The sequence below is a fragment of the Parasteatoda tepidariorum genome, chromosome 3, assembly GCF_043381705.1.
Source record: "Parasteatoda tepidariorum isolate YZ-2023 chromosome 3, CAS_Ptep_4.0, whole genome shotgun sequence".
NCBI classification, from domain to species: domain Eukaryota; kingdom Metazoa; phylum Arthropoda; class Arachnida; order Araneae; family Theridiidae; genus Parasteatoda; species Parasteatoda tepidariorum.
The window spans coordinates 83180331-83252419 of record NC_092206.1 but is presented as its reverse complement, the minus strand read 5'-3'; the positions used below and the strand labels follow the sequence as shown (position 1 = coordinate 83252419).

At 28.1% G+C, this 72089-nt stretch overlaps 1 protein-coding gene across 2 annotated transcripts; it reads right to left on the bottom strand.

Annotated features, from left to right (window-relative positions):
* Positions 1-29511: 29511 nt before the first annotated feature.
* LOC107449640 (protein SSUH2 homolog) lies at positions 29512-67974 on the bottom strand. Of its 2 annotated transcripts, none has more exons than XM_071178906.1 (13): positions 67835-67974; positions 55767-55975; positions 52255-52398; positions 49854-49940; positions 48283-48349; positions 45178-45307; positions 45042-45102; positions 42934-43121; positions 39029-39120; positions 37697-37789; positions 34982-35084; positions 34791-34895; positions 29512-31794 (listed from the first exon to the last, which is right to left on the bottom strand). In XM_071178906.1, the coding sequence occupies exons 2-13, from the start codon at positions 55972-55974 to the stop codon at positions 31654-31656; spliced, it is 1419 nt and encodes a 472-aa protein (XP_071035007.1). In that variant the 5' UTR covers position 55975; positions 67835-67974; the 3' UTR covers positions 29512-31653. The 2 variants fall into 2 exon arrangements, with proteins under 2 accessions (XP_071035007.1, XP_071035006.1); XM_071178905.1 differs by lacking the exon at positions 67835-67974 and adding an exon at positions 58958-59143.
* Positions 67975-72089: the final 4115 nt, after the last annotated feature.

Genomic DNA, 72089 nt, shown 5'->3' with positions numbered 1-72089 from the left:
CACCTTTTTCAGGAAACCATATTTTTCAACCCTGTCAAATCGTCTTTGAAACAGATTTCTATATTGTTTTTATAGGAATTTAGATCCGAGGTAGCGTAGAATAAATTCGAAAAATATGGTTTACGGAACTGGTATGTGGGAGTTGTTGTAAAGCTCTGTATTGATCGCTGTCACTCGTCCAAAATTTCATATTCTGTCATCTTTTCATATTATTTTACACACTATAAACTTCTAAAAATCTAAAAAGAAATTTTTCATTTTTTGGAAAAATTCTTTTATTAAGAAAACTTTCTTGGATATTAAATATTCTTGTGTCTGTAAATTTCTTGATTTTAAATTCATAATAATCACAAATTTATATTAATAATATACTTAATGCGAGCTCATATTTTCATTCATTGCTGACATTTAAAATATCTCGGAATATATTTTATTCTTAAGAATATATAAAGCGAGCTAATATGAAATTTAAAAATTCAGTTTTCGACAAGAAAATACAACTTCATAATAAATTGATAAAGAGTAAATTTATAGCAACTACATTACAATATTTAAAATTACACTTTACTCTTTTCAAATAGATTTTCCGCTTTAAACAAATGCATAACTTCAAATTTTAAGCAACAGTACTTTTATCTTGTTATCATAGTAAAATTATAAAAGATTTTCTGGGTTTAAATTTGCAATAATCATAATAGGTATTTCATAAAAGCTATAAAAAGTACAAAAATTATCTAAATTTCAACCGGAGCTTTTAGTGCGAGCTTCTTTCTTAAGAATTTCAAAAATAAGCCTCGTTTATGTTTAATTCCTCCTCTCTTTATCATTATCATACATCTGTACAAAAAGTTTACATTCAAAAGAGTTTTAAGTTTCAGAAATATAATTAATTAAAGACAGCATTTATGCACTCTTTAATATTTTTTTTTAAATTTGCTTCCGAATTTTCATTTTTTAAATAATTCGAAACGTTCTAAAATAAAAAGATGAATTAGAATTCCTAAAATTGCATATACCTCATAATATATCATAAAACAATGTAAACCTAGAAAGCTTTTTTCTCTTCCTTTTACTGATCAGAAAATTTAAATTAATATTTGCTTTTTTTATGATATTTCTTATGTTTATCGACCCATAAACCCACTTTCTCAAAATATGAGAATTTCAGATAAAATTCTATCTAGAAAACGTGTGTAGCACTGAAAAATACAGTAACTTGTATGCTGAGAAATTTTTGGTGACGTCAATGTGAAAATTAATTTTCTGAAGTCTCTTATGACGTCAATAGAATATTACCCCAGGGCATTTAGAAAGCGAAAGCCTCTCTCTTGTAAACGAAGCATGAATTTCATATTCATCACCGTTTATTTAGTATTTTTTTGAGTTTCCAGAAGATAGGATGGGTTCCCGTTTAACCTTATCAAACAGACTTTCTCCAGACGAGATATTACCTATTTCTAAAGACACACTGCCCTCGAAGCCCCATAAAATATATCGTTCTACTTTAAGATTACGCTTTCGTATGCCTGAAAAGTGCACTACCGCTACCATAAAACAATTTTCACACGCTTCTTCTATATAGGAATGCACATCTGTAAAGTTTATGACTACTTCGATTTTTCTCGCCTCTGAAATTTATTGGCGACTTTCCTTATAATAAAGTTCAACAAAAACAAATAGTAAACAATGAAAACCAAAGAAAAATCACGCTAATTACCATATAGCTTTAGTAAAACAAACCGTTTTATATAATTTACAAATAATTTATTGTGACAAAAACAGGTAAATGTCATAAGGACCTTCAATATAACTAAGCCTAAATATTAAATTTAATCATAACTTTTGATGTTAGATTCTTTTTTGGAAATTCAACGAGTCGGATAAGACCTTATCTGAAAAGTTAATTACCATAACTGCATACACGTTGTTGCTTTATATTTCATGATTTAATTTTTGGTAGTAATAATAGCAATAATAGTACTTCACTTACGTCACACCAGTGCTGCAAAATAAGCTATAGGCTATGGTTTGGGAAAAATCTCTGACGATCTGAATACATGAAAGTACCAATTTCGACCCCTCGTGATGGGAATAGCTCTGCCACTTTGATAGCCTGGCCACCTACAATCTTAAGTTGAGCACTTTACGGTAGATCAGGATTCCCGTTTCCGCTCACCCTCGATCTCTTCACAGACTGATCAAAGCAGTCACCCACACGCTCAATACCAGCAGCCAGTAATGCTTGACTTTAGTGATCTCTTGGGAACCACATCTTACGATCCTAAGATGGTCTTACGATCTTACGCCTTACGATCCATTAGAGAACTTGAATATTTGGAGCGTTACCATTAAATTTTGAGTCAATTTTGAACTCTAAATTTGGTAATGATGTTTTAAATTAGGATGTTACTTTAGGCTACATTATTTCAATATTTCAGTTAAATTTTTTTTTTAAAATTAAAGCGTGTGTTTTGTAGATTCGATTATAAATCTTAATTTTTTTTATTACCAATGGCTTGACAAACTCTTAACAAGAAGAATATGCAAATGAAATAGATCAGAGAAAAAAGTCAATGACTCATTATCAGATGCCTAGCACTCCAATATCTTTTCCCTTCGGAGTCTCCGTGTACAGCCGAACATCCCATCAAGTGCTTCCTATTCATTACTTCGAATTTCCAACAGAGTGGGCAATTCGAACTCGTAAAAATACCAATGCGGTGGAGATGGTGCGCAAGAGAATCTTTATTTATTATTTAGGACAATTTCATCATAAATTTAAACAAAAGTTCTTAACAAAATTATGTTTTCTTTCTTGTAAACATTGCAGAGCATAACTGGGGATTCAAGATTTACAATAATTGGTTAGTATCTAAAGTGAATTTCTATTATTTTATAAACGTTTTAATTTGCATACAACTATGACTAAAACTTTTTTTCTTCTTCCAGACGTTTGGAATAAGGTCTAACACAATATGATTGCTAAGCAAGTATTACAAATCCGTCTTTCAATTTACTTTTGATTTAATAAATTTTAGATTAATGGAATAAGTTTTTTCTAGACCACTAATCAAAAACAAGTTAGATAATTAGTCCCAATTTAAGAATAAATGTATTTTACAACCTTAAGCGATACTATAGAAAATCAAAATAAAGCTTCATTTAAAGGAGTTAAAAAATATTGCTTTGTAATACAAAGTAAAATTATAATTCATAAAAAGATTTGCTTAATTTACAAATACATTTCAAAATTTGTGGAAAAAAATTAAAATATGTTATATGAATAATTTAGATAAATTGTATATATTTTTAAAGGAATATCTTAATTTAAAACTACACTGATAATAACAGTCGGCCAATAAATGAAATATTTACAGTATATATGCCAAAATTGTTAGATAGTTTAATTGCACTATCTGGAATTTGTTAATAAATTTAAGAAAGTACAATTGTAAATCCAAACATTAATAAATCTTTCAGAGGTATCGTCAGCAGTTCGTGTCTTCATTTACAATTTAATCACAATTAGTGAAGTAAACGTAGTTTCCTACCTTTGCCACACAAATTTTATATTTCTTAATTTTCATCACATAATGAAAACAAGTATGAGAAAAAAAAGGCTGTCAACATCAACCATCTAATGGATGAAGAATACAATAAGAGAAATGCAGCATTAATGTCTCATGTGAGATAAGATGAATAAAGTTACAGTTAACTGATGTATTTTTCCTTTCAAAATACAAACAAAAATCTGTTCTGAAAAGTTTATAGTTAATGAACAGTAGACATTATAAAATCCATCACTTTTACTGACCATTAGCATGAAAGTAGAACATCAGATGAGTCAGAGTTCTTATCTTACTTATATAACTTTCCCAAGATTATCTGCATTAATTATTTAAGTATACTCCATCTACTGCATGCAAATGTGAACTCGTTTATAAAATCTTAATATCGTTTTCAAATAAGATGATTTATGATTTGTACGATTCGAAGAATTAAATCATATGCAGACAGGTGCAAAACCAGTTAAAGAGAATATTAATAATCAGCATTAATTAGAAATTTGATATCGCTTGTATATTAAGTCATTAATCAAAAAGAATATAGATTTTTAGAACTCTTGCATATAGGTCATAACCCTAGAAGTGTAAGGGAAGAAAACTGCACATTTTCATTCAGAAGATCCAAATAGTTTTCGGAAATAATTTCAAATATCATATAAGAAAAGATAAGATAAATTTTTTAAAAAAATCTCATGGATTTTCCTCGGGCAGAAAAAAAAATTCCTTTTCGATTGGAAATTTTTTATTTTATTTTAACCCTGAAACAGATGACAGCAAGGGAAAGATGTCGAAAAGGGAAAGGTCTGAGAGGCTCATGAACGTCGTCGGACAAGGTCGCGGTCTACAGGTCGTTCACCTACCTGCTAGACTTGATACACAGAACAAGAAAAAGAATTGAACCGACTTTTGTGACCAAACAAGGCTCCGCGATGTAGTTCTACCATTCAATTTATAATCAAAGTCAGTGATATAAAGAAGTGATTGATTCAAGAAAACATAAAAATGTTTACACTGTCTAACTTTAACCAGTAAGGGGTCAACTTCCCAATTCATTTGAAAATGTCTGAATCAGCATGAAACATAAGTCTGCATTCTCCTGTCTTGATTACTTCTATCAAATGTGATTTATTTATTTCATAACTAGCTGAATTTAAAGAAAAGAATAATAATCTTATGATTGCACATTTAATATGGACAGTTTATATAGTTTTGACAAAATTTTTGTTTTCTAAGTTTTGTGTAATAATTCACCCGTTCTATTTTCAGCTCAAATTTCCTGCACTTATTACTTTATATACTTCATATGTCTATTGCTTATTAGTCAATGTTCTAATATGAAACATTAGTTTAAAATGTAATTTAATGCATAAAAATTAATTTTGAACGACAACATTTTTCTGAACAAAACTAAATGTATTTTTCTTCTTTATTTTGTTATTATTATTATTATTATTGCTTTATTACTTTTTTATTATTATTATTTCATTTTTATTCAAAATTTCAAATTTGTAAATTTTTGAACTTATTTGTTACATACATTTGTTACATTTAATGAAAAGCTAATAAATATTTTTAAATTGGAAAATATCAAATCCTGCATGTGTCTATTAAATATTAAAATAAACAGTTCAATAGAGGATTTTAAGGAAAATATGAAGAATTTCATTTTTGGAACATTGACTTAACATATCAGAAAATATGAATATGAGAACATGTCAGATATTATTCTAACATTATAAAATGTATAGTGTAACATTAATTGAAATTGAAATATATTTTGATGCAGTGATACTAGCATCTGGACTTATAAACGGAATAATCTAGTGCGAAACTACGTTGGCATGCTAAGGATAAAAGAAATTAATCAATGAAAAGTTATGAGATTGTAGATTAGCTTTATTTATTAGGTTGTCAGTATATGGGCAAAAAACTTGACAAAATTAAGGTGCAAATGCCATTAAGATGTCCTTTGATAAGCTGAATTCAATGTGGAGATTATTCAGTGAAAGCTTTTTTTTCTTTTCATTTCAATATAGATAATTAAAATGAACCATATTAATATCTATAACCATATATAGATAACTATATTTTTCACAGTAGAAAAAAAAATTTCCCAAATGAATTGACTTTTTGAATTTCCAAGGTAATTGAACTGATTAAAAATGGACAAAACTACAAGAATATGGTAAAATTTACCATATTTCTGGCTCAATGGGAACACCAAAAAGCTCGACAATTTTTACCGAATCGTTTTGGAAATTATTCTTAAAATTAACAATAAAATTTGTTTTTTGTTTCTAACCTTTTATTTAAATTGTTTACCATGCAATACAGTAATCTTACCACAATGTTTTTGTCAGTGTGGTAATGGGTGATAACTGACAAACGTAATAGTACTTGTTAATTGCAAAAATAAATAATAATCTGTTTAATGTTGCTGAATTTTGAAATGACACGAAAAATATTTACAACTCACAAAAAAGCATCACAAAACATTTTTTCAATAGGGAAGTGAAATAAAAATTATTTTATTTGGTAAATTTTTGTAAAAGTTTAAAATAGGATAGAAATAAATAATTGTTCGAGCTACTCTTAAAACGTTCTTTTATTATGAATTAAAGAATCAAGTCTATTTTTTAAGTAATAGAACCTCCAGTAAAATGACATGGTTAAAATAACGGAACATAACTAAATATATTCCTCAAAATTTTTTAATTTTAATTTTCCACTTCCTAGCTCTAAAACAATATAATTATTAAAACGGAGTTAATAATAAATTTCGATCTTAGTTCACAAGAGATTAATGATTAGTAAACAACGTTTACCTGACAGTAAACAGTTAAGTTTAAGTCCACTCTTTAGAGCAGGGGTCCCCAACCTTTTTGTACCTAAGAGCAAGTACCAGAATATTGGTTGAATGGCGGGCACCATTTATTTTTTCAAGATAAATTTATAGTTAGTAGACATAGGTAATACGACGCACTACATAAGGGCCATTTAGGCCTCAGATGCCCAGTTCTACAACAACGATCGATGAACGACGCACTACATATAATGCACAAGAAACTTAACTTTAAAAATTAATTTAACATATGAATATAATTAGTATTAATATTCTTGTGCAAAATAAATGATTACTGAAAGGTTTCAAAACATACGAAATATAAAAATTATTTATAAAATATATAAAATAAAGTCAGTGTGATCTTTGGCATTGTATTTCACTGGCAAGCGCTTCATTATTTGGAGAAAATGATGAAATAAATGCTTTGTGCTTATATCTGGGGGATGGAGGTCGTTTTCCTGGCGATTTCTATTTTGAATGTGTTTATCACTAATATTGAAAAAGCAAAAAAAAATTTGCATAGCATTTTAGGGGAAAATGGAAAACTGAAATATTTTATCGTTGGGCACAGGCAGCGGGCACACCTAGACTGATCGACCCCGCGGGCATAGGGTTGGGGACCCCTGTTTTAGAGCATTCATTATTTAGAACAAATATCATTTATCATTTACCTTGATAATTTAAAAAATTTAAAAAAACGTAGTCATACATAAATGATTAGCTGTAATGGCTGCATTATTATTTTAAAGTTCAATTGATGCCTATAGCCAAGACTATTTTCTAGGTTTTTTTTTAATTTAATAAAATAAAGACTCTTAAAAAAGTGCATGAGAGCAGTTTTCCCTTCCAGAATAATACTTTTTTTTCATTTTCATAACTTTCAAGAAGCTTAGAATTAAAATTCAATCTAATTGCAGAACAATTATAATAACAGCATTTTAAAATTGAAATGTGTGAAATTTGTCAGAAAATCGAATCAAAAAATACAAATTACGTAATAAATATAAATTGCAAAATGAATACAAATCTCAATTGTACTTATTTCTGTTATTTATTGTACTGATTTCTTATTTGTAATTTATAATTTTTTTTTCTTTACCTAAATCCTTTATTTTTGTTGTTCATCAATTATGCTGCCATTTATTAATTATGTCCCATCAAATTAAAATAAATATTTATGAAAAAAAAACAGTTTCACACTAAACTGTGGAAAAATATCCTTGGAGAAAAACAGGACAAATGATGAAAGAATAAATTCCAATACTTCTTACAATCAATTCCAGTAAAAGTTGAATGTAGTACCTTTACACTAGTTCGACTTCTGATTTTGCCCTTGAGTTTCATGGGATTGAAGAAAAATTAAGGAAATGAATGTTTCATGCATATTTTCTCATTTTTAATGCCTTTATTGTTAAGTGAAATTTGAAAGTACTAATCCATAATATCTATACGTTTTTTAAGATTATCCACGGAACGATTTTTATCAACTTATTAAAAAATAACCAATTAAAAAGGTTTCAACTTTTGTTATGTGTAAAATCTATGTTTAGGAGTCAAGTTTGTTTAAGAGTCGGAGTTTGTGAAGACTTTTAACTCTAACGCAATAATATAGAAGGTTGTGAACTCTAATGGATAAAAATGATAAGACAGTTAAATAAAACTAAAAATTAAAATAAACTGAGCAAAATTAAGTATAACTAAGCAATGAAAAATGTATTTTTAAAAATATACAACTTCGTAAGACCGAATACCGAAAGGAATAAGAGAATACAAGACCGAAAGGAATACAAGACCGAAAGGAATAAGAGAATATATTCATAAATTTCAATAATTTAAAAATCATATCGTAAAAACAAGTCACAGATGTAGAAAAAATAATGTATTCCCCTTAAATTTCTTTAAATTTTCTGCTTTTGTTCAAATTTTCAAAATTAATTTCGCTACTCAAATCTGCACGGAGAAAAAATGTTTTTTGTAAAATTACCGTACTGTCTGTTAATAATATTTCTTGCAGAAAAAAAATAATTCTGGTTAATAAAACAAAAATATGCGTTAATTAATTTATTTGGTAAATTTTTCCTTTATATTATAATGGTTTATCGAAAATTCTGGTTTGCATTATTATAGATCTTATTACAACCCATTTTATATAAAATACAAAATTGTAAAATAAATATAACCGAATAAATGACTTATATGCCATGCTCTAAGGTATCATGATAAAATTAACAAATTTTATCTCATAATATAAAGCCGAATTGTATTGCTAATTTTAAAAATCATTACCAAACCGATTCGGTAAAAATTATCGAGTTTTTTGGTGTTCCCATAGAGCCTGAAATATGGTAAATTTTACCATATTCTGGTAGTTTTATCCTTTTTTTATCAGTGTATATCTAGAGATTATGTTATTATTATGTACTCACAAAAATGAAGATTTTATCGTTGTTTTAAAAGATTATCTCTTCCCTTACTTACTATATCAAGAATCACTAAATTGGTTATTGCAATTACCATTGCCATGCTAATCTATAAAAATATGATATTAAAATGTAAGCAATGAAACTCAGAAATCTTTAAATTTTAACTTGAACACCAAGTATACAAAAGTTTATTTTCTGAAACGTGATGTACTACAGCAACAGAAGTAGGCAATTTAATTTTCTAAAATATTGCTTCTCCTCTGGTAATTGCATCATCGATACTAATTTTGCTTAAGGCTAAGTTATAAAAGTTTAGACACATAAAAATGTACTATATTACGAGGAAAAACAAATGACGTAAAGCGCAACCTAGCAAACCCTACTAGTTTCAAAAATTCGGCTTGACGATGAAATGATCCTACCGACAAAATGACTAGTCAATGAAATGTCGCTGTCAACGAGACGACCTTTGTCGATGAAACGAGCCCGTTGACAAAATGGTCCTATCTACAAAATAACTTGTGATCGAAACAATCATGTCGACAAAATGACTTATCGAGGAAATGGTAATGTCGACACGAAACAACCCTGTCGACGAAATTGCCTGTGATTGAAATGGCCTGTCGACGAAATGACCTAGTCGATGAAATTATCTGCCAATGAAGTGGTGTCGATGAAACGGCCTGTCGATGAAGTAATTGCCGCCGAAATGGATGCGATCCCAAAACTACACACTCATCACAAGAAATGTTCTCAAAACAACTTCCATAGATTTGCAGCAATCGAAAGTAAAGTGTCACAATGAAGAATAAGAAGCAAAATATTACGTTTTATGACTTCAATGAAAACATTTTGTAATATGAAATAGAAACGAACAGAATAAGCTTTATGAAATCAAATTAATCGAAATGTCCCCATAGAAAGTTAAGTGATTGCTGAGTTCCTCAAAAACCAGTGGGGTTAAGTGTCAGTCACACTAGTTAGCTTCAAAACGCCTTGTCTAAAGCTGTGCAGGTATTGTCTTACACGAGCTGTTTAAAAGCAAGGCTATTCACCACATTGAGTACTCAGCAATTCAGACCCTCTAGACCTAACTGAAATTTTTTATTTCTTTTAAAGTCAACGACTGTGGTTGTCATTCAACTAGCAACAAAACTACAAAAACAGGCGCAGAAGATGAAACACGTTAATTTTGACTTAACAAAAAAGGTTACGATATGATGATTTGATCGATTAACCCTTTACATCTCGGGCGAAAAATATTGACTGCTATCCATATGAAATTAAAAACAGGTTATAAGTTAGCTCTGGGTCACTTGAAGGTCAATCATTAAAGAATTTTAACCCCTGGATTAATGGAATAGGTAAGCACTTGCTACTAATAAACGTTGAAATGAATGTATCATTTCAAATGAATAAAGATGAGACCAGTATAAAAATAAAGTAGCCTAAGGGGTCGAAGGCGCCCGGAATCTTTGGCGTCAAAAGAGAACCACAAAAATGTGGTACTTTCAACCTGTCTATGAATCTTGTCAACGAACCAGTTTTAAATGTCTTAACTTGATTTAACGTTTTTAAACTTTAAGTTATAATAATCAGTCATACATCCAGACTTTTTAATAATAGACACAAAAACATTAAAAGAAAACTTTTTTTAATTTACCTATTTTCATAATATAAATCCTGGGAAAAACGTATCAAAGTAATAACACAAAAAACATAAGAAAACAAACATGTTATACAAAGATTATAAGAATGTAAAAGTTAAAAACCAATGCATTATTGATATAGACCGTATAAAAGAAACCTAGATGCAGGTAACTTGTAATTATACGAACAATTCGTCACTGTTCGTAACAGTCTGGTTAGAAGACCAAATATAGATTGTGCAAAATAACTTTATTAAAAACAACTTATTTCCACAATATTCTGTTAGCACAAGATTTTAACTCAGTAATTTGCCTTTTGATATTTGAACTGTATTTTCGTCGGCCCTCCCTCATTTTCATAAATTTTGTGAGTTTCGTTAAATTTACAAACTAATTTTACTACATTATTATTGCTGACAATGTGGATGAGAAGTTTTGTCATTTAACAGGGTAAGAAAGCCCCTAAAGATAATTTCTTTCCGTTATAAGTCTGAATACAATTTTCCTAATTAAATCCAGACAGTATTGCATTAAAAATAATAACAAACGAGGCTTTTCAGCAATCATATAAATGAATGGAACAAAACATTAATTAACGTTTTCTTTAGTTCTGTCACCCTTTCCACATTATCGTATCATTTATTGTATAAGACGGAGAAAGGACCGTTTCCTTATTAAAAGAAAAAGATTGTGGAATTACATTAAATATAAATAAAAATAGAAAACTGTTTATTTTAAGAAGCGGTTTCCAAAAGAGAACCTTTATAAGATTAAAGGCTTTTTGAAAACGCAAATCATATCAAAATGTATATCTCACAATGGCTCAAAGCAATATAGAATATTTATTATTAAAAAAAATTGGCTTTGATGCTTTGCTAAAGATGAACTTCTTCGTATATATTAATTTTTGTTAAAGCAAGTAGAACACAAATTTGAAGATCTTTCTAAAAGTTTCGACTAATCAAAATAAAACTTTGAAAGCGAGCTGATTTGGTTATTATCGTCACATTACGACTAGGTGTACTACACTTTGGGACTCATAAGCAGATGATTGCCTGTTCTCCTCACCACCTTTCCCAACTGCCCAACTCTGAGTGAAAGTTTATCTGCTCTGAATCTCCCAACAAAATATGAGAGTGGTTTTCATGAAAAGATTTATAGAAGGGGAAAAGGATCAGAATCACAAGCTGTGTTTATTCCATAAGAAATCGAACTCCAGCCCAAAAAGACACTCACTTCTAAATAGTGGTGTACCCCATGAAAGATAATTATTTAGCATTATGCACCCAAAGTCGCATAGAAGTGTGTCGAGATAAAAGTTTAAGTCCCCTTTCAAAATCTATTCTATAATTACACCCAAGATTTTGTTACAAAAGTATGGTGAAAATTACCAGAATATGGTAAAATTTACCGTGTTTCCAATTCCATGGGAACACCAAAAAGCTCGGTAATTTTTACTGAAGACGTTTGGCATTGATTTAGGTAAAATCAACAATAAAATGTTATTTTATAATATGTGATAACATTTGGTAAATGAGGTAAAATTTGGTGATTTTATTGTGTTACCTTACAGCATGGCATAGAAATCGTTTATTCGTTGAGATTTACTTTTCAATTTCGTATTTTTTTTTCTTAATGTTTGGCAACCAGAAGTATAATTATGAAAAACAATTACCGCCAATCATATGAACAGAAAAATTACTAAATGAATGGTTTAAATACAATATGTATTGGTTTTATTAACCAAAAATATTGTTTATGTTACAGGAAATATCATTACTATACGCCTCCCAGAATAGAATTTTTTCTCCGTTATTTTACCATAATTTTTCTCTCCGTTTAGTATACATTCATACATTAACTAATAATATACAAGCATCCATTTTTCAGTTGTCGATTATTTAGTTTACTACGAACAGAGTGATGAAAGAAAGTAGAGCACGTTTTCATTTTATGGAAAGAGAATAGATAATATAATCAACGATAAATATCTTCAATATTAAATATTATAAGACTTTTGGTCAAAATTATTTTTCTAAACATATATTTTCATTTAAACAAAACAACTTCAAATCATTTTATTTTTTTTTTGGGTCCTCTTTTACGCTTGTTTTCCAAGGCTGCATTATTCTGAACGCCACTGTTACATAGAAGAACACGATGTATACTGAATTATTTTCTAAATTGTTTATAAAGCTTTAAAAAATGTTAAGTTATTAACTCCTTTATTAACTCATTCAAGCTATTACTGTCAATTTCGTATATATCTAGTTTGGATCATCTATTGTTCATCCTACTAGATGTTGTTGATGTTGCACATTTATAGTATTTAACGTCTAGTAATGAAGGCAACAAAAAAAATTTTAAAAACTTTAAATATTTTAAAGAATATTATCAGTCGTTTCTTCGATAATTGAATTATTCTAGGAAGAAGATACGATAGAGTGCAATTAAATTAAAAAGAAGAAAAAAACTTTACATGATATTTAAAAGCCAAATTGTTAGTAGTTGCGATACAGTATCAACAAGAAAAGTATTTTAAAAATATTACTTTTATGAGATCACGATTTTTGTTAGCAACCGTCATTAAAGATGCTTTTATAATAATAAATAAACATTTTCTTTTCGCATATATTTTCATAAACACACTATATTTTTTTTAAAGTTTTTTATAAGAAAATAGAATAACTGTATTTATAATAATTTTTTAGAGTTCTATTTTAATTGCTTTGTTAAAGCATTATAGGAGCTAAAAAGAGGGCGATCACTGATACCCTCAGAAAAATAGTGACTAAGTGTAACACATAGCCTATATATTAATTTTTACGGCTTTATAAAGTACAGTCATATAAAAATCAAATAAGCCCTTTATACATCATATAAGTGTTTTGTACCTACAATTTTATTTTTTGATGTGAAAATTTCTTTTTCTTTTATTTATAAAAACCTTCGATCTAGAGGAAACTAGGGAAAAATGTCTGAATGGCCATTTATCTTTAAAGGCCACTTATCCCTTTAAACAATTCCCATAATAACAGTTTTCATACTCTCGCAAACGTAACAGCAAACTGCTTACAATAATGGCTTTTGTAATTTGAACTTGACCCCAAAATAACCACTAGACGAAAATGATCCAAAAGGCTACACGGAAGTAAAACGAATATTTTTTTTTCTTCTATTTACCTAGGTCAGGTATGATAAATTCAAAACAACGTTTCTAGAAATTCTTTATCATAAATACATTCTGTAAACTACTTATAATAAAAAAAAAATTGAAATGCAACTAATTCACCCACTTTTTTTCATGGTCACGCCACTCACGAAACGCGATATGTACAGATACACTAATAAAAAAGAATATATGTTTAAATTTTTGTTTGATATTTTTACTTTGAAACAAAGACTGAATATAACAGTTTAGTTTCCCACTTGATTCATGGTCATTTACTTTATAGAAATAACGTTAATGAGAGATTGAAAAATTTTAAAATTAGACAATTTATTATTCTAATATGCGTTTCTAATATTTAACACTCAATGCCGTAAGCTATAAAATATTACGAATCATATTACAGTAAAAGGAAGTGAATGCAGCATCAGTAAAATACATTTTACCAAAAAATTAATTTTTACCGTAAAATTTTATACCCTAATTTTTATTTAATTACAGTAATTCAGTAATTTTACTGTAAATATTACTCCCATATAACAATGCAAAAGGAGTAAATAAATACATGCCAAAAAAGAACTTTTTATAAATAAACACCATTTCAAATTTGAAACAATTTGTTTGATTGACTTGCGTACAGTCTCATTCAATTTAACTTAAAATAAACACGGAAAATAATGCCTCACTTGTTTTAGATAGCAATGTCAGTTGAGTAAATATATACAAGTACAAATTTGCATTTTTTTTCGACATAAAACCATCATACCTTTTAATTTAATTGTCAGATAGGCCCAAGATTGGTCTCATCCAATTAAATATAAAATTTATATCGGAAACAATGTCTCACGTACCTATATAAAAGAGACTAAATTCTCCCTTTCATATCACCTCTGTTTTCTTGAAAAAAGGGGGAAGCGTACAGAGAAGAGTATAGAGGTATCAATTATTAAAACATAACAAAATTTTCGATGTAAAAATATCTTTATTAATTTTTCCGAAGAAAAAATAAATAAATCTCGTCGTTTTGAACAGAGTGTTCATCCAAAACAACATATAAATACAATAAATTATAATGTTTTTAGAAGGACTTGAGGAACTAACTATAGATAGTTTAAAGCAGAACAAGACATCATTAGAGAGCTTTTGCATAGCATTTGCTTTACGCTGACCTTAACTTTATCTTCTCCCCGTTTATCGCTACGGTAAGAACTACCCCCTTCACAAAGTCTGAGGCCGTCTGCTGTTATGGAAACAAGAATAGCGCATTTCAGGGAGGGAACCTTTTCTTCACTCTAGGGCTTGAAAAAGATTCCCTTTCTCTCACCAACCAGACCGAGCGAAAACTGTCGTAAACATTGACCCTACACTCCTATATAAAATAGTTATACCTCGTTACTATAGTCGCTGCCACGGGTCCAGACGAATGGCTAGGGTAGTTCTTACTTTATACAAACTGTAGGGAATTCGCTGTGAATCTCAAATAGCGTTAACGTTTGCATAAGGGGGAACCATAACCCTATGCAAAGCCTCTCTATTGTTTCGTTGCATTTATATATATATTATACAAAATTATCTTTCGCTTTTTGTCTTGACATGAACCTGAAAAAAAGTTTCTTCGAATAAACATTTATTTTACTTTTTACTTTTTTGTGAAAAGTTTATAACAATATTTGATTTTGTTAAATCTGGTTTGCAATATTGTTAAGGCTCAGCGCAGCTGATTGATTTCGACTCACATTAAACTCCACATACGATCACCATCCCTTCTAGAAGATGTTTTGAAAAACGCATTTCTTTTTCAGCGAGGAAAAATACTTGCTCGAATAAGCTGGATTGACTTTTAGTTACACTTTAAGATTGGAATATATTCTTCATTTATTACTTTCAACTTATAAGAAGAGCTTAAATAAAAATAAAGCAAAAACCTCAATAAGAATAATAAAGTTGAAAATAGAATAAAAGAAAAACTTTTGAGTCGAAAACTCTTCAAAAACCCGTCAAGGCTCAAAATTGTTAAAGCATCCTATCTAATAAATTATCCGAACGTTGCCTTTTCTACGGTAATAACAAAAGCAGCACATTACATTTACCCTGGTCATTGATAACACAATACAAGTTTAAACTCAGTCTAAACACTTAGGGTGTTTTTTATTTGTTTTTTCCTATCATTCAATATTAATGAATTTCCCCATTCTTACGGGAAAAACCCTTCTTTGATAGCTATATATATGTATAAAAGGAGAATTTAAAGCGCATGCTCATTAAATATTTATTCCACATGGTCAGACTCATCTAATTGCAAATATGTTAACACAAGAAGTCTGAGTCTTAAAAATAACATCCTATGTAATTTACGTTTCTTTGGAGTCACTATTCAAGACACACCTCTCCTAATTCAACATCTATCATACTTAATCAACGTCTGTTCATGGAACAATTTTGATATTCGGACTATTGTGGACCTTTACTCATTTGGTGATTTTCTGCACGTGTTTCAGCGGTCGTAAACAAACAGCTTCGGCGCCTCAGCGTTCACTGCACTGGCCTTGAACCAGAAGGGGTCGTGGACCGTTGTCCTCTCACCATCTTCACCTGACACTATACCTATAGGAGATGCGCTGCACGATCTCTCTCCTACTTTATTGTCCGAATTAATTTCTTGTCCCCCAAGCACCTTTCACATTCCGACGGGATGGGAAAGTAAGTCTCTCTCAACACCTCACAACCACATCTCCTGTCTAGCAGATGCATAAATGACGTGAAGACACGCACAAAGATCAGCTAGAATACTAATCTAATTCGCAATCATGCGTCCTAATGAATCAACCTCTTGCTGCTTTGGAATCTATTGAAGGAGGCAATTTTAATGAAGAATAATTTTTTATGTGCGATTACCCGATGAATGCAAATAGAGGAAATCACAGCGAAATAGCTCTTTCCAAGTGTGATGAATAGGAGAGAGACTTGTTTTTCTTCCCTCAGTCAGATTATTGACACGGATTGCATTCTCCGTTCGAAGAAGCATATCTGAATTTAATTGCTACTCACTATCTTTATCACATTTTAGCTTAGTAACCCTTCTTTTATTGAAAGAATTTTTTTTCCTTCATAATTTTTGTGTATTAAGATATGCTTTAAATTGATTTATCAAATTTATCATAAATTAATATATTACTTGTTGATTGAATTCAGAAAAATTGCATATTTTCTTCTAGTTATAGTTCTACAACGATTGATGACATTTAAATAATAAGTTATTAAATATTTGATAGATTTTAAAAAATGTTACAATATGAATTCAAAAATTTTTTGAAGCAATTTAATCTTTGTTTAACATGATTGGTGTTTTACAACAATTAAGTGTTTATTATTTTTCTTTGTAAACTTTGGAAACTCTTTGACATCAAAACATGAACATAGCCATTTTTGCATTGTAATGCCAGCCCTCCACCAATGCGATTTCATTTTTTTATTAAATAACATTTTCATTTTGAAAAGTCGTCTCGTTTTTTCTTCCTTCTTCAGTTATTTTACACATATTTTTATAGTAGTACTTTTTATCGAACTACAGCCGCACAATGGGCAATTAGTGACGGTTTGGGAATAATCCGAAGACATGCCATCACAATTTTGATTCTTAAAAGCGAGGAAGAGAAGGTGGCTCCCCGCTTTGGTAGCCCGATGACCGGCGCACGAAGACAAGCACTTAACGGTTGAACAGTTTATTAATAATTGATACCACACACCCTCTGTCCCTTCGCAGGCTAAACAAAGTTCACCGAAGTGAACTTTGTTTTGAGAGAGATTTTTTCTTTAACTATTAATAGTTGACACGTGTTGATCAGTAGTTATCAACAGTGTGCATTAGTTCAGATTTTTCACATGGGATCATATTTATAAAATAGTATAAATATTAAATTTCTTTTTTTCATTCTTTATCTTTTGTAACTTTTTGAAAAATAATTGTGAGACAGTTCCATCAGCATATTCTTAAATCGTACATTGTTTTAATCACTTCAATAATTTACATTTTCAATTTAAAAAAGTAAAGTGTGCTATAATTTTTTAAACCTTTCTGAGACACTGTATACAATATAAAGTATTCTTCCTTTAAAGGGAGCTGTTGTAGAAGGTTAATTTTTTTTTGGCCAAATTAAGCACCAAACATAATAATCAATTAGAAATAATCGCTATTTACTATTTTCAAAAATCTAATTCCCCGTGTAGTAAAGTGACTAATGCACGTTAAATCTGTCGAGTCGCGAAAGTCCTCCATGTTCCCATAACAAATCAATCTGGGGGTACTGAATTGGAGATCGGTCGTTGTCTGATTCAGGTCAAAATTACGATCTGTGGATGAATGAATAGATGTATGAATGAATAGATGTATGGATGGGTCCGCCCTATAAACGGGTGCGACGTATGGTGTGGCAGAAGTCGAATTCTTGGCCATAGATGGCGCCACTGGAAACAAGAACAATCGCACTCCCTGTGCATAAACAGGAATACGTCAGCAATAATCTGATTAATCAAGGGACGTCGTTGCCGGTATACTCTAAACTGATGATTTTTTAAGGTGAAGCGTCATTGCCCGATATACCCTACACTGGCATTTCTTATAGATTAAGTGAAACGGCACGGTAATGCATTTACCCAGTATACCTGGTTCTAAACTTTTTAGGTTAAGTACCATTGCCTCTGGCATTCCTTATACTGACCGTTAAGGTGAAGGGTTGCCTTCGTGATCCCGAATACACTCACTGCGATTTTTTTTTTTTACAGTCAATATATATGCGAAAGGAAAATCCTCGCATAAGTAACCTCTAGTTTCGGGATGTAGGTTTAACTCCTTGTTTTTACTGCAAAGGTTTGATAAATGTCCAAAATGCATAGGCTTAAGCGTGAGAGGGGTGTGCAATTTTATTCTTAGAAAACTATTCGTTTATTTTTCGTCTTGTGTATACATGCAGATTTCTTTTTCATATACTTATATATAAATTTCTATTTAAAACTTAAAATAGACCAACAGTTTTCGAAAAACTAAACGTGTGCACCCCCAAGCTACGCCTATGCTGAAATTGAATGATATTAAGACATACATTTACATGAATACATAGTACTTTTACCAAGCTACTTTGGCTAATCTTAAATTTTTCCCTTAGACATAAAGGCAGACCCATAGATATATCCCCGATATTAGTCCCTGATTTTACCAATAAAATTTAAAATTTACCAGACTTCGGGTTTTTTAGTAACATATAGGTTTTTATATCTTATAACAGTCGTTGAACATCCGGCCCAAATTTCCGGTTTACGACTACTAATATTTAACTCCGTAGCTTTGTAAATGTGAACCTAATCCAGAAGACAAGGGAACTCCTGATCTAGCATTGGAAGAAATTTGTCTTCGTGGATGACTTTTTGATAGAACTAACCAGCATTTGCGTTACATGGAAAGGAAGACCACGAGAAAATCCCAAGGTTAACCTAACGGCAAGGGGATTCTAACCCACGATTCGTCTGCCACTGAGGATATTTCACGTCAGCACTGTGGTCGGTGAAAGTAGGATACGGAATTCGTATCGACCAGCCATTGCCGGGATCGAACCCCGGTTCACCTCATTGGAAGGCGAACGCTTTATCCCCTTAGCCATCGCGGCTGTAACATATAGGTTTATGAAAATTTAAAAGACAGAGCATATTTATATATGTACCATCATATATTTATATGTATAGCACCATATAGCAAAGCAAAGACAGAGCATATATAGACAAATATTTTGATGCTAGATCTCATTCTGTTTGTAAGGTTTTTATTCATTCCATTTATAAATTAATAATGAATTTTTACACCATATATTTATAATAAAAATAAATTTTTAATACTTCAATTCAGCAAGTCATATGAATATAATTTAATCCTCAGAACATTCAGAAAGTAATTAAAAATAATTTTCCATATAATGTTCTTACACTCGTATTATGTTTAAAAAAGAAAATGATAACGTAGAATAAAATTTTTAAACTAAATATTATGAATTTTCAAGTTTATGATATGTGATTTGCAGAGAATATATCTGACCTAAATTCCGTCTTTGTCATAATAAACAAGTGACTTTCAAATGAAATTATTATTAAAGAAAATTGAATATTAAACAAAACCTTTTTATATTACCTTTTTATCAAATAAACTAATAGAACTCCAAAAGGAAATTGCATAGAACTCTTCAATTATAATCCAGTTTAAATAAGCTCATAGTGCAGACGATATTGACTTTAGTTAAAAACAGAAAATATTAATTAGATCGTTTTCAAAGATTAAACTGGATGATAATTTAACGACGTCATAAATTTTTATTGTGTTATTTTTCAAGTATTGTCTGCTATAATACCTTAAACATTACTGTAAATATCAAACACTATAAACAGCGTCGAAATATTTTTAATGAATCGCGTAAAATGAAAATAAAAACTGAAATTTCATAAACCATTTGAAAATATAGATTACTCTATAATATACGCTATATTTTCTTAAATGACGGCATAACAAAGAGTTAAACTCAGCATTTTCGGAACTATGCGCTGAAATAGCTAATGGATTTCCTTACAAATTTTTCCCACTATTGAAAATTGTTATCTAACTATTGCTAAATCTTATCTTATCTTATTGCTAAAACAAAATCATCTTACACATTTTGAAGAAGAAGAATTTATATACAAAAAATTGTCTTATCAAGGATTCTAATTTATTTTAAGAAAATTCGTTTTAAGTGCGAATAGAAAAAAAAAACATTTAAAAAAATTAGTTTACTTTATAAAAGCTCTTAATATGGGGTATTTAGTTTCATTTTATTTATTTAAGTTACATTTTTGTGTGAAAATAAATTCTCCCTCTGTCTGAATAAATTATACAAGTTGCATATTTTAGATTTTATATTACTTTCGTTTTCTCTCTTTGCTCACTTCAATTCATCATTTTAAGATTCTATTTTTTTAAAATGCAAATTTTTAGAAATTTATGAGTTTCTTTAACGTGAAACAAGCAATAGGTGTATGGTTTTTCTTTTCGTTTTAATATTGTTTTATACTAATATTGTTTTTTATAATAAGCAACAAGTGTGATTTCTCACCTTGGAAGACTTACAACAAGTGTTAGTTTCAATACTGAAATGCTAATATCATTATTTCATTGCACCAATTTCTAATATTTTAAACTAAGTTCTAAGTCTAAAAATTGGCTCGCAACTTATCAGATTAAGATTAGACGTCAACCTAATACGCAATTCTCAAAAAATATAGTCGAGATGAATAAATATAGTTTGTCTTTTTTAATAGTAAATAAAAATAAAGGCAATATCTCTTTGTTCAATCGTGAGGTAATAGGAGTGGCTTCGGGGGTGGGGGGAGAATGGAGGCCCCTCCCCAACTTTTTCCAGCATGCAAATTTTTCCGCAATTGATTGCCTAATTAAAAAATAATAATAGCTGAACAAAAAATAAGATTATTGCATCCACTATTGTATTTTTTTTTTATTTATATCTTTCCCCGCTTATTATTTTTCTTTTATACTTAGTTTGGCTTATTCTAATACGTTCATATCTAAGATAAAAGGTCACTTTTAAAAAGAGAAAGAGATTTTAAATTATTGACATAATAATCGTCTGCTTTAAGAAGCAATTAGGGTACTTATGTTCCATGTATTAATTCATGGGTGCTGGTAAAAGCAGCTGTTTGAAATAGCAGGTGAAGTGATTATTTGTCCTTTTTTTTTTTTAAAGGTAAAAGGGGTTGTTGATTACTAATTAAAACTTCGTTAATGTACCCATTTTCTGGAATGTACTCGCCCATAAGTTTGGTCTTTCATAACAAAATCGTTTGTTTCATTTAAAATTCAACACTCGTAAGGAAGTCCCTTGAAACATTTGCTATTTTTTTCTCTTTTAAAAAAAATTGCATTTCTTTTAAGGAAAGTGAAATATTTTTATTTTAAGATTACAGAAAAATTATTTATTTAAATTTTATTAATAACCTAGTAATAAAACATAATTTTATTTTACGAATTTATAGTTACTCTTTTTAACTAGTCATTTCCCCCGGTATATTTACTAATTTTATCTGGATAAAACATTAGTATAGTTTGTCTAAAGTAAGAACTCCCCTAACCATTTCCCTGGTAACGAGGTATAACTATTTCAAGTAGGGGTGTGGGGTCATTGCTTCATCAGGTTGGCGAGCGAAACTTTGTCTTCGGTCTATTGTGTTGGCCTTAGCGTTAAGAGAAGTTACCGTCTTTGAAATGAGCTACTCTTGTTTCCGTAACAGCAGACGGCCTCAGACTTTGTGGTGGGGGGAGTTTTTACCGTAGACAAACTATAGATGCTTTGAATTCTGATGTTAAATCAAAACAAAATTTGGCATTCATAATAATAATAATTCCCGAATGAATAACTCTGCAGATGGTAGGGAAGAAATAAAATCCTGTCCTTTCAATATAACAAATATCGCCCTAAAGAATATTTGATTTACATTAAACTCACTAAAAGTTAAAGCTTCTATGAGAGAAACTCATTACCATTCAATCATATATACTTAAGGGAGAAATAAAAGGGTATAATTAACTGTAAATGTTCATAATTCAATCTCAGTCGTCTCTTATTTAGCCAAATGCTTGAATTAAAATAAAGAATAGAGTGAAAAATGTCTTGGTGTTCCTCTTAATTTCAATTTGATATTCTTTTTTATTCATTAGGGATTCTTTTTTATTGATTAAGGATTTGTTTATTCCACGTTTTTTCCCCTTTGGTTGTTTATATTTATTTATGTAGTGCACCCCTTATATATGAAAGCGTAAATTTAAAATTGTATGGGAAATACTGTTTTGAGCACGGCTCGCGAAAATTAAATTGCCCAACGTGCCCGAGATATGCATATTTTACCCTTATATACCTGACCAGGCATGTAAATATTTAGCGATATCGTAAAATACAGATTAATCTTCCCTAAAATTTTGAAGAAATCCTTGGAAGGGGCGAAGCATGGGCAGGTCAGACAGGAAGAATGAAGGGAAAGATAATACATAAAATCGATTATATTTTATAAGACCTAAACATTACTGAATTTAATTATCTATATAACAATTTATTAAACAAAGATTTATACATTTTACTTCTCTAGTATTTTTTTTTTAAAGTTTACATAGTTACATAATTTAAAAGCACACATTTAGTGCCCTGTGCTTAAGTATTTGGCATATTTTTGAATAATTTTATTCTGATGCGCAATAATGTCAGTTGCCATAATTGTCTAAAAATCAAAGTAAATAATTGTCTTCTTTTTTTATAATGATTTTTAAATAAATACTTGCCGTTCTTCTTTTTTTATAATTATTTTTAAATAAATACTTGCTTTTCTTCTTAGTTTAGAATATTTTATTTTTGAATTACATGACATAATATCACTTACTTTAATTTATTCACTCCCTAATGTCAATGAAAATGACATAAAAATTGCTTTCTTTTAAAATTAAGTTTTCTTATATCTTTTGTTCTATTTAAAAAATGATAATAATACATAAAAAATAAAGTTTCCTTCTTTTCGAAACTATTAAAGTCCATAATTTCATATATTGTGTGACAACTGTGTTTTCAAATCTATTTTTTACTTCAAATCTGGACTAGCTCTAATGACTGCAGAGCAAGAAATAACGAAACAATTAATGGAACCTGAAGGACTCAAAATGTTGTCCAATCATTTTGCCAAATCTTCAAGAAGAATGATTTAAGTCTAGGTTGTTTTCTGTATCAAAGCATTTAATATGAGCTGAAATGTATGTTTAGTGCTTTATATAAGCAAAATCAACTTTATAACTCCTTTAAAATCTTATAATTGTTTTAGAATATAAACTGAAATAACTTTCTTTTTTGCATTTTATTAAAACGGTTAATATTTTTACATGCTTGAGAATTTTATGCATTTTGGTTTCGTTATATATAATTGTGTTCACATACTGACTGCAATTTCAGTTAATACTTTCGTTTAACTTATAAAACATTTTTAGTAGTTAATTTTAACGAAAATAGCAGTAATAAATAGATTTGTTCTAAAGGTTCAATAAATATGTATTTAATTTTTTTCATTTGAATTTGTATAAATGTTTTGAAATGCTGTCATTTCTTTGGAGTAGGTATTACAAATGTAATAATATAATGACAATATTACCTTCATTAAATGAAGAAAAAAAGATTAGGATGTGATGAAGATTTGCTAAACCGTTATATTTTCTGATTCACTAATTAATTCATAATAAAATTTCAATCAAAAGTTTTCAAATATCATTCTGTTTTTAAATTTTTTTTTATAAATTTATCATTGTAAAATAAAAATGTTACTGACATCAAGAGGCGACCTATTAATATCAACTTTTGTTTTTAAAATATAGCAAATTCTAAAAATAAATTCTTGTGCCTCCCCCCCCACCCCCGAAAAAAAAATATATAATTCTTCACGGTACTCCTATGCGTGAGGGAAAAGGCCTAGTCTCTAAGAATAATTTCACCTTTCTTTCTCCTCTGTTTACATGAATTTCTTAAATGAGCAATTAAAATTTACGATATCGTTAATTCGTTTCAAAACATATATTCGTTTCAAACATATGTTTGAGACGAATTTCGAACATCACAAAAAATAAAAATAAATGAAGAATAGAAAGAAACTATCGTTTTCAACATTTATTATGTTTTGAAACATAGATCACCGAAAACAACTTGAGCCAAAGTACACAGAAGTCTACGATATTAATTTACGATATTGCCCCAACATATATAATCATCAAAAAACTATTGTTTTAAACGCTTATTACATAGTATATTGTGAAATATTGATTATCGAAAGCCATTCGATACAGCGTAAACAGAATTCTAAGACATTGTTCGTTGTTTTTGAAAACGTTACAGTTTACAAAAACAACTAATATTATTACAATTATGCGTCTCGAAGAGAGAATAATGTCTATTAAAAAGATTAAATATTCTCCAATGAATGGCTTAAATTCTAAAGATGAGAGCGTGGCTTAATTTGTTGCAGCATGACTTCTTTTCGAACAATGGGAACAGGATTCGATAAGTCAATATTATCTTAATAAAACAGCCGATGTTATTCTTCTCTCAATAACAATGTTTATAAATATGGATCATTGATCTTTTTCAGTAAATTCTAAGAAATTTGGCTTCTTGTCTATTCATTTTTTACTTCGCTGAAATTTCTTAAATTTGAGTGCTCTGAGCGCAGCTTTAATGGGTGGTGTTTTCAATATAAATGTAAAGAACAACAATCTCGAACTCTAGACCTGCTCTGCTTCCGGTTAGAAAGTATACAACTGCTTATTACAGCTTACTCTGCGAGGCGATATTTTCTAACACATAATTTTGTTTTTAATAAAAAAATTATATAATTTCTGAGCTCAAATTTGCTGTATTTCATAAGATATAAATGATATTAGGTAATTCTGGCAAGTTGGAAATGAAAATTTGTTTTAGTTATTTAGAGATGTATTAATAAAAAGGTGTTATCTTGTTAATCAGTCTTTGTTCTTGGTGCAAACCGTGCACCATCATACGCTAGTGTAAGCATATTGCTCGAGCAGCGAGATTAAGTTCATTTTACAAATTAATATTTTGGTTTAAATTTCGAACTTAGTATATTTTTAACAAAGTAAGAAGTGTTTTATAACTTTTCTTTTTTCAAATGACAATTCTTAAGTCTTGAAATTACAGGTCTTCAAATAACGATATTTCTTTTAAGCACAAATAATAAATCAGGTAACAAATGCATGTGTACAAGAAATGCTACTCAAGAGAATCTCGATACACAATGATCAAGTTTTCACTCAAACGACTTCAAAACACACCAAAAACAGTAACCCGGAAGTATATAGTTTGTCTATAGAAAGAACTCCCCTCGCCACTAAGGCCATCTGCTACCATGGAAACAAGAAATAGAGCATTTCAAAGAAGGGAGTTTCTTCTCCCCCCGATTCCCTTTCTCCCGCCAGCCAGAGTCACAATCTGTCTTAAATAATGAACCAACTTGAATAGTTAGACCTCGTAATCATAGTCATCACCACCACTCCAGACGAATGGATAAGGGAGTTCTTTATATAGACAAACTATAGGCAGTCAAGAGCTTGCAGTGCTCCCTAGTGTAAAGAACACCATCCGGTGTTTTCAATATCAATGTTAAGAACAACAATCTTCAGCTCTCAACCTTTTCGACTTCCTGCTAGAATGAATTGCTTACTACAGCTTATTCTGCGAGGCGATATTTTCAAACGGATAATTCTGTTTTCAATAAAAGAAAGAATTTGTATAATTTCTGAGCTCAAATCTGCTACATTTCGTAAGATATTAAGTAATTTTGATCAGTTTGAAGTGAAAATTTATTTTAGTTATTTATAGATGTATTGTTAAAAAAAGATGACATGGTTGTTAGATTTAGAAAGAAGTCGCTATTTTGGCAGTTCAGATTTGGCCTCTTTTTTACTTGTTTATAAATGTTTGTTCTTGTTGCAAGCTGTTCGAACCTATGTGGCTCAGAGGTAATCCTCTGTAGAGTAGTAGTTATACTTAATTACATCGTAACGTAATGGATGCTAGAAATGATCAGTGCGCGGTAATGAACTGGGAAATAACAATGAGAATGATCCAAAGATATGCTATTGAAATTTTGATCCTCTGCAGAGGGGATGGCTCCCTTGCGTTGGTAGTAATACGACCTGCACGCGAAGTCAAGAACTTTACAGTAGAACCGTTTAACGAGGTCCGATACCGCGCACCTTCGGTCTCTACGCAGGCTGCTTAATGTGGTCACTCACACCCACCCGCTTACTGATCGCAGGCAGTGAAGCTCGACTTCGATGTTGCATTTAATGGACTCTTGCATTTAATGGGCTACATGTTATCAACACAGAAATTGCGTATTAAGTTCATTTCGTAATTGCCTCCATAATGTCTACTTCTAGATTCTTTGTCAAAAATTATGTAGGAAAAAAAGTACTAAAATCGAGGACAGCAAATTAATATTCAAGAAAGTTTGAGTCAAAAACGTTATTTCGCGAAATTGCTGATACGGGCAGAGGTTGGACCAAAACAAGTTTGATTATCTGATTAAACTTGAAAGTGTTTCTAATAATCATCTTTAAATTGCTCAGTTTAACTATAAGCAAATAATGATGATGTCTTGATGATTAATGTTAAAGTTTTTCTCTCCTTTACTAATGAGTTGCTATTAGCTGAAATATCTACTTATAAAAAAATCAACCAATAATTAATTATCACAATTTAATTGTATCAGAATATTTGAGAGACTGGGACAGAAGGAATTAAGATAATATTTAGAAATAACTTCTTTCAGCGATAGTTTAATAATGAATTTTAAAAGCAGTATTAATCTAAATACATTTTTAGTTAAATTTTATTTTTTGTAGCACTTTACATTATGTTTATAGTTTTTAAATATCACAAACCACTTATGCGTTTTATTAAGAAAATTTATTCCAGACCTGGTCCTTGTGTAATGAAATATAGTTAACATTAAAAAACACCAAGTAGTATGCCTCTTTTGGGCTAATATTAACTCCTAAGTTTTTCCTACGAAATAACTGCTTAAAGAAATCAGATGTTTCAGTAATTGATTCTACAAAATGTTATTAGTACACAAGCTGAAATCAACTTAAATGAAAATAAACGGGTTTCAAATAATAAAAGCATTTATAATTATATGTTTAGATTCTTTTTTTTATGTTTCACAAAAAGATGCCAATTTTGTGAAAATTTAGGCATACTTTGTGAAAATTAAAATAAATCAAAACAAACATGCGCACAATATCCTTTTAATTAGAGTTAAAAGTGGGTTATTTAGTATGTCCCTCTTGTCCAGTATTAGAGTTGTATCAGTACTGAGTAATAGTATACTGAGATAACAGAATAAAATTTTAATATCAACATACTCAGACAAGCTTCGTTGTTGAACTCAGTTAATCCCGAGTAGTAGTAGAAATAAAATATTTATAAGTATGAATTAAGACAAAGATTAATGAAAAAATAATATATATATATATATATATTTATAATGCAATAATTTACTACTGCTAACTCATAAAAAATAGACTATTATACTAATAACTTTATACAGATAATTAATAATAATAAATTTGAATGTATTTTAGTTATTTATGCTGTAGTACACATGAAGGAGTCTCTCAAGTCAATACTTAATGCCAATTTTTCCTACTCACTTACTTTTACTTTAAGTTCAAAAGAAAACATGGTTAAGTAAAGAAAATATTTAAAAAAATTGTCAGTACTAATAAAATCATTTATGACTGGTAAATTTCCCCATACATTTAAAAACAATTTTGCTACCGTAAAATTGTTGGCCTTAAATTGTATCCTAATTTAAAAATTCTTAAAAATCATTGTCCAATTTCGACTGGTTCATACAGAAAAAAGTTTCAAACAGAAAAAAAATTTCATAAAAAAAATAAAAGCCTATTAGAATAACATTTAAGATAATAGTTTGAATTTCCACCTCCTGTAAGGTTTACAGAGGGAGCGCCTTGTCATTCAATTTTAAAAAACTTTGCGAGAAAAAAAGCTTCCTATAACATGGCATAAAGAACAGATAGGCATACCACACTGTACTCACTGACCAACCACGTGCTACTTATTCCTAGAAGGCAGCTGACGGAAAAGCTCCTTTATTTTCATAGGTTGCAGCGAGGGAGGAGTTGCATGGTACTATCAACTTTTCTTTCACCGTAATTAAGGATCACAGTCGCTAACGCTTTTTCTCCCACAGCGTTTTGGGATCTTGGCACGCTCTCAGCCAGGCATGAGGAGGAAAAGCACTAATCTAAGTAGCGAATTCTTCCCCTACATCATAATAGCAATCTGCAGGGGGGGATTACATTGCAAGTTGAAATGTGTAATTAACCTGGGATTTATCGCTTTGTACGGCGTTACAAAAACAAAATTTTAAGAGGCGGGATCTTAGAACTTGCTTTTTTAAAAAGAATTTTGTAAAACTATTGTTTTTCCTAAAATTGAATTTGTGAAGGTATCAGGAACCGCTTAACAGTAGCAAATTTATTTGTCCTGGACAGAATCCGAAAATTTCTATACATATTAAATGCGACGCAATTCAGTAGATATGATTCGTTCAACTTTTCTGTACATAAGCAATTCCATATTCATAATAAGGTGACAAACTGTATCCATTCTGTTCTTTAAAAACATGGATTTATTAATATTTTGAATAATTGTCAATATGTTTGTTTTGATAGCTTTTTTATATGGATTCGAATCGAGGTGTCTTGAACTCCTCTTTAATTTAGCAAAGATTATCGATTAATTGGTTTTCTAAAGTTCTCAAAATAATGAAATGATGTTGTCATCACGGCTTGTGTTCAATGTATTAATTAATATGCAATAGAAAAAGAAAATGAATAAAAATAAAGGATAATAAATTTGCACAGACTTAAAAATACTTTAAAATGAACTAAATTTAAAAAAATAAATAAATGCAGCTTTTTCTGTCCCTGACACTGAGGGTTATTTAAACAATACAAAAAGAAATTGAACTCTAATTGTGTTCTAAAATCATGTTTATCAGAGGTTCTTTTAAGAGAAAATTGGGTCCATTATCTGAAATAATTTAAATGCATTTAAAGGGTATCATTAAAAATATAAAAAAAAGCCAATGAACGCTAAGTCCTCAACTAGCAGCTCTTTCGCAAGTCTACATCACATAAATTTTTCTCGATTTTCTTTCAAATATATTTTTTAAACATGATGTAAAAATAAGATTCTTATCCAATATAAGGAGATTTTAATTCAATACAAGTACATTTTAATGTAAGCACATAAAACATTTATGAAAACTATAACTTGTAAAAAAAATTTCCATTGAAAAATATTGCTCAACAAGTATAACGCATATACAAAGGGAACCATTCGATAATACAGAGAACATTTCACATGAATGTAAACATAACTAAATAAAATAATGTCATTAATCATAAAATGCAAATTACAGTAGATATTAAACACTTTGTAATAGCTCACAATTAAAATGACAATTCATTTTACAGAAAAAAATTATCATTTATAATTGCAATTGTAAGAGATATAAGTGTCATGGTAAAACAAGCTCAATTAACAAATATTTGTTTCCAAATATGTATTTTCTTTCAACTGAAAATAGGATTTAAAAAAAGTAATGATTTTTGAAAATACAAGAGATTTTTATAAACAAATACAAATCAATAAATAATTGTGACACAATTTATTACTTATTTCTAATTTAAAAAATAATATTGTAATAGCTTATAATAATTTTTTTTTTAAAATAACATTTAGTTCAATAAAAAATTTTTATGATAAAATATATGATCCCATTTATACCAGGTTTCAATTTCTGGAAACAAAACATGAGTTACAAATACAAAACAATCAGGAAACAAAAATTCAAAATCAAAAGTTCAAAATTTTTCCAAGGTGACCACAATAAATTATTTTATAATTAAAAATATGATTTAAGAGTTAAAAATAATTTATTTAAATTTCTGATGGTATGAAATATATATTTAAAAAAAAATTAAAATGCACTTTAAGTTTGTGACAATTGTTTTAATATTAAGAATAAGTATTATAAATCAATTTATATTTACATTATTCCAGCACTAGAAAATAATTATTATAAATCAATTATATTCTATTTTTTCCTTAATTATAAAAATAATAAATCCCCTCACAATGAATTTTCATTTACTTAAAATTGTAATTAAATATTATATCAAAATACTGATAAAAATGGTTGATTAGAAATTTTTTTTCTTCATAAAACTGTATAAGTAGAAATATATGACCCTATTCAAGATAATTTTGATTTTTGAAAATAATTTGCTCATAATAAAACATTTCAAAGCTTTCATATAAAGACAAAAAAATTATTCTTATTCTTTTATACAAAGAAATATGTCTTAAAAAGTAAGATTAGATTTCTTCATGCAAAAGATATATTGTTTTTACACTAATTGCAGACTATGAGTTAGGTACTTAGCATTACAGTTTGAGGCACTTTTAAAGGAATTTTTCATTCAGCAAAATTTTATTAAAAAACAACACATAAAATATCATATGAACTGGCACTTCAGAGTTTATAAGAAACATATAGGGTGATCCACAAACTGAAAGAGTTGTTTACGTAACTTACAAGCTAAAGAAGTTCTACATTTAAACTTTTAAATGGAAAAATAAATTGCAAGCAACTTTTTGTTACGTTTTTCATCTTTTTTCTTGCATAATGAAACTGTTACCTTAAAACTAACTTCTTTTACGATTTTTTAGAAATAAAATTATTATTTTTTAAATCTGGATTTGTTTATTAGCACAGACACACACACAAAAAATAATATTTGTCAAATATTGGTCTCGACAAAATGTAATGATTGTAAAATACTGATTTTTTTGTTTCATAACATAGAGTGAAAAAAATAATCATGAAATAGTTTTCATTAAAAAATAATATAACAAATAAACATTTAATGAATTAATAAAGGATGGTAAGTAGTTTAAAATTAAAGTAAGTATATTACATTATTTAGACTTATCTTATAAAATAAAAAGTTAGACTAGAAAAATAATTCTCTCAAAAATCACAAATTTAAATCAGTTTTTTCTTTACACATTACACACATCACATTAAAATTAACCAGACATTGTAAAATTGTGGCAATAGAAAAGATAGAAAAAGAAGTTCAAAACTAAAGCTTTTAGATAAGAGAATGTTTTTGTATTACTATTAGTTTTTTCCATAGAACAGAAAAGAAAAAGAATTTTACAATCACAAAAATAAATCAATTTTATAACAATCACAATATGATTTTTTAGGCTTTTACAACAACCATTTTAACAATGAATAAAAATTGAATATTAAGGTAAGCCTTTTATGAAACAACGCAGCAACATTTTTGTGGATACTCTTGAAAATATACTTTGTGTTCAAAACCATAAACACAAAACCTATCAGTTTTACTTTTCCATTGAAAATTTACATCAGCGACAGGAATAATACGCAAACTTTGGCGCTGCAAATAAACAAGTTTTTTACTTTAGAAAAGTAATTTAATTATAAAATTATATATAATATAAATCAATATTCATGATTCTAGATTTAAACCCCTAATTAACAACTGAAAAAAACTAACTGTGTCATTTTAAGAATTTTTACCTTCTTTCTATGATTTAAAATTGCATTTAACATGCATCTGCTGCATCTAATAGTTCTGATATTAGATATTAAGTCCACAAGAAAAAAATTTATTCAGAAGATTTAAACTTTTCTGTAGTTGAAAAACACAAAAATGAAAAAATGTTTCTAATGGGAAAAAAAGTGTTTATTTAAAAAGTTTGAGTCATGAGCATCCAATTATTCAAATAAAAAGTTGAAATTTATCTATTAATTCATTTTTGATGAACCAGACAAATATAAAAATTGAAACAACAGTGCAAACATCTTAAATTTTATTATCCAGGGGTGATTGTGAACCCAAATCAAAATTCCGGAAATTTCTTGAGTTAAAAAAAAAAAGAAAGAAAAAAGTTTAAATTGAAAAAAAAATTTAAACAAGGTTTTTCTCCTTTTCTCAATATTTCTTAGTTTACTTAAAATATATTTAAAATTTTACACACACCTATACCATTTACACATACCTATGATGACCTGAAGAAGTAATTAAAATTTACAAATATGTCTTTCTTTCTTGAGTTTATGATCATAACAACTATTTACTGATAAAAAATGAATATTAATCAGGAATATAAGCTTATGAAGTTTCTCTCGGGCTCTCCCTTACAAACAAATAAAATAAACTGCTTTTTTTAGTTCCACTTTCGAAAATTTGATTTCCTGAAACTTCTGTGATCAATGATTTTTTGAAAAATCTGGACCTTTGATCTCTGGAAACTTCCGGATCACTGTTAGCGAAAAATCCGGATTTTTTCCTGAGCACAATCAGCCCTGATTATCTCTTTCCAAATCAAATACCACTTTTGCCATATAGGTGATATCCATTATGTGATTTGCCAAACATGCAATATTTTTCTTTATTCATACTTAAGCATGATTATAATTAATCTAGTCAACATTTGGTTTTCAATCAAAATAAATTTTAACACAGAATTTTAAAAAAAATGTTTATCAAACAAAACGTAGATAATTCATATAAACATGTGATTGCTGGAGGAAATTATCTAAATTTTTTACTCCTAACGTGTTGTTATTTTAAGTACTTGATTTTTTTTGTACATAGGAGATAAAAGTATGTTTCTTTGTACATCTTTTTATGCACAAAAGTAACAAACATAAAATTTAAAGAAAGAAAATTCATACTTTGTGAGTAGCGATTACATTGAAAAAGATTTTTAAAACCACAAAAGCCAGTGCAATAATTGAAAAAAAAAAGAAGTAAAGGGGTAAATTAAATGAACGTTTTAAGATTCACGTGTTGCAATAAATAATGTCCTAATAAAAATATTGAGAATTAAAAAAATGTGTAAATCAATAGTGGTAACCGCAGAAAAATTAATTGAAAAAGAAAAAAAAAATGTTAGAAATACTTCATCAAATAGTGAATACTCTGGTACGTAATTTAAATTCCTGTATCATGATAATATTTGGATATTTTAAAATCATGTGAAAATAAGCAACACTAACTTTTTTAAAAAAACTATCAAAACGCTGAAAGAATTTAATGCAAATAGAGCATGTGAACAGTATCTATTTAAATTTGTGATTCAAATTTCTCTTTTCTTAATAACATATGAAAATATCGGAATTTAAAAAGAAACAAGAGGATATCAGCAGTAACTGATAAAGAGTAGATAAAAAAGTGAATAATAAATGCACAAATTGAATTTTGCATGTTGTAATAATAATGATTAAAAAGTATTGAGATTTACAAAAAATATTAAGATGCAAAAGAAAACATTGAGAAAATTAGTAGCAATAATAGTCGATAAAATGTTCAAAACACCACATGGATTTTTGATAATATCAATGCAAATCAGGTGCTTCAAAAAGTTATTACTCAATTGGGTGATTCAAATTTTGTGTCATAATCAATAATATCAGAATTTTAAAAACCATAAGAAAATTAATAGCATTAACTGTAAAAGAACAAAAAAGATTGAAACACGGATTTACAATAGTATGGACCGCCCTGAAAAGTGACTACTGAATTGTGCGATTCAAAATTTTCATGTTGTAAAATTATATTAAAAATAAATTCAATCTAATTATAGCTAAATAAAAATATATCAGATTGATTAAATAATACTTCGATTTCTAATTGAAATTTGCAACAAAATTGCTACTCATTAAAATATAAATTTGAAATAATGAGAAATTTTTTTCTTCTAACGAACGATATTTTAAATGTTTGCTATTACTGAATCCGCATTTAGATTATCAATTTTATATTTTTGTGTTTGCCTCAGTAGTTTATTTATTCTAGCCGAAGTTATTATGGATTATTTTTTACTTTTAGAAAATAAAAAAGTTTATCTGAAATTGCGTTTTTCTCCAACAAATCAGTGTAAAAAAAAGTCATGGCGTGAACGAGAACTTATGAAGAAAAGAATGAAGGTAAGGGTGGAATAAATGTCTCATTAATGAGAATTTGACAAAATAATGAAATTTAACTTTTAGATTAGTGGAACTCCGAGAAAATTTTGTCAGAATATAAATTATTGATTCGCAGAAGTTTGCGACTCAATGGTCATGAGATTGAGAGTTAGCAGAAAAATCGCATACCTGTTCATAAGTTAATGATATAGAAAGTTTTAGTTTAAATAATATTTTATTAGAAAAAATTAATTTGTTAAAAATAAAATTTTACAAATGAAAAAACTCAGAAATGAAACATTTAATTGATACAACATTTCACGTAACTAAAAAAAAATTTTTTAATATCTGTATTTACATATTTCTTGAAAAATATTAAAACTGCTTTAATTCTTTCAATAAAATTTTTGAGCTCAGTATAAGAAATATTTTTTAAAACATACTAATGTTTAAACCTACTTGTTTCAAAATCCGCTCATTTGTAAAGGCATTGCCATGCTTTCGAATTAAATCACTGGATGCATTGCAAACAGCTTGCTCTGCTCCTTGAACAATTGGAAAAACCTATAAAACATGTAGAGGATTAAGTAAAAAAAAAAGCAATAATTATTAAACTACTGAGTTATTTAAAAAAAAAATTCAGCAATTACCCTTGGATTTTCTTCTTCATAAGCATTCTGTCCACTGACTTCTAGAATTAATTCCTTGGGCATGCACTTAACTTCTGAAATGTAATTATCAACATGATTGGCCCTAAAATTAAGAGTTAAGATTAGAATCAATTGGTAAACAATAGTAATTATTTTAAAGTAATAAAGCCAGTGTTCTTTCTATGCATTTTTTGAAGGGCAGCCTGCCCTGCTTGCCTTTTGATTCCCAATAAATCACTCTCTTTGCCTTTTTAAGTAAACTGCCATCTTTTTGAAACACTGCCTTTTTATTCAGATTTCACCATGAAAAAAATTTATTCATTTTTAAATAATAATTACACACTGGTAAAATTATTTGTGTTTATAGGTTTAATTCTGATAACTACAAATTTGTTAAGATTATTTACTTTGTTAGGATTATTCTCAACCGATTAAATTTTCATAATTATCTTCTTTGGGAAGGGGAGGAATATTAATAAATTTTTTAAGTGATTTTAAATATTAAAACTAATTTTTAAGTAAATACCTTTCTAAAAAGAAAATGCATTGTTAAATGTTGATTTGCAAATAATTTTCAATTTAAATTATAGAAAAAAGCTTTCAAGTTGTTTATCAATTAATAAGTTTTTGCAGGCTTACTTTTTTTAAAAAAAAATATGCTCAGAGTTAGCATGCCTTTAATTATTTTTATAAACTACAAATTTTTCTCTTATTTTGATTATGAGAAGATAATTTAAAAATTGTTGAGCATAAAATTGAATTATCACATAATATTACATATTTTGATAAATATTTATGTTGTTAAGTGACAGCCCTTTCAAAACTCAAAGTGCCTTTTCAGAAAAGAAGCACCTAGACCTTTTTTATTCTTAGAGAAAACTCTGATAAAAGCAATAATTTTATATAAAAAATCAACTAAAAATTTTATATACCTAACAAGCAAAAAAAACAAAAAAAAAACATGAATTACATACATAGGTTTGGGTTGACATTAATTTATAGATTAATAAAATGCATAATAATTTATAGATTAATAAAATACATCAAATTTAATTAAAAGGAAATTTTACATTTTAAATTGGAATAAAATTTCTTTTTTTAATAAAATAGTTTTTTTTTTTAATACAATATCTTCCTAAATATTAAGATACATATTCGAAACATTTCCAGAAAATCTTTATTATGCAAAGAATTTTTTCCCAAAAAATTTTATGCAAAATTTTGTTTCTGCCATTTAATTCATTTTTAATTCTTTTGATATGCAGACACAAGAGAAGGAAATCATGAAAAAATAAATAAAAAAGCGTGTAAACTATTTTTCCCCCTAAAAAAACATTTTAATTATTTACATAAAGTTTTTTTCCTTGTGTGCGTGCATTGAGGGTCTGACAAACTATTAAGCTTTATATATAAATCATAATTAATAAGAATAAAATAATAATGAAATAAAAAACAAATTAATGTAGAAATAGTAAGAAAAAATAGACATTTATTCTCCGTAATATTTCATTGCAATTTTTAATAATTGTATACAAATATATGATATATGTATGAACAATTTAGAAATCCCCAAAAACTTTTCACCTATTTGATAAAGCTAAAATTGAGTAAAAATGATTTTTCTTACTTTTGACTTTTTTTTCAGCCTATGTAGCAATGGAGTATTTTATCAAAAAATTTGATAAAATACTTTTGATTTTAAGGAAACTGTTTTACTTTTTTTTGAGTTGCAAGAGAAACTTTGGGAAACATATCAGCAGTAGTGATAATTTTTTTTTAAGAACAGTTTCTTAAGAAAAGTCGGAAGTTAAGACTTATGTAGTGTTCAGATTAGGAAGCTTAAAGCTCTGCCGAAAAGTTAGAAGAATCCCCAGTCTAGAATTAATAAATTTTTTTCCCCAGTACTGAAATAACAATTTATGTATGTAATAAGTTATAAATCTAAAAATTTTACAATGATTTTCAATAAGAATAAATCAGTAATAGCAAATACTATTAAAAAAATTTATCAGTAAAGAGAGTGATTTATCAGTTAAGAGTGATTAATCAGTTAAGAGAGTGATAGTTAGAAAGAGAGTGCTTCAGGTGTTTTTGGAACACTCTGAACAGCAAATCTGTTCTTCAAATAAATAAAATGAAGCATTTTTCTTGTATCTAATTTTGAGATATTTATTCAAACAAAATATAACTATTTCTTTAATGAACAAAATCACAGAAAATTGTTTTAGTTAGGGCCAATACTGAAATTAATAAACACAAATGAAATAAGTGCTGATCAAATATTTCATAAGCAATAAGTATATATCCGGTTTGGCTTGTCAGGAAAAATATGCAAATTCAAATAATTTCTATTCCATTGTAATATCTATTCAAAGTCTCCACTAAGTCAAGTGACTTCATTGTTGTTCATAAGTTTCCCCAAAGAAATTTGAAAGCAATTTCTTTTACATCAGCATTGATTAAACTTTTCCCCACACGTCAGCAAAATAAGCAAACTGCTCTTTCTTCTTATGGTATTTCACAATATTTTAACTATCCTTTAAAACCCTTATAAGTACATTAGTTTTATTTAGGAAAAGAAATTTATTAAAACTCCTTTCAATATAGCAAAGTTGGTAACTTACTGTAATATATGACCTTAATATTGATTCATTAATATTTGATTAGAAACATGAACAATCTGCAATATGCTTTCAATTATAATTTAACACTCACCAAGTAACTATTAACTCGACATATCCCTTCAAAGTGCCTCGAGCGTCACATGTTTTACACTTGACTTGTCCACTTCCTGAACACTTGAAGCATCTGTATAATAAAAATTACAGAATGAAATAAAAGTATAAAATGTGTATTTAGGTTTTTATCATCATGGAATATGACCAACAATTTTATAATCTATAATTATAAATCCTTATTTATTATTATTGAGATATTCCCAGTTTGAACTGAACTAATCTTAAATCAAAAAATATTCCTTCTAATAAAGCTGTCATAAGAGAAGTAGCGAATAATTGAGTAATTAGATGAGATGTTCGAGCTTTCAACTGAGATTTTAAATTATAACTTATTGCCAAATTCTGGGTTCAACATTCTAAACTTTATATTTAAATATAGATTTCTTTACAAAAGTTATAGTAGATGGAAAGAGGTATTATAGATATCTCAATATAAAATGTGTCTTTTTTGGTCTAACCTTTTAACATACACAATACAATTTTTTGTTTAAACTGAAACAATAAATATTTCTACATGCTTTGTCTAAAAAAACCTTATTCGTTAATTCATTTTAAAACATTAGATATATGTAATATATATCCGTTGATGTATTTTAACAAAAGGTGAAGGGTTTACAATCTAAATAAATTATGCAATAAATAGCATGTGTATAGCAATTACACATAATTGGTTTTACAGATAAGTAGCATAATATATAGACATTTTTTAATCAGACATTTTTTCATGAATTTAGGTTATTTGTTCATCATACTTTTGTTTGAAACATCAGATTATTTTTATTTCATACAATTTTGTATAAAAAACTACTAAGTTGAATTTATAAAACAATAAGTTGAATTTCAAAAAACAATTTGATTTGATAGTTGCCAAGAAAATTGATTAGAAATAAAAAAAAATGTGAAAAAAAAACCCACTGGGTTTTTTTGGGCTGGGACCAACTTTTCAAACCCTGATATAAGATCCAACTTTTTTTCAGGAGATTTTCTTGAAACACACACACACAAAAAAAAGGTTGGCCTAACAATTTACACAACAACCACAAAAAAACCTTAAAACTTATCCTTGAAATAAGAAATACATATTATAAAAATGTATTTCTTATTTCAAGGTAATAAATAATAATAAAAAATCTGCAAATGAAGAAATATGTGTGTTAATTGTTCAATGCTCTTTAGATAAGTAGATAGATAACCAATCCTTTATTTTAGACAACTCATGTTAGGGAGAAAAATGTAAGAATCAAAAGTTGTGAGAATATGAAGAAAATAAAAAGTTATCGAACAAACAAAAAAGCTGAGTAAGCATTACCTGTCATATCCAGTAGCGTTACAAGATGTGCAGACTTCATCTTTGTCAAATCGATGTACTCTTCCTCTTCCTTTACACCAAGTACATTGTTTCTAAAATTTATTACTATATATAAATACAATCACATAGGGAGAAATGAATAAAAAGAAAATTGTCACAAACGAATATAAAACATGCTTTTGTAAAAGGCAATATTTTGAACAATTAATAAATATTTCGCTAACAAGGAAAGCAGACATCTGTAAAATTCCTATTGACTCGAAATCAAACTTAAATTGAAGAGGAAGGGTAAAAACATAGGATGGGATAAAAATTTGCCACAAATGCAACCTTTGGATCAAAATAGGATCTNAATTGTTATAATTCATGTACTAATAATCTATTAAGTATTTTTCAGAAAGATTATATTTGTTTAAAAATTTATGTAAAGGACCCATTTTTTTTCAAAAGGACCCAGTTTTTTAAAAGTCATGGGTCCCAGGGACCCGGGATTTTGAAAGCCTAGTGTCTTCCCTGCATCTGTAAAATTCCTATTGACTCAAAATCAAACTTAAATTGAAGAGGAAGGGTAAAAACATAGAATGGGATAAAAATTTGCCACAAATACAACCCTTGGATCAAAATAAGATCTCTCATAGCTCTAGTTAATATATCATTGAAATAAAAATTCATAAAGTAGATGTGTATTCATAGCTGAATGGCTAAAACATTCTACTTTAAATTGAGAGGTCACTGGTTTCATTCAAGCACTCAAGTTTAGAAAAAAAAGTTCTCTGACTTTTCCAGGTATATCAGGGAAATTTCAATGAAAATCCAGACCATATTTTATTCATACCATGCAATTTTTCATCAGGAAACTTTAATTTTTTAGTTGTCATGTCAAATATTAGATTTTATGAGAAAAAAAAAACAAGACTTAATTAGAATGGAAACATAGAAGTTTCGGTAATATGAGAAATTTTTGTAACAAATAATTGTAATAGATGTTTGAATTCTTTAACTCTAATCTCAATAACTGATTACTGTAACTGACAATTCTGAGACTGGCTATTTTACTGGTACAGGCCTGAAAGCGAGACGAAAATGAGAAAATACTGGTAGGAGAACTATTTCAATATTAGATAACATTCGGGAGGAGTTAATCTATTCTTAACAATAAACAATTCACTGTAATAAATTTTTTCTCGGCGAAGAAGCAAATCATTATAAAAATTGTATCCGTTAAAAAAATTGGCAGTTATAGATTTTCATTATTCCCGAAAAAAAATTTAAAACTGAAATTTATTTGTTACCAGTTTTTACTCTTTTCCGTCTTGATATATATGGGCTTTCACCCCTGCTGGTATAATGTAGGGTTATTCCAGGTTTTTATAATAAAATTACAACTTTTCCCGACAATTCCCTCCTTTTTAGAGTCGAAATAAAATTCTCTGACAATTCCAGGTTTTCTTTGTCCTACCTAACACCTGGAAGCCCTACAATACTGGAAAATGTTTTTTTTTTTCCTTTGAAGAATATATATTAAAAAAAAATACTTATTTAATTTAGCAATATTTATTTGAGAAATTATTAACTTTTAAACATTTTTGTTTTATTAGCTAAATAGAGGTTTTTCATACATAATTATTAAGAAATTAAATTACTTTTTAAAACAAAATTATTTACTGAAATAATAAAAAATGAAAAATTTAAAATAAATTACTAAAGATACTTTATATTTTTTTCTAATTTCACTATAATAAAAATTAATACTTTAATTCTCAATTCCTTTAAATTAAAAATGTTTTTACTTATTTTTTTTTAATTGCAAAAGAAAAATAAGTATTTCACAAGAAAAATCATTACTTTTTAAACTTTTTGGTTTTATAATTAAAATTAATAATTTCTTTCAGAAAATAATGTATTCAAATGATAAAATTAAACATTTTTCATTTTAAAAAATTAAAGATTTCACACAAAAATAGTCTTTTAATATAGATGATTAAAAAAAAAAATTTTTTTTCAATTTTAATAAATGCACAATTACTTACTGCCATTAGCTGGGAGAGAACTGGCATTCTCTCTACAATGAGTCAGACATCTTAACCATTCAGACATGAATACATATTGCTCAAGAGGTTATTCAATTTTAATATTATATTAAATAAAACTTAGAGGAGTCATATTTTGAACAAGGGCCTCATTCACAGATAATCTAAGTCATATTATGTTTATTACTATGCTTTTTAATTTAAGCTTATTTTAATTCTAATAAGAATGTTACAGATGTGTATTTCCTTTGTAAGTAATGAAGTTGGCTACTTTTATTACAGAAGTTTGAAACTAGAAAATTATGATTTTCTTTCACTTCATTAATTCACTCAAGTATAGCTTATAGTACACTTCATTAATTTTGATAAGACTGCATTTGTTAAATGATTATAAAAAAATTGAACTAAATCCGACTGTAATGAAAAAAAAAACTATTTTCAGAGTTTACAGTTAAATAAATGTAAAATTTAAAAAAGATTTACTTCTATTTACCAAGAATTTTAGCTCCAATTACCTTCTAGCTTATATGGTCATTAAAAGAAAGTTTGCAGTCATACGAAAATTATATTTAAAATAGAAAGAATTTATTAAAAACTAAGCTATTATGTCAACATTTAAAAGAAACACTACTAAAGAAAATAATAAATATTTACTAAAAGTTATATTTTACATGGAATAATCCTTCGATAAACAAATTTTAGAATTGCGTTTTAAACTTTTACAACTTGTTTTAGAAGTTTTCTAGATATGGCACAACACGCAAAAAAGAAAATAAACATAAAAAGGTCTAAATTTTCAATCGCTCATCAGAAAACTATGGGAACTGTATTTCCCAGATTGTGGCTACCCCCTATGTTTTGGAGTTCAGAGATATGTATTCAATGAAAGTACGGCTACGTGTCTAGTTTTCTAATTTAAAATATCATCAGCACTTATTAATTACCATATTTAAGGTCACCCCCTTGAACCATTAAGAGTGATTCTTAGACTGTTAAGATTTGATCATTAGATCCAGAGCCGGATTATATCTTTCGTAGGCCCTAGGCACAGAGCCGGATTATACCTTTCGTGGGCCCTAGGCATAGCCGTTTTTGGGCCCTCCCCTCCTTCCCCCACTCCTCCCCTCTTTTCAAAATATATGCTAAAATTTTCTTGCATATTTTTTTTTACATTTTTATTAATATGGATTTTAATTTACAAATTTGCTTATCGAACTTTATCTGCAATACCGACATACTGCCGATATTGCAGTAGATATCGATAATACCATTATGATTAGTTCAATCGAGAATACTTTTCCTAACTGTCACATTGCATTAAGAATATATTTGTCGATTCTTGGATCAAATGCAGAAGGAGAAAGATCTTTCTCCAGATTAAAATTGATAAAAAAAATTTTGTGTTCAACAATGATCGTTTAGCATGGCTCGCACTTATGTCTATTGAATACGACATTTTGCGTAGTCTTGGAATTCGACAGCTAATACAAGATTTCGTTGAATCCAAAAATCGCGAAAAAGTAATATATTAGATCATAAGATTCTGCAAAATAATTTATTACCGAAAAATATTATATTTTTATATGTATCTTCATAATTTTGTGCAAAATACACTTGTTGTTTTTAAAACTAAATTATTTTTGTCAACAAATTTTTTTCTCCCAAGTTTTTCGTAGGCCCTAGGCACGTGCCTAGTGTGCCTATAGGTTAATCCGGCCCTGATTAGATCAAAAGTTATTCGGGGTGGTCGGTCAAATTTTTTTTTTTTGCACAATGTACGTCAAAAGTGAAGTGCTTGCGGTTTTGATTTAGATTTTTTTCTCTTCTTTTTGTTAAACATTTAAAACAAAAAAATAGAGTAGAAGCATCACTCACCCTTCCATTTCCAAAACATGTTTCACAGCGAATCCTGCCATTTCCAACACATGTATGACAAGGTTTTGTGAATGCAGTATGAGGCACTTCAATCTTAGCAAATGAATCAACAAAACTAACACTGGGGACAGCTGGCACATCCCAAGGCCGAGGAGCTGGACCATTATGAGGACCATCAATCGGCTGTCCTGCAAAATGTTCACAATCATCAATCAATTCAAATTCCTAAAGTAAATTGATTTGAAGAGTCAAAGTATCAGAAAACACCAATCCTTGCCTACACTAAAGATAGCAAGAAAAAACAGATGCTATAATAAGCCCATAGCTGAAAATTGGTACTTCGAATACATAGTACTATTATCACAAAAAAAAACTATAGTAGTTTTAATAGTATCCTCTGATAATAAAAACATATCAAAAGATAAAAATTCTAGATATAATAAATAATACATATTTGGAGAAGTGTGCAATGCACTGTCCTGTTTAAAATCTGGATGAAAAAACATTTCCTTCCCATGTGCCTTTCGCAGGGTTGGGTTTTTGACGTCAAAAAGTGGTTTTTGACATGACAAGGGTATAATACTGGTTTAAACCGTCAAAAACTGAAGTTTGCCAAGAAAATATATAAACTTCAAAACTACCAACAGTTGCCATGCATTATATTGAAATTTAATTTACTATAGGTAATCAGCAGGTTTTAAAACATTTTTTAATTAAAATTAAGGTAAAATAACATTTAAAATCTCAGAAATTTATATTCAAATGCATGTGCAGAAAAATTTTGCACAAAATTTTTTTAAATATTTATATTTTGAAAAAAAAATTTTTTTTTTTGATACTTAAGAAAATTAAAAGTTTATTACTATGCATTTTTGACATATAAGGAACATATAACTAATATTTATAAGGAACTTACAAGTTATGTTGTATAAATACAAACTAGATACAAGTGTATAAAAAATTTTTTTAATGTTATACCGAATATCTTTATTATCCAGTATGTTAATTTGAATTTAAAAGTAGTTATATTTGTGAATAATGATAAATATAATTCATATTGTTTATTATATTTATTTATAATTATTACACTTATCATTTTAAAACAATTTTTACCTTCTTATTTTTTTCCCCCACTTGTATTAAGAATACAAATAATGCATATCTTGAAAGCAAGAAGTAATTATTCAACAGCTGAATATTTAGATATTCAACAAAACTATATAGTATTCAGCAAAATGAAATTCACAAGTATTTGGATAAACTAAATTTTCAGCATAGTAAATGAATAGGCTGAATATACTGTAAATCGACACTAACTACTCTGTGTATTTAACAGAAAGCACTTAAATTTGTATTGTCTTATGTTAAAAAGATTATTAAGAAGATTTAAAAGAATATTAAAAAGATTTTTCTTTAAAAGATGTCTAATGTACAAAACTGCTAATGTTTATCTTTAAAAATGTCTAATTTTTAGTATAATCTATACTATACACTAAATTTGGTTATAAATAAATTTCTTAATAATATCACTGCAGATTTTCAATAACACATGAAAATGAATACATAATATTACAAAAGATGTGAGCTTTCAAAAGTACAAGATTTTGGTTACTATTCAAAATATAAGTGTTTCTTCAAAATTTTAAATTTATTTTTTCTAGAACATATTTAGAAACACTATCCTTTTTAAAAAATATATAAATTTTATGTATTAATTAAATTTCACATATGAATATAGGTTTTTGACATTTTCGACAGTGAGGTTTTTGACGTGACGGTTTAAACCATGGTTTAAACCGTCAAAAACTGTCACATGTCAAAAACCTGCCAACCCTGGCCTTTTGAGATTGATTAAGTACTTGCATGTGTAAAACATAACATATATAAAATAAACTGTTTATTCCCTCTGATTTTACACAAAACATGTTTTTTTTATTGGCTTTTCAGCAATTTAAAAAATTTTTAATAATTTATTACAACAATGCAAGTGCTGAATTTTATCACATTTTTGTACGCTTTTTGGGGTGACTCTACCGTAAACCCATGTCTTTTTCTGATAGTTCAAATAACATATAATAACATATAGTGGGATAATAACATATTTTTACCATTATATGGTTCAAAGGTCCAAGATGTCTGACGTTTTTCAGTAAAAGTTTCCAACTTGTACTGAAATTATAAAAATAAATTAATCTCTAGAAACATAAATCAATTAAGATATCATTAATTATCAAATTTACTTACGTGGAAAGCACTGGACATATGAATCTCTCTCACTTGCATGTCTCTGGCAGGACCAGAGCTATAACAGCAGTGCTCCGAAGCAAACTGAGTAACAGCATCTCGCACCTCCTCCTCATTGAAACGTGGTAGACTAAAAAATGTGTAATACTCTTAATATGAAACTATGACAAAATGGTAAACATGAATAATAGCTGGCAATTAAGCGCAACTAAAATGAATGATTCATATTATCAAAACTGAGCACAGGAATTGAAAAAGATGGATAAGGCTTACAATTTTCGGTCAAAACAAAAATAATTTTATTATTTAATCAGATTTGACTACAAGGACAAAGTGAGAAAGGTTTGTAGTGCTTATAATTAATGGAGACTAGCTATTAGCTTTTTTTTTATTGCTAATTTAAATGATTAGTTAAATTTAAATAGATATTGAATGTACAGGCAGGTGGCAGAAGATTTAGTTGCTGTGTCAATCAAAATAACATAAAACTTTTCCTGAGTAACAATGCAATTAAATTTTCTTTGCCTGGTTTTATTTAACAAATTCAAATCATCCTAATAATTGCCATACGGCATACCCTTTGATTAATTTTCCTTTGCTTTTTAGGCTTTTCCCAGCTAATTAATTGTTGGATGGATTGTGAATATGATGATGCTTTATTGTTTACATCTACACATTTTAATTAGATTCATGTAAATGAGTTACTTACATGATCAATGACTTAACATAAATAAGAGCTTTTCATTTGACATGAAGCAAGTATATAACATTAATTTGCATTTGATAGTAGGACATGAGTAAGAGATTAATCTCCTTTTTTATAGCATGTGTGGCATAATTCAAATCAAAATTCAGTTAAACAATTCTTTAAACTAAAGATAAGTTTTATTTAAATCAGTCAAAAAGAATAAGAAATATGTACAGTAAACAATTTAAAACCTGATAAAAATAACTTTTAATTTAAGCAAACCAAAATAATTAGGCCATTTTTTTTCGAAAAATACCAGGCTTAAACTCATGCATGCCTTAAACTCATTTCCTTTCGACTGACTTCAACTCTCCCTCACTTGTGACCAACCTGATATTTTATAATAAATGCAAAAGTTAATCACAATGCAGGTAATGTTTAAAATTCATACTTTATTAACTACAATATGTTTAAATTGAATCAGACAAGAAAAAAAGGAAAATATGTAATGAAACAAATTGTTAATAAAACAATGGTTAATAAACTAAGACCTCTAGATAAAATAGTCTTAACTCACACTTTTAACAAATTGTAGCATGCACAAAGAATTTGTAATAAAAAATCATGCATAGATTGATAACTCAAAAATGCAACAAAAAAACTATTTAAAGGTGAAATTTGTCAAACATTTAAGCTTGTGAATTTGGACTCTTAATACCTTACATAAACCAATTCAACCTTGCATGAAAACAATATTGCATATCTATCATGTTGACAGAAAATGGAAGAACACTACAATCTCTTCTAGATTTGTCTCACTTGTGCCATATTTTTTTCATTTCTTTTCATTTGACGAAATTCTGCTAGTTCATAGTTAATTATGACATTTCCCTTGTAAATTCATAAAGTTAATGAATATTTTGATTGTTTATAACATACATAGAATATTTTAATTATTAGCTACTATGGAAACAAAAGTCTCAGCCTGAAAGCTATAGTAATTAAAAAAAAAAATCTCTTACTTGTAAAATGAGATTAGTTGCAACTTTCAACAGAATTTATAAAAAAGTAACTCTTTCTTAAAATGAGCTTTTATTTCTAGTTTGCTGTTTATTTTTATAGTAATGCAAGGCTTCCAACTCTTTTCTGTGATTGGTTATAGGAGATCATTTCACTAGATATTTAAAGTATAATAAGATAGTTAAATGGTACAAGAAACTAAGGCCAATGCAAAATGAAAGAACAGAAACAAAAATCAGGAAAGTTCACTAGGGCATCTGGGGGTTATAAAACTAATATTTATATGAAGAAGATATACCTTCTGAAGAGTTGATTAATACAGATAGCTATAAAATATTATAAGTTTTCAGAAAATAACAAACATTTTATATTATTACACAAAATAACAATATTTAGCATTATATTTTTTTGTTTAATCCTCTAAGATTTTTTTTCTTTTTTTTAATTCAGTTCATGAATTTAGTTATTCAGTTTATGAATCAGTTTTCTTTTCAGTTACAAACACTGGTTTTTTCAGTGTTATTTGATGGGAAAAATTGTTTTCTCATTAGGAAATTTCCATTTTAGACTTGTAATACTTGGAGGGCAAAACCACTAATATAATTATCATTCTAAAACATATTTTTTAATACATTTAACTACATTTTTTAATACATACTTAAATTTTAAAAGAAAATTTAGAAAGAAAAACAATTATTTAATTTATATAACCAATTAAGTAAGAGTCAAATACAGTAACAAGATAAAAACAAAAAAGTTAATCAAGATATAATGGTGAAATATTTTAGGAAATTTTTTTTTGGTGGGTTAAAAAGCAGATAATGATTACAAAGAAATAATGATTTTGCATATGAACAAGACTTCAAACAGGAAGAGTACTTGAAATTATTTTATAGATAAGTATTTCTATGATTGGTTTAATTAATTTAAAAAACTAAACATTTGTCAAATAGTCTTTCGGAAAGTTAGGATGTAACCATAACACTGAAGTTTATTTTAAGATTCAAATGCTAAGCTCTATTGCTTACCTACATTTTAAGAAAAATTATATTTCTCTTAAACTATGTTAATCTGCTTGTAAAATATGAATAAAATATAACAAAAATATAAGGTTTTACTATTTTTTTTATCTATGTCTATGAGTAAAATGATATTCAACAGAGTAAGTAATACTAAAATAAGTTTAGTCATCTAGAGTTGATAAAAGTTGGATTATTCAGAAATCTCCAGGAATTTAAAATTTTTATTCTAATAAATTAATATGTTTAATAGCAAATACTTTTTTTCTTAATTGTTTTACATATTCACATAATATTGTTAGAACAGTTTTAATTTTTAAAGCAGATACTTGAAAATATTAAATTATAATGTATGAATATGTGTTTCAATTTTCTTACTTTTGGACAGGCTGTCTCTCATGTTCTCCAGGCTGCCAATCAGGCACAGTGGGAGGTATTAAAGTAGCTATAATCAATAATAAGAATGTAAAATTGGCCTTAACATTTTAACAGCCAAACACAGACTAGTTATGATTAATAAATGATATTGTAAGATGATAATAAATAATATTGCATACTACAAAGATTTCAAACAAATGGAGGAGTGTGCGCTTGTAATGATTAAAAGGCAGGTGGGAGGGGCTGACCTTTTAAAAACTGCTTAGGGAAAACACTGCTACTGTTTCATCCTGGCCAGTTGTTGATGTATCGCAATTGACCTTATTATATCAGGGGTCTGTCTAGGTTTTTCTGAGAGGTACCTATTATGTGAAAATTTAGACATAATTTGTGAAAAATTAAAAACTATATTAAAAAATCAACACAAAAATATTGATTTATCGTTTCTTAAGGGATACAAAAATAAAATTCCAAGAAAAAGTATTTTGAGAAACTACGGTTTTTCCTAAAGTTGAATTTGTAAAGATACCGCTAAACGGTAGAAAATTCGGCCTGGACAGACCCCTGTATATGTTTATCATTTTATTGCCTCTACTGTTAAGATGAATTATATTTTTTGCTGTGACCCTTTACTATAACTAATTGGCAGATAATACAGAGAGCCAGGTGTGTTACAACTATTATAGACAATTATGATTCTACTGCTCTATAACTAAACATACCTTAAAAGAGTAAAATGTAGAATCTTGGAGAATATGCATAAAGTATTACACACAATAAATAATAGTAATAAATAATAACAATAAATAATAGCATAAATATTACTCACATAAAAATATGCAGTGTGTTACAGAAAGAAAGTCAAAAATTATAAATAATTTATAATAAAACTAAGTAAGTCATTAGGAATGACAGGCAAATAAGTTAAAATATACTAAAACAAATGAACGATTGATACAAAGGGGATATTTTTATAAGATATTTAATAACATTTCGGAAAAGACTTATTAGAACCTTTCTTTTATATTAATAGAGGAATGCTTGTACAATAACTTTTTATTATCTCTGAACACACATTATAAAACAAATGGTATATAATTAAGATTTCAATAAGTGGAAATTTTTTTGTGCACATCTCTACAAATAATTAAGGTTCAGCTAATATGAAACTTGTATTCAGTTCATTTATTCAAAGAGATATCTCCAAATATATTAAAACTTTGCTAATTCAAGTAAAAATTGTCCAATGAAACAATAATTTCAGTAAAGCATAAATAATGAAGTTAATATTTTATAGTGATTAGATCTATCACAATCCTTATTTTCAAAATTATGATCATTACACAGTTCGATATTTTATTGATTTATAAATAAATATATTGCATGGATTTTGAACATTAAAAATTATGCCTCCCTCGATTATTTATATAAGATTACTTGAAAAAGAAATATTTTTTTTAAATTCAAACACTGCACAATACATTATGAAAACCTGAGTTTCAATATTTTACAAGCATAATAGAAAAATTACAAATTTATAAAATATAGTAATAAAAACTAATTACACTAACTTTGTTCAAATGTTAATCCCTCATATCCAGGAACAGGTTGTATTCCACTCAAATCTGGAGCAGTAGGACAGACAGCTGGCTGACCAACTGAAAAGAAAAAATTAATAAAAATTAAAATAAATTGTAATGAAGTAATTATACTACTGTAACAGGAATAATAAAAAAAATTCCAACTAAGTAAAACAACATAGATTTTAAGTAATATTATTCACATAGTTTCTAAAAAACTTGAAATAAAAAACAAATACCTAACCATATCATAAAATTAAATTTTTAGGCAAATCATTAGCTTGCAGCTACCTAAACTAAAACAAACTAGGTAGTTTAAATCTTTGTTTCAAACAACCAACATGAGAACATATATATATATACAAAAGTAGTTTTGAGAGCCACACTCTAATCCATATTTTTATGATTCAAAGCAATTACNAACTAAGTAAAACAACATAGATTTTAAGTAATATTATTCACATAGTTTCTAAAAAACTTGAAATAAAAAACAAATACCTAACCATATCATAAAACTAAATTTTTAGGCAAATCAGTTAGGTAGCTTGCAGTTACCTAACTCCATATAATCCATATTTTTATGATTCAAAGCAATTACAAAAAATACCCACATTTTGAGAATGAAAATGTATAAGCCTTATAATAATATAAGTGTATAAATATTTAATGTATAGACAGGTTTTATTAGCACTTAAAGTTTGTCTGGCCTCTAGCTTATAGCCCAAGTATTGATACTATTTAGCTTATAGTCCAATCGTAATAAAAAAATGATAAAAATTTTATTTAAGTCAAATGATTTTTTTTTTTTAAATCTTCCAATCTTAATTAAAAGGGCACAATGAAAAATAGTTTTAATTATAGCATGTAAATTTACCCTTGTGCTGGTGAACAAAAACAATGAATTAAAAAATATATAAAACAGAAGTAAAAACAATGAAGAAAGAATGACACAGAGCTTCCACAACTTTTAATCATTAAATTATGCGTTTCATGGCTAAAGATGAACTGCACATATTAGATATGAATATAAAAATTATTAGACTGCACATAAAAGATAATATATAAATTAACAATAAGTATAATTACGATAAATTATACAGATAAAATAATCAAAAGTAATAAAATTTATTTTTTACATGAGATTATCTTTAGACAAATGAATTTTACAGTTGCGTGCAAAAAATTTTTTCAAGCCGCTTCAATAGTTTTCCAGATATGGTGAAATACGCAAAAAGTATAATTAACATTAAGAGGTCCAAACTTTGGATTGCTCTGCTGACCAAACTAAGGGAACTATAATTACCATATTACGGTTACCCCCTAAACTTTGAAGGTCAGAAACTCAAACCTGTTGAAAAAAAAGGTATGTTTATACAAATAAAGAACATTTTTATGAGTGATTTCGAGACTTAAAATATCGTCTTATAAATTAGCATATTTGAGGTCGCCCTTTTGACCATTAGGATTGAGTCCTAGAACATGTAGATCTGATNGACTGTTTGCTGATGGAGTAAACATCACTTTTTCGCTCCCACTCAACTAAGAATGATCAAATAAAAGTTACTCTGATTTAATTAAAATCCTGTGTCTGTTTATATATATATATATATATATATATCTGTCTGTGTGTCACTTAAGTAATATCATTTTTGAGAATGTATTGTATGCATGCATTGTATCATAATATATCCAAAATGTTCATCAATAATACATTCATTAAATTAATTCATCTTTACAATAATATTTTGGTTCTGATGCATTAATAGTTGCTATTAGAGTACTTAAATGCTTTATATCTCTAAAATAAAATTTAAATGTAATTCATTAAAAAAGTGTTAAAAATAACATTTATTAACAAAGAAAATTAAAAATATTATTAATCTAGAACACAGACAATAAAACAAGTATTTTCATTGTAATATACTGAATAAATTCTTCATCCTAACTCTAGTTTAAAAAATGCTAAAAGAATATTAAAAATCTTGAAATTTAGGGTGTCTAACAATATGATAATTGAAGCTTTTGAGTAAAACACTATTTTAAATAATTTAAAAATTATTGTTCAATAAAAATTTTTCCAAACATTTGAGCCTTTAAATATATTCTCCAAATCAAAAAATAAAATCTATTGTCTAAGCCAGCAATAAAAAATGATAACAATTTGCAATAAAATCTTTGCAGTGTAAATAAATATTTACAAGTAACGGATTATAAAAATATTTCATAAAAGCCAAATTATAAAAATTGTTTAACAGTAAATTATTAAAACATTAAACAATAAATTCTGTTCTGTATTATATGGCACAAGGTCAGGACACGTTATAAATACACCAACTAATTAAATAATTACAAAACAAAAATAAAAATTTTAACAATTGAAATTTATGCTAACCTGGACTAATTTGCTGACCAGGATATCCAGGAGTTACTTGAGGTTGTTGAGGAGGATATCCAGGACTTATCTGTGGTTGTTGAGGAGGATATCCAGGACTTACCTGGGGTTGTTGGTAACCAGCACTAACCTGTGGTGGATATCCTAAATTTAAACAAATATTAGTTATATATAAGAGATAAAACTCAAAATATAATGCTAAATGCTACACAATTCTTATTTTAGATAATTCATTCCTCAGATAATTCTAAACATTATAGAGCCATTAAACGTTTTCAAAAACAAAATTTCATTAACCAAAAGAAATTTGTTCATGAAATAGAACACCAAACTTAACGTCTATAATTAGTATCATGCTTTGCAGTTTATACAAGTAAACATTAAATTAATTTAGAAAACAAAATAAATGGTATTTTTAGTATTTTTCATTAGCACAATATAATATGCAATTCCTAAAAACATAACATTTAATTGTTTAACCTTTGGTCTAAATTGTTATTTAAAAATCCTCACTTAAATAATTGACAAAAAAATTTGAATAATAAATATTTGTAAAGGCAAGAAATATTTACACCTTAAAAAAAATCCATGAAATTGTTTTTTGTTTATAATATGTCAAATATTAAAATTCATAAGCACAATATGGTAAAACATCTGGTTTAATTTATCCAAAATTTTATTTTATATTTATTATCTGGATTTATTTTATTCAAATATCAATATTAAATTTCATAAAAACAATAATCCATCCTTGTTACTTTAATCTGACATGCAATGGTAAAAAAAAAGTCAATTATGACTTATTCAGGCATGCTGATATTTATAAATAAAACAGTTTAATATTTCATTAATTTTAGATTATTCAATAACACACCCACAACACTGAGAATTTTTTTAAAACAATATCAATTATAATGCCCATAAGCAGGGTTCGTTGATTTAAATCATCTTGATTTAAATCATGATTTAAATCAAATGATTTTTTTAAAAAAATCATTGATTTAAATCAACAAATTATTTATATATATATACTATATTGATATCAAAAGGTAAAAAACAGTGTTTTAAATAATTGATAATTTTGTTATTTTCTTTTCTTAGTTTTAAAATTTATTTTAAATAAATTGCTGCATTAATTAATTTTAGTTAACGAAATTACTTTCTTTCTTGGAGTGTGTTAAACACATTTAAAATTACATGTTTAAAAATCTTTTGATTCTTAACATTGAAAGTACAGATTAAAGTAAATATTTAATGCTGTCTTAATATAGACTTGCATAGCTGTAAAAAGTAAATAAACATGATTTTTTTTTCAAAAAGAAAAAAAAGCAAATGTTAATTAAAATTCTACCTTTTGATTAAAAAAGCATGGAATTCAAATCTACATTATAGTTTATTGATGGAAATTTCTATATTTCTAAAGCTTGAGGTTATATTAAAAGGAAATTACCCTAATATGCCAGAAATAGAAAGAAAAATAAAGGATAATGAATTCAGATATTTTTTTCCTGATATAGTGTCATTCTTCCCTTTCAAAGTCTATTTGAAGCAGTAGGGTTTATAAACTGGTATTTTTTTTTCTTCTTATAATATGTTTACGGTATCTTTGAAATTATCAGATTTTCTTTTGTGAAAAAAATTCCAATGAGTACATAGATTTTTTTTAAATGTTTTTTAGCTTAACTTATCTATTTTGATATAGGATTAAAAATGAATATTTTAATATAAAAATATGTAGATTAAATATTTATTTTTTGATGAATGACTACATTTATAAACACAATCTGATACATTGATTTTGTCATTTTAAAAATTCTGAACAAAAAAAGAAATCACAATTTGAAATTAAAGTTATTGTTTGCTAATTGAAACCTTGTTTTAAGTATAATTTATATTTTCTATTTCATCTAATCTTTAAATTTCAATCATGCATTTGTTTCAAAATGGTTGCTATGCATTCAAAACTATGTATTATAATGAAAAATTATTTTAGTAAGTCAGAGCTTCTAAAATATTGTTATAATATAGTTTTAATATTAATTTAATTTTGTCTAAACATTTATAAAGTTTTATTAATCATAAATTAAAGTTCTTACAATGTGTTCGAAAAAAAATCTGATTTAAATCAAAAAAATCGGATTGTTTTGATTTTTTTTAAAAAAATCAAAATAATCATGAACCCTGCCCATAAGAAGCTTAAACCTCTACTCATTTTTTAAAGCTAACTAATTTTTATGATAAAAAATTTAAGGCAAACTTGAAAAAAAAAAAAACATAACTGTTTATTTATTTAAATTAGTTTTATCATTCACAATTGGTAAATTTGTTTTTATACATAATTATATCAGTAAAGGTCATTTATATTGATGCTAATTTTACTCATTGATCGGCCAACACAAGCGGCATTTCTGCTCCAAGAAAATGACAGAGTAAAATTGGAATAGCTTGCGAAAATTCATATATCTTCGATAATATTTTAAAGTCAATGAAAGTAATCCTTAAAAATGACCAACCTCCATTAACAACCTGACAGAATTTAAGTTGGTTGCCCCAAGAGGTTTCACTGTATTAATTTATTTAAAACTTATGAATATGAATTACAACAATTTATTAAAATTGCTACAATTTTAATAAATTGAAAAAAAAAAGAATATTGATCACAACTACTTATTCAATTTATTCTACCAATAACACCAATAGAGAACAATTATTTTCTAAATGTACTGATAAAAATTTCAAAACTTCGACCAACTAGCAAAAATTTCTGTCTCAGTATCTACTAAAGTGAAAAATATTGAAAATGTTGCAGGGTATACTATATATTAGGGGTCCACAACCATTTTGAGTGAAGGGCCATTTGCATAACAACCCCCAACGATTATATTTATTTTCATAAATTTGTTTATGTAAAAAAGGCAATATTTTCAAAAAGATATCAATTATTTAATTTTTAAATACATTTTACTTTTTAAAAGTATCTTATTTTCCATCTAGATGTTACTAAGTTGACTGATTAAAAAAGTCTAGTGCTTATAACACAAATTTCTATTTAAAAATGACGCCTCGTTATGACCTGCCCTTCGTTAGTCATCCTGCTGTGCAAGTGGCAGGGGTATTTCCACACCACCTACAGTTGCTAAGCCCCCAAATTGATTTTAAATGGAAAAAGTTTTAAAAAAACAAAGCATGTAGAGGTATGCTGGGGGTGGTTACAAGTTATACCCTTTGAATTGGTTTTTTTCTGTCATGCTTTTTTTAGTTTCTAGCAGGCAGCTGCTCGGAAGTTGAAAAGACTTGTCGATTATTCTGTCACGTAATATGGAAATCTTCCTCAAGTGGTCTTTCACTGAAATTTGTTGTCCATCTTTACCATGCATAGAAAAAATTATAAAAGAAAAAACATTTTCATAACCCTTCCCCAATAAATTTTCTTATATTCTTAGGATTTTTATAGGATAAAAAACAGTTTATAAATTAAAGACTAGTCTCCTAATTACTAATCTTCCAATTACCTTGTTGAGGATAGCCAGGTCCAGAGTTATGAAAATCTCCCATTGCTTGAAAATTCAGAAGTGGTTGTTGAGGGACAGTATTCGAATTTGGTGGATAGTTTGATAATATAGGTGAAACTGGCGGAGGATATGGATTCTGCTGATCTGGTGAATAGCTTTGATTAGAATGTCCAATAAATCCTAGATTAGGAGGTTGTTGATTGTACATGCTGAAAGATAAAACAAAAATGTTGATTTAATCAAAGTATCCCTCATAGTACTATGATTCACCCTAATAATTCTTTTATAAATGGAACTACAATCCACTGTAGGCTATTTCTTGCTGAACAAGGTTGTTCCAAACATTCCTGTTTTTAACCTTGGTTCTGAAATTGGTAATTTTATTATGCAAAAAAAAAGCAAATACAATATTATGAAAAAAATAAATAAATACAGTAATATAATCTTTTATTAGTAAATATTTAAGAAATTTTAAAAATTGTACTACTATTTAAAGAAAAACAGTAAGAAAGTAAAAATTAATAACTAAAATATAAATGAAATCACTAAATTTTAAAATGGGAAAAATTTAAAAAAAAAAATAATATTTTTAACTTCAAAAAAAAAAATGATACATTTAAGATTATTATTTATCGATGTGAGAAGTAACAAACATTATAATTTTAAAATTATGTCAAATTTGAATAAAATTAAAGTTGAATATTGAGAAAATTACAAACAAGGAAAATTAAGCACAAAAATATAGAAAAACAAAATATTTTGAAATCTGAAAAATCAACAATACATCAATGAATTATATATTATTTTATTACTATTTATATTATTTTTATATTTATTTGGCCTTTTTTTAATTTTTTTAAAGTCTGGCTAAAAGTCTCACAGATAAAATTATCAATTGCAGAATAATTAACTAAATATTTTAATTTAAATTGAAAATATTTTTAAATTACATAAAAATAAATGAAAATACAATAGAATGGAGAACAAAAGAACTAATTTAATAACTATTTATAACAATGAATGATATAATCTAACATTATTTCATACTAATTAAAAGAATTTTTTTTCTTATGATTTAGAAATCTTTTTTAACTAAAAGAAAACAATATAATTATAAAACTTTTATAATACATTTCAAAAAGGGAAAATTCAGAAAATTATTATTTAACTGAAAGAATGTAATACAATGTAAACTTTACCTACTTTTAGAATGAAGTAAAAAACTAACATTTGAAATTGCTGATATACCTTTATAAATTGAAAAATTAAGAAAAATTTTAGATGGATACTTTCTTTTAAAGCACTGCGCAACAGAAAATTAAAAAAGTGTCTATTATACCCTTCCTTTAACATAGTACATAATAGTTAATCTTTCTGGCAAATCAGAAACCACATTTAGCTCATTTGTTTACCTTAATTTTGTATTGTTTTTGTGAGACCAATGTTGCACCAATATTTGCCACATCCCATTTTCCTTTACATAAAAATCGCTTACCATCTCATTAATTTTTCTTAGGGCATTTCGGGAGATGAAATTATAATAATTCAAGTAACTCCCATTGTCCCCAAAGCATTTTCTCGAAGGAACATTACTCAATAGGCTTGAGTCTTAATAAGTGACTGTCATCTCTATATTAGCAGATCGTAAATTGTCAGGGAAAGGGGGAGATTTTCGTATCGTGACGTGCAGCAGAATAATAGCCTAGTCTTGGTATCTTCCGGGCAGTGGTCCGTGAGAGATACTAAAAAAAAAAAAAATTTAAAAAAAAAAACATCACAGAAAGGGATCAACTCGAATGGAGTTGCCACACCATACAGCCACCCCCAGGCAAACACACATCTACAAGTGTTTTATTAAAAAATTTGCAAGTTTAAAATCTATTGGCACCTTGGCGATTGTAGTTTGCGCGGAATATCACGATATGGAAATATTCTCCAGAAAGTCATCATTACTAGTGAAAAGATAAGGAATAGGGAAATAGGATAAGGAATAAGAAATACAAGGAATACTAGATTGTTACACAGCTTAAAGGGTTATTTTGTTACCAGAGTACTAATAGAAAGGGGAGTAAAACGTAAATTTTAAATTTTTTTTAAAAAAATCTAACCTTACTAGACCCTGGCGCCTACTTACTCGGAGTCCTATGCAGCCGCTTACTAGGCTTACGAGCCTGAATCAAGCAATATTTTTCTGCCAAGTTAGGACCAATATTTAATTAAAACTATCTCCTTTAGATAGATAAGACAAAAGTTAGATACGTAGTTTAGATATTCAGGTCCATTAAAGCAAAATTAAACATCTTAATTTTGATCTCATAGTGCTTGATTTTGAAAGAACTTAACTGGAAAAATGTTTGAGCCTCATTAGGACCAAGGCAAGACTGCTGTTGGGAATTCAAGCATAATATTTATTATAAAATCACAAAAGCAGGCTATTTCAATCAGATCTGTATGTCCTCAATTTTAGATTACTATTTTTCATATCAACAAACATCAAATGATTTTTTTTCCTCTATCATTGTATAGGTGCAATAACAAACATTCAAAATCTGGAAGACAGCAACAACCAAAACTCAAGAGTATCAATACACAAATGCTAGGAAGGACTTATCTAGGTAGTAATCTAGGTAGAGTGTGAAAAGGCATATTGTTCTTATAAAAATTTAGAAATATAAAAAGGTGTTAGGAAAAAGTGTTCATATTAAAATGTATTAAATTAATGCAATAGTAAGATAAAGGTTTATAAATATGTCTTCATGTCATCATTCTAACTTCAAGCACTAATTATAAAAATACATTAGCAAGTTAATATTATTACACTAAAAATTTCAGGGTAGTAATACCTATAGATAGTACCTTTTAAACGTTACATATAGTAGTAAAATAACTTGTTGATATATTGTGGCATTTATGTATATTAATTACGTATGCTTAAGTTTTGTAACGTTTAATATACTGATAAGAAATAAAAAGAATATCTTGGGTATCTCTGAAACCAAAGCTGAACTACAATGGCTTGGAATACAAACATATTTTTAAAATTATTTCAATGCAGCATAAAACAAAATGAGCGGGTTATCAGCATTTCGAATTCATACTCTATTAGGGCATTTCTAATTAAAATGACCAAGAATATTAGAGGACAAGCAAAATTGCATTTTCTTTGTTCAATATTAAACAGTAAGTCTTACATTTTAGAGGGATCAAGTCAAAACTTTCCAAAATAATGTCTTCCAAGAAATTCTGAAACTTTGATCTTTAAATACAGCTTCTGATTTAATAAAAAGAGAAATAAAAATGTTCATGGAATTCTGACAACATGTGACAGCCCGCTTAATATACCTATTGTTTGTTTTAGTTTCAGTTTCATAATGTCCTGTGTTAGTGATTGGACAAATATCTTGTTGCCAATCAAAATTAGCTAATTATTTTTCTAGCTTATAGCATTTTGTTTCTGACTTATGGAAAATTTTTACTGGAGCAATTGGCGATCGAAATGGGCTGCAGGTAGCGTAGAGCAGAACTCTCTACCTATGGCAACACTTTGTATGGTTTCACCATTAACGGATGGAGAGTCATAGAGGAAGGAAGTACGTTAGTTTCTGTCTTGATCTTCATGTAGATTAAAATCTTTTAATTTTTAAAACTATATGGAACTAAAAACTACATTAAACATAGTTCCAAAGGAAAGTATCATAAGAAAATTTGAAAAGTATTTTTATTAAATGAAAAGGAAAAATATTAAGAAAAGGGAAAATATCGTAGTATGTACATTCCTATACAACTGAAAGGAGGAGGACAGGGAAGGGAAAAGAGCCAAAGGCATGAAAAACTCTCCCCAGATGGCGTATTCAAGCGTTCTAATCGCCTATTAAACGCGTCAAGAGCTGCAGGAAAGGTATTGTTCCGATGATGAATGTTTATACCCATTTTTGTATCTTTTAATTAATGCATTAATGGCATTTACAAGTGAGGTTTCCTTCTACTGTTAATATTTAACGTTAAATTAAATGGCGTGAAGTATTAAAAAATTATCAGAATTGACATAAAATAACTGAATATCTATAGTTTGTAAGAAAGAACCCCTTCGCCACTGCATGGAACCAAGAATTAGGGGATCATTTCAATGAGGGGATCTTCACTCTCCCTTGATTCCTTTTCTCTCACCGACTAGAACCAAAAGCCTTCTTAAAGTTTTATCTAAACATCGTAATAGTCACAGTAACAGCTCCAGACGAAATCAAGGAGATTTCTTTCTTTATACAGACTATAATGTTCTCTTATTTAAATGATATTGGAGGTTACGTTTGCTATCCTAGGTGCTTAGTATATGTCAAAGGGGAAAAAAACTGTGGTGTAAAATTAAGCAAAATTTAGTGATCTCATACAATACCAACATTTCTCCACAGACATTGAAAATTTCATCATCTTGTAGTTTTTGATAGTAGGAAAGAGAAACGCACTCGTTGAAAATTTTCAAAAACAGTGACGACNGTCATAAACAACGGAAATAGTTTAGATAATTACAATTAGACAAATTACAATATTAAAATAATACAACTAACTTTAAGATATTAAATCAATCAAAGCTTATGACTTTGCATTGGCTCGCCCCCCCAGTCAAAAAAAAGTTGGCACGCCACTAGTCAACGAGTAGAATTCTCAATATCTTTTTACTAAATCACACAGTCTGTGCTTTTAGAATTAAACCTTTTTTTTCTTTCAGGTTTAGATGATTATTTTTCAAATCCAGGTTGACCATGTCATTATGATTAACATGCGAACGAAATTTACTTACATGAAGCTAAAATAATTCATATTTTGAAACCAAAATATTTTGTGTTTTTGTAGAAAATATTTACGTTTAAGAAGAAATTAATAATGATGAAATGAGAATGAGGTGAAAAGGAACGAGCAGGGGGTTGAGCTTCCTAGTCTTTTTTTAAATTTTCTTTTTTAAGTATTGAGACATAATAAAAAAAAATATAGCAGTCATGAATATCTTTTTGGTATGACGTGCTTATAAATTCCAATAATTACCTTAATATTAAAATTTTATTCAAAATTAAGAATAATGTGGAAGCAAATATGTTGTTATTTATTATGCTGATTCATTTAGAAAAAAAAACATACTAAGGGAAAATCACTAGGTAATCTCTTTAAAATGTAATAGAACCGATTTTTTTTAAAAGTTGAACGTTAAATTACAATGTAGAAATTAAACTGCAATAAAACATCAAGTTATAAGCATCAATATTACTTAAATAAAGAAAAAAAAATGAAGAAAAACATTCTTCCAATAACTTCAAAAAATAAAAATGTTTTAATCGGACAACTATGAAATTGCCCTTCGTTGGTTGATACCTAAGACTGAACAATAATCTCACTAAATACGATGTTTTTATCTATGAACATATTATCATTATGCTCCTAGATAATATATTGAAACATAAAATATGATGTTAAAAAAAAAGTGATATACACTTCGGTGCAAAAAGAATTTGAAAATTAACCACAAAAAGAAGTAAAATAACGTAAAAAAAAAAAGAAAAAAGAAAGGAACTAAGTGAACTATTATAAGTTTAAACATTGTTTTTTCCTTTCACCAACAGTGCATCATAAATATTTTTTTTTGTGCCAACTATGTAGTTATAAAATAATGAGGATAGTATTAGCTAAATTTATGGAATTATGAAAATGTTTTACTTTCCTCGATAATTCTTCGTAATAATTATTTAATTATTTATTCAAAAAAAAATTTTGTCGAAATTTTGGTTGCAAATACGGTTTGGAAAAAATGTTACGTGAAATACATTTAAAAACATTAAATGTAGCAAAAAAAAAAAAAAAAAAAAAAAAAAAAAAATTNTTAAAAAAAAAAAAAAAAAATTCGATACAAATAGAAGCATTACATTTCTTTGCCAATTCTGTATCGAACGGAGGATAGATAAAACTAGAAAAAGTAAAAATAATAAATAAAACAAACAAAATAAAGTCCTTTTCAAAAATTTAGGAAAATAAAAAGGAATTTTGCATTTTTGTTTCATTCACATATAAATAGTTTTAGTAACAAATGGTTTTAGAAAAATAAATAAATAATAAAACTATGATACTATTTGCTGACTTCGGCTAATGTCGCTGTATTTTGGGCTCTAAAGCTCTATAAAAGCGAATTAAAGTACATAAATTATATCATGCAAAATTGTGTAATTTTTTTTTTCTAAAAAAAAAAAAAAAGGACTCAATCTTTTATAGCTCAAAAAAAAGGGGGTAACAATTTCTTGCTTCTCTGCAATTAATGCACAATAGACTTTGATCAGAACCAGTTCAGGGAAAGAAGGAATAGNACTTGGTGATGGCTAAAAAAAAAAAAAAAAAAAAAAATCAAACTGGTGACCTTTAATGAATGGATGACTCATCTATTTGAATCGTTTATTTATATTCATTAATGCAGAACACTTTGCAGCATATAGATTCTATAATACACTTAGAAGAAGACAATGTTTAAAACTTTCGCTGCATTACTTTTAGATCTATCCATCTTTCTATTCTATTTCTGTCAATTGTATGCAATAAAACTATTTATTCCTTGTGGTCGGAATTAATGAGTTTTTTCAAGTCAATTCCTACGTAGGTCAACAATAAACTTTTTTATTTTAGTCACTTGTTTTAAATAACGTTTCAATTATTTTTCATTTGCAAGCTTTTCTTGGCGCTTTTGTTTTTTCGTTCTCTAATCGTCGCTTGTGTTGTGCTATATTTTCTTTTCGCTTTCCTTTCGCATTGTCCGTTTGGGAAGCAATATTCTCTCTCTCTCACACACACTTTCTCTCACTCTCACTAATTTATTCATTTTCCATTTTGTTCCCACCTTGATTCAAACTAGAATCTGAAAAAGACAATTTTTTTTTCTAGCGATCCACACGCTTCTCCACTGACTTTATTTATTCCTAAATTCATATCCCGCCAAATATCTTATGTAAGAGAAATTTTTTTCTCCTATTTAAAATGAATTATTTTTATTTAATGAATTAATATCTGAAAAAAAAAACTGTTTTAACATCAAGTGTCGTCCATTACAAGTTTAAAAAAATGTTTTTGAACTTGAGTGGATGAAAAAAGAAATATTTTATTAACGATTGAAAATTTGAACAAGATATATAAATATAGGGTGAACTAATAGTAGGAATTGAAAAGAGTGACCATATTGTTTCAAAATAAATAGCATTTTTTAACTTTTCAAAAATATTTTTTAAATATTTTTAACAAGAATCTAAACATTCCTCTTTTATACTAACGAAATTGCAAAGATATGCTTAAATTAAAAAAAAAAATTGATTAATTATATCGTTAATTTGAAAATATGTAAAAATTATTAATTGCGTAAATACTGAATGTGGAGGGCGAGTATGTGAACTGTTTAAATACGAATTTAGTTGGGAATATCCAAAGAATTTGAAATATTATAAGTATACTATTAACACGTTGAATGCCACGCTAATTTTACATGGCTTGACCGTCTGGCCAAAATTATTTTCTCAGTATGTATTGCATTAATTCATTCAAACCATTTTAGTAACGATAATAATATAAAAAAATTAAAAGCATTAAAAATTTACTCGAATTATGTGTTTCTAATAATCTTGACTTCGCCGGTCACCGGTGACCCCCATGAGGTGTTAATGAAAATTATGTTAAGACAATAAAAACAAAAATATTGAGTGAAAAAAATGTAGGCGTATTTTTAAAGTTTCATTCTTATAACATTGGCGTCTAACAGTTTTTTTGTTTTTGTTTTTTTCTTTCTTTACTGAAACGATTCAGTGGCATAATGTGGGTATTACAGATACATCTTTACTTCTACTTCAGTATATATCTTCGGACAGAGTAGACTAAGATATTCACTTCGAAGTTGAAAGATGTCCTTTTTTGAAATACAAATAGCTTCCCCTTTTCGTAAAGTACATAGAATGATGCCATATCGACAAACAATTCTACTTATTCTTCGGGAGAAAGTTTATGAAATCCGTCAAAAGAAGTACAACTAACGAGTTCGGTACATTTTTGCAAAACTGTTTCCGGCTTTTTCTGTCCTATTGGCTTATCGAATTCCATTTTCTTATTCCTCAATATTTTTGGGCTTGCATTTTTTTCATTTTTATTCGCACTTGGGCCTGAGATTCGGCGAGTTTTAAAAACAATATCCATCATTCTACAGACATCTGGTAGAATATGAGGCTCAAAATTATTTTCATGAAATACTTTTTCCTGATACTAGAGTATCTACATCTATCTTTCAAATTTTTGTTAGAAATAGTTTCTAAAAAGAACCTTATTTCTCGTCTCGTTCGACACCTATTAGGCATAAAATTGCTAAGAGAGCAAGCAAAATTGTTAATAAAAAAAAATTCATTTATTTTAAAACTTCATTGTTAACAACAAATGTATCACGGAAATAATATAGATTTTAAGAACTGGAAATTCCTCCTGAGTTATCTATACAAAAATCTATTCAATATCATTGTAGCAAATTTATAGGGACACTCAAATTCGAATCCCAGAGATACGAATTTTGCTTTCGACTAGCACCTAACAAAGTATAGAAGTTAATTATCCCCAAAAAAGGTAGAGAAATCATGGGTTAGAATCCTCATACCGAGTCGTGGGAAGTTTTCGTGGCTTTTATCTCCAGATAGCGCGACTGTGAGTTAGTTCCATCAAAAAGTCGTCCTTAAAGGCTTGTTTGTTTCAATTCCTTTGTCTTCTGGATTGGATTCAAAATTACAAATTTACGCAGTTGAACATCGATAGTAGTAAACATAAGAATGTGCAATGCCAGTGATAAAAAAGGAAAAAAAAATCATTGTGGCCAACACTGTGAAAAATACATTTGGAGCTGTTTAAATATAATGTAATCATATTTTTGAGAATTCTGGACACTCCTTCCACTTTGTCAGCAAAATTAATCAAATCCCAAACTCCCTCCTATGCTTACGTAAGAAAGTTGTAACACGTCAAAACTAATGCAAAATCATATTACGGTGAATGCTAGATAATATCAGTTCGCATAGAATCTATTATTATGTAATACAGAACAAACAGCGACCTTTTATATCTTTCCAATATTAAAAGTTGTGCAAGATAACGCTAGATTTTACTGATTTTCTGATGTTATCTAATATTACGCGCTACTCGAGAATTAAGTGAAATGTAACTCAACATATCATATGAGATCTAAAAATTGAACTCTTGAAGCTGTTAATGTCTCAGAAATGGAACATTTGATTTTAAAATAATATTTCAAATTTCAAATTTGGCACCGTTTAAATTACGCTTTTATAAAATGGTTAGTATTAGATTGAGTTTTCCAAACTTATTTATTAAATTAACAGATAATGTCAATCATCTTAAATTCATAAAAAAAAATCAAACAATTATAGAAACGAGATAAAACTAAAAGCAAAAAAATACTTCATTAAGTAAATTTTTAAATGTATGTCCAAAATTTTGTTCGAAATTTAATTGTCCGCCAAGTTCAAACACAAAGTCCATATTCCATTCTTGGAACATAGGTATCAGGTAAACGCTTTATGGCAAAAGAGATGAAAGAAACTATGCTGCGCACAAAGCAAACGTTATTATAATCAATAAAATGGCGTTAAGTTTGACGGGGGGAAAACATTAGTATAGAAACATGGGATAGTTTTTTTTTTTTCAAGATTGTTGTTGTAGTTAATTTACGTCGCACTAGAGCTGCACAATGGGTTATTGGCGGTGGTCTGGGAAACATCCCTGACGATGATCCGAAGACAAGCCATCACAATTTTGATCCTCTGCAGAGGTGATGGCACCCCCGCTTCGGTAGCCCAACAACCTGCACGCGAAGTCGAGCACTTTACGGTAGAACAATTTAACGAGGACCCATACCGCACACCCTCAGTCCCTACGCAAACTGATCCAAATGGTCTTCCACCCGCACACTGACAGCAGTCAGTGATGCTTGACTTCGGTGATCTGCTGGGAACCGTGTCTTAACGATCAGTCCACTGCGGAACTTTTTTTTTTTTTTTCGAAGGAGAAAGTAAAATAATTTTTAGAAGGTGAAGGAGTAAAATAATTTTTGGAAGGTGAAGGAAAACTTCAGTTTACAAATAACTATAAAGAGAAAGGAATTGAATTACACGCAAATTATAAGCAAATTAGTATTTTTCTTAATTTAATTCAGAATTCAGAGATAAAAATCAGAATTCATACACATAAGATTTCAAACTTAGGAAACAAGTGCAAGGTGTGCCTTATTGACCACTTTACTACACATGAAGGCAAAGAACAATTAAAGTCCATTTTTAACAAAAATAACGATTGGATCACGACTTGTTGCATTTCGAAGATTTTTCTAAGTATTGACAAATCAATGACGCTGAAAACCAGTAATTGCCGGGAGTTATTACACTTTGAAGATGGGCCATGCTGGGGAAAACGGTTCCAGTCCACTCGTAGAAAAGGCAAACTGATAAAAGGATAGAGAAGACGACGATAGTTCTTTTGAGGAAGTATTGGAGAGGAATTTAGTGGAAAGTTTTTGAGAAATCGAATTTTAAAGAAGTCGTATAGATAAAAATTCGATTTCTCAGGAACTATTCAACCGATTTCTCTCAAATTTTGAATTTTGCCATGTAAAACTACATACTTTGAAATTAAGTTAAAAAATATACACCTTTTAATTACATATTTTTACATTGCATTACTACTATTAAATGAAATGATAAAAAATAATAAATATTTTATAAAATTCATTATTTGCATGTTGGATTAACGAATTTTAAAATTGTGTGCAAATAATTTCAAATTCACTTAAGAAGCTCGCTCACTGTGCGAAATACGAAAAAAGTAAAATTAACATTAAAAGACCTTAACTCTGGCCCGCTTTCCAATCTAAACTACGGTGTCCATATTTCCCAAATTGCAGATACCTCTCTGGGAGTCAGAAATCCGAATCCATTGAAAAAAGGAGGTATGTTTTTTCAGAAAAAGTCCGTTTTTGTGCCTGATTTCGTAATTTAAAACATCGTCTCCACTAAATAATTAGCACAAAGTTATCGTTAGCACTCCCTCAAACTACTAAGATTCAGTCATAATGCGCGAAAATCCGATCCTTAGATCAAAAGTTATTCAGGTTGGTCCATTTTTTTGGTGCACAGCACATTTTTCTATGTGCATTTCTTATGCTGAGTTAATAAAAAACATCTCGGGTAGATATGATAAATAGCGTAAAAGTTATAATGGTTTTATTCATACGAAGTGAAATCCAGAGATAATACTTTTTATGTGTAAAAACAAAACTATTGCAACTTCTAAAATTTTAATTTTTTTTTCGACTCTAGTTTGCTCTAACTTGATTAAGTATGAAAAATACAATTATCACTATGTTTTGCTTGTTCATAGTATTGTAAAGAGGGTAAAATAACAAAATTAGTACTTTTTATGCTTATAGTTATAACAAAATTTATATCGATCATCTCGTGTTTAGTGCGAATGCACGTAAAGAAATGAGTTTGAATAAGCAATGTACTTTTATAGATACTTAAGAAATAATATATAAGAGAAACTAAACAGAATATTTACTATATTTAAAAAGTCTTGCATCTTTTGAAATATTTTTCTTATTCTGTAGCGTTTAGAATTGAATCAAAAGTTAGTTGAATCAGAGTGAAAAAATAAACAAATAGGTAACGATAGCTCATTTACGGGGGTAGAAAAGTGTAAGTACAAATTGTACTTTTAATATAAATATAATCATATAATTTTTTTAAGCTCTTATGACTAATGCCTCGGAATTAACTTCATTCAATTAAAATAAAAAACTATACCAGGAACAATACTTCATAAATCAAATTGGCAGTATGCTTACTAAATTTAAAACTTAGCTAGAATAATCATGTGAAAATAATATATGACAGTTTACATATTTATAAGACAATGAAATATAGGCTCCTTGCTTTAATAAAGGTTAGATAATAAGTTGATGTAATGATTGATTTTGAAAATTATGAGAAAAACAAACTTACCATTATTTGCCTACTCAACAGCAAACCATTTTCAAGGAAGAGAATTTCTTTGACATCAGCAAAAAATCGATAGAAAATCTTATCTCGAAGTTCGAATTGAAATTTTTCGTTATCTCTATTAATACACCTCCAAAACCAGCAGGTAATTTTTTTTATTTCTTTTTTATCGAAAGATAACATTTTATAAAAACTATGATAACGCTTTTTTTAAGACATGAAATTCAACAAGGTCAGGTGAAGTTCTTAAAACAGAATTTTTTTAAACATGAATTCCTATTGAAAGTGTTTAAATTTTTATTTCTAACCAAAATTATTGTTTAAATCTTTATTTTTATTTTCAGAATATGAACATGATTCTACATATGATATGTTTATTAATGTTTATTAATTATATGATATGTTGGCTCTAATGCGATGTAAATGAACTACAACAGCCCTGCTTTTAAGGTTATAGTTAAATTCGGACCGGCTACTGTCACGTTCCAGAGCTTTTGGTGGAACAGCAAGACCACTCGGCTAATGAGGCTCTACTTAGTATTAAGTATACAAACCTGTACATGGTAGGTAGGTACTTTATTTACGTCGAACTTAAGCTGCACAATGAACCTGCATATGGATTTAAATAAAAAAAATAGTCAAAAATATAACAATATCTATCGAATGGCAACATTAAGTTAATACGAGGAAAAATTTAGATTTCTGAATCGAACATATTCCTCGAAAGTTCAATTATTTCTATCTATTTCGAATAGTTTTAAATGTTTGAATGCACGCATACTCAATACAAACATCGGCTTATATGGACTTATGATGTTAAAAAAGAACAGATACACCAAGATCTACACAGAATTATAGAGGGATTTGAGTTCGCTACCTTCACATTTCGAGGGTTTTACAGGATAATATCCCTCGGTCATGGAGGCCTCATAATTACAAAATTATAATGGTTCATTGGAGTTACATACATTTGCAGGCTTGAGTGTTCAATTTGCTCTTATAAACCTTTGTCAAATCGAAAGACAGATAGCACAATAAAGAGAAGGACAGCACGAAGATACATCCAGGGTAACAGCGGGATTCAAACCCCCTACCTCCATCCTCGCACAGCGTTCGGCGGGTGCTACAGCTCGGTCAGGTAGGCCCTCTTATAAAATTATGAGCTGTTTTAAACAGCAATTTCTTTCCGCTACCAATGATGATGTCATATTGAACAAGTCTCAGAAAGTGAAGAACAGCTGTCAGTAATTTATTCAATTTATTTTTGCAATAATGTTTTGTGTTTGTTTATTTCTTACACTTAAAGTCAGTTTGCAAATACTTATTCGAATTTATTTGCGAGTTAAAGTTCTTTTTAGTTTCCTATTTAAATATCATCTTTGTTCGTCTCTGGAACAAAAACACTTCTGCAATCGTTCCTGAAAAGAAATAAAATATTTGCTTCAAATTCATAGAATCAATTTCAATAACAAATTTTTACTTAAAGATGAAGAATTATTTTTTATTTTAAATCATATAAAATTTCAAGAAATATTACATGGCATTAAGGTACTATCATATTTAATTATGTATGTGAAATACTTCGTTTTATAAAAATCTGTTTGTCTTTTCGAGAAAGAAAACCGTAGGAAATTGTAGGAAAAGAAAATATTGATGGCAATTCTGAAATCCGGTGTTTAAGATAACTAATCAGCTGATTTATCAGATCCTTTTATTTGTTATTTAATTTATCTTATTTCCTGCCTTGTATACTCCTACATTTGATAGAATTTATAACTTCCATTTGAGAGCTTCTGAGTGCTGATTTGTTCTCGGAGTACATTGTAAGACTTGCGTACGTCACGTGACCGATTTACTTGCACAAATTTCGAAGAAAGTTATGCACCTCCTTTCGCACTTTTTTTTCATAATTAATTTGCGTGGCTGACAAAACTCCTATAAAAATTTCGTTTATTTATTTTGCTGAGTCAGTATTTTGGGCGATAGATTTTGAATAAATGAATGTTTATTGAATATGAGTTGCTTTTAAAGAAAATAATAAACTAGTTTATTTTCTATATTTATCTGAGATATACATAAAGTCAAGATAAAATTTAAAAAAATGTCTGTAAGCAAGTTTTTTAGAATTTCTTAAGATATTTGGCTCACACTTTGATGAAAATGTTTAGAAAAAAAGTTCTAAAATATATATGAAATATATAAATAAAATTTCTAAAATATATATTCTCTAGAAAATCTAAAGAAAAAAAAATCTGTTGACTATCTTTAGTTATTTGGCCTACAGAAACCTATATTTTAAAAACATCATCAGATTATATTTTGAAGATTTCTTCTATATTCTTAATAAAATCTTTAGAATAAGTGGGTCAAATAACTTAAAATATTCTCAAGATTTTTCTTACGAAATTCTTGAGATCCTTCTTAGTGGGGAAGTAGCTTACGGAACTTTATGTAGCTGACAGTTGGGTTTGAATTAACTTTTAAAACAATATACAATAGATTGAAATGTACTGTCAAAATAATATAAAATTTCTTATAATAATTATTATTATCAAATACATTAAAATTATTTTAGAAAAGAGAACTAATAAATAATTTTTTTTTTCTAATATTCCTTTGAAAGAGTTTTGGTTAAAATGTAAATTATAAAAAGACTTTTCGTCAATAAATGTATACCAATTAGTATTCATTGATTGAAAGTCTTCTTTGAATTTGCCACAACTTCTTGTCACAGGGCACGCCAGCCAAAACAATATTGGTCTGTGGTGTGAAAAGTATAAAGTAATGCTCCATAAAAATGTTCAATTTGTTTTCAGTCAAAAATAAGAAAAAATGGAATAAAATGGATCCTTATAAATTATTTATTTTATGGCATAAATCTATTTAAAATACATTTAGCGATAATTATTTAATTTATTTTTATTATGAAAGTAATTTTAGAAATTTATAATTTGATATCAATGCTATAGAAGTAGACATACATAAGAATGGCATTCATGGGGTTAAAATTTAAAAAAAAAAACTTTTGCTTCTACATACTCGCAGACACGAAATCTTCAGTAATATTTTACCAATTCACTTAAAAATTTAATAGCCCCACATAAATAATATAATCATTGCATAAAGAAATTTTCTAAAATTTTTGCAGCTTTTTATAGTTAAATAATAAATGAATAAAGTCTTTGATAAAAATACTTAAAGTGTGAGTTAATGATAAAGAAATTTAAAAAAAAATCATAAATAATTTTAAAAGTATATTTATGCAACGGAAAACGGCATACAGGGTGCAAGAAAACTTCTCATACGGTTTTAATAAAAAAATTAGTGGAGGGATTATTATCATTATGATTTTATTTATCGTCTAGAAACAACAATATGAACAAATTCATTCTAGTGTGATACAACTTTTAGTTTATGTACATGCTTTAGTCTTTGCTCTTGTCCCNTGCAAGAAAACTTCTCATACGGTTTTAATAAAAAAATTAGTGGAGGGATTATTATCATTATGATTTTATTTATCGTCTAGAAACAACAATATGAACAAATTCATTCTAGTGTGATACCAACTTTTAGTTTATTTACATTATTTAGTCTTTCCTCTGAATTAGTGGAAGTAGCATGTATAACATCCACAGAAATAGAGAATCCTTACTCATTCTTTAACGCTCCGTATTTAGCTCAGATTTATGTAATTTATATCATTCAGTTTTGATACTGGCCGATAGGACTGTTTCAGGGTCAGAGAACTGGCCTTGCATCAGAAAAGTTTTGGGTTTCCGGACAAGGCTTCCGGGCTTTGGGTTTCCGGACAATGCCGGACATGTTCTTTCATTTTCTGTACTATCTGTTCTTACTGTGGAAGCAACGTTGGCCCACATAATATGGTGCCCCAGAAAGAGTGTCCAACAAATCTGCCCTTATAAGCCTGAATTGACGAAATTTCAACCCAGGTATGCATTGGAAAAAAAGTTTCTACGCAAACAAATTCTATATATTAGAATTAAAAGAGTTTGGGCAGAGAGCTTGGAGATGTGTATGTACTATTTACTGTCATGGATCTTTTAGCAGAAAATCAACCTGACTATCTGTGAACAAATGTTGAACAATGCACATTTGTCGGATAAATGATGATCAATGCACAAATGTTGGACATATGTTGGACAAATATTGAACAATCGCAGCATGAGAGCAGCATCTTTCTATTAGCAATAATATTTATGCCTGTACATAAGTTTGAGATTAGGCAAATTTACTTTCT

Coding starts and splice junctions, on each gene's coding strand:
- LOC107449640 (XM_071178906.1), bottom strand. CDS start 55,974: ATGTACAATCAACAACCTCCTAATCTAGGATTTATTGGACATTCTAAT. Junction 52,399..55,766: donor ACCTGGCTATCCTCAACAAG/GTAATTGGAAGA, acceptor GTTTAAATTTAG/GATATCCACCACAGGTTAGT. Junction 43,122..45,041: donor GACCTTTGAACCATATAATG/GTAAAAATATGT, acceptor AACATTTTGCAG/GACAGCCGATTGATGGTCCT.